The sequence below is a fragment of the Sorex araneus genome, chromosome 6 (genome assembly GCF_027595985.1).
Source record: "Sorex araneus isolate mSorAra2 chromosome 6, mSorAra2.pri, whole genome shotgun sequence".
NCBI classification, from domain to species: domain Eukaryota; kingdom Metazoa; phylum Chordata; class Mammalia; order Eulipotyphla; family Soricidae; genus Sorex; species Sorex araneus.
Window position 1 is genome coordinate 7,598,278 of NC_073307.1, and position 72,089 is coordinate 7,670,366.

A 72,089-nucleotide genomic window follows, 5' to 3' on the forward strand; every position below is an offset into this window, starting at 1 on the left:
AGTGAATGAGACCATGAATCCCATCTCCAGCTCTGCTGGTGAGCTCTCAACAACACTGTAACAACCACAACAACAAAAGGAAGGGGGAAGGCACAACACCACACACACACACACACACACACACACACACACGGCTGAAGACAGTTTAACAGAAGATTGAAAATAGCTCCTTATAATCAGGCATATTTGCTTTCCATTAACATCTATTCTGATACCTATATTCTCTATGTAGTAGTGTATCATAACAAAATTTGATACGAAAGTGCTCTTCAAATTCTCTTTTACAAAATGAGTAAGAGAGCTTGCTGTGTAGCTTCCGCACCACCAATGAACCCAGGTCTTACTGTGCGTACTAGCAGACAGCAGATCTCACAGGGTAAAAACTCAGTCCCACAAGACTGTCCCTTTGCCTCTCTGCCCTCTTCCAATATCCACGATGTGCATCCCCCCCATTCGCCATTGCAAGTCCAGCTTATAACATATTTCTGATGGTCTTGCTATAAATTAGAGGTTCCCATGACCTTCTGCCCAGATTCTTTTCATTTGCTGGAGCAGCTCAAAGGACTCAGAGAAGCATTTCCGTACTTTCCCGCATTCATTATAAAGCATATAATAAATGATCCCCACAGACAGATGAAGGAACAGGAAGAGCGCAGAGCTTCTGTGCTATATTAGGACGTGTCACTCACTGCTCTCCCTGCAGCCCCATGTGACCAGCAACCCACATGCTCTCCCAACATCTGTCCTTTTCCGTTTCTCCAGAGGCCTTATGGCATAGACATGATCCTATAACACACTGACCATTGCTGATGGGTCCCTCTCCATCCCCCTGAACATGGTGGATGGTTCTCCGAACAAACTAGCCCTGACCGGTACCCGAAGACATAACAAGACACTCACATAACAAGACACTGTGCTGTCGCTCATCCCTTGGAAAATGAGATCATCTTGAAAGTCTGAGAGTTATATGAATGGGATGCCAAATCAATAATTTTTATTACACATCACAATATCACAGGAGGTAGAAGAAAGAATCATAAATTAGATTGTTCTCTTTACTACTCACAGGAGAAAGACATACTCCTGCCCATTTAGAAACAGACACAAAGGCAGGAACACCAACAGGAGCGCCAAGACTCCAACAATCCGCACTCTGAGGAACACTGACAGGAACAGAAATGTGCTCGGCTTGCAGCGGAGGGAGGCACCAGGGCACCTGCTGCTACTCATGCCAGGCAAGGACAGAGGAGCCCACTAGACACACACACACACACACACACACACACACACACACACACCATAGCCTTTTCTCCTCACTCAGAAACGTTGCTGCCACACACTGTCTGGCTCACACACGTGTTCTACCCTGAATCTCTGTCCTACACAATCCTTCTTCATCCCTGTGTTACGTTCACAACCACTCTCTCTCACACTCACACACGCAGCTAACACACACAGCTTTCTCACTTGCTGAGGGAATGGCCCCTCTCACCCCACATAGATCTTGCCCCTGCCCCACAGCTAATGTCAGTCTCTCCCTCAGTCTCTCCAAGACCCACAGTCTACTAGTGTTGTCTCAAACTGCTTTTCTCTCTCTCTCTCTCTCTCTCTCTCTCTCTCTCTCTCACACACACACACACACATACACATACACACACACATACACATACACACACACATACACAGCACAGAATCACTCCCTACCACATTACTGCTCAATCTGACAATGGAGCATTTCGCACACAGGCTCTCCAGCGTGCTGCATGAACACACTTTCTCACTTCCTCTTGCTATACACAACCTCTAACACACAGCCTGTTAAGTAGAGCCTCCAACACAACCTGGAACACACACAGCCTCTCATACACCATATACAACCTCGCAAACAGCTCGACACATAAGCATTCCACAACCATATACAGCCTCACACACATACAGCCAGTTAATCAACACCTTGGTTTCCATCAGACACACGCACACAGCCTCTTACACAATCTCTCCCACACAGCCATGTAGCCTTTCACACACACACAATCTGTGGCAGTCTCTTTCACAGACACTCAGTATAGTCTCTCATCTTATACACAACCTTACACACACAAACACACACACAGAGCTTCTCTCCCTCCTCACCCACAACCTTGCAGTCTGTTCCTGCAGACTCTCTTTTCACACAGTCGCACACACACACAGACACACACACACACACACAAACCCTGCCTCTGATCACACAGAAGCCCTTGCAGACATGTGCAATTTCAGCCTTTCTCTCGGCCTACAATCACACACACATGTTCTGCCAATGTTCAACCTCAAGCGCGTGCGCACACACACACACACACACATATACAGGTACACACATACATGTGCGCACACACGCACGTACACATACGCACGTACACACATATGCACACACACTCACGTGCACAGACACTCACGCACGTATGCACGCACGCAGGCGGGCACGCGGACACGCACACGCGCGCGCGCTTTCGGGCTGGAAGCCTGCCCCACCCGCCCCGCCCCGCCCCGCCCCGCCCCGCTGGCCCCGCCTCGCCCCGCTGGCCCCGCCCCGCCTCACCCCGCTGGCCCCGCCCCTCCCGCCCCGCCCCTCGGCCGGGGGCGTGTCCGGCGGTGACAGGAGGGGCGGGGCCGGCGGGCGGCCGGAGTCGGGCCGCGGGCGCTGCGGCAGCGCCAGTTCCTCGGCGGGCGCGGGCGACCCGGCTGAGCCCGCGGCCGCTGCCTGGCGCTGGGCGGCGGGATGTGCTCGGCCGGGGAGCCGCGCGGCGGCGGCGGCGGCGGCGGGGGCGACGGCGGCGAGGAGCGCGACGAGGACGGCGACGCGCCGGCGGGGCGCGAGCGGGAGCCCGGGGCCGGGCGGCCGCGCCGGGGGCAGCGCGCGCCGGGGCCGCGCGAGCAGGTGAGCCGGGAGCGGCCGTTGCGGGGCGGGCGGGCGCGGGGCGTTCCCGGGCGCGGGGCGGGCGTCTCCCGCGGGGGCCCCGGGCAGGTGCCGGCCCGCCGGACTCTGGGACTCGCGGGGCCGGGCTGGGGCGCGGGCAGGGCCGGCCGGGGGCGGCGGCTGTGGCGCGCCTGAGGGGAGCGAGGACCGGGACGCCGCGGAACGCTCCGGGCGCCCGCGGGGAGGCGGCGCGTCGCGCGCGGGACAGAGGGACAGACCGGGACTCTGTGTAAGCGCGCGTGTGTGTGCGCGCGTGTGTGTGTCTGTGTGTGTGTGTGCGCGCGTGTGAGAAATTGAGAGAGATCGAGAAGAAAGAGATTGAGAGAAGAGTGGAGAGAGGAGAGAGGAGGGGGAAGAGACTGAGAGACTGAGAGAGACTGAGAGACTGAGAGAGACTGTGAGAGAGAAGGGGGGAGAGAGGGAGGGAGGGAGGGAGCGCTGAGTCGCGTGCGGGGCGAAAGCTCACCAGGGCCTTTAAGGCACCCCCCGCCCCCACCCCCCCCCCCCGGGCGTGTTGTCACATTTCACAAACGCTTTGTTCTTCACGGCGTGCCTGGACCAAGTGCAACTTCTTGCATTCCACACCGCGCGGAGACACAGGGTCTGCCGTCGGCCACCCGCGCGTGTGTCATTTTCCGTCCTCACGAGAGTTTCTGAGGTGATGGTAGCGAGGCGACCTTCCTGGTTCCCCTCCTGGCGTTTTTCCCGGCTCCGCTGCGCCCTGGCTGTAGCCGGGGGGGCCTGGTTTTCTCTTGCCATATGGCTGTTGGACTGGAGAGGTGGGGACACTGCGACGGTCGCTGCCGCTGGGCGTGGCCTGGAGGGCGGGGGTGCTGGGGGGCGCCTTTGCGGCCGAAGATCCCAAAGTAAATTTTCAATTTTTTTTTTTTCTTTTTGGGTCGGGGTTACTCCTGGCTCTGCACTCAGGAATTACTCCTGGCGGTGCTCAGGGGACCATATGGGATGCTGGGAATCGAACCCGGGTCGGCCGCGTGCAAGGCAAACGCCCTACCCATTGTGCTATCGCTCCAGCTCCAAATTTTCAAAATTTTAAGGGAGCGCATGACATTTAGACGCCTGATTTAGACGCCTGTGGCCTTGACATCATCAGTCCTGAAATTTCATGGTAGAGAGGAAAGGAGGAAATAAAGGGAAATACATATGCTAGCAAGCAGATACCACCTTAATAGCTTTTAAAAAAAAATTCTTTTCATGGAAACTCATTTTCCTACATTCCATTGAAAATGTTTCTGTCAGAGCCGGAGATAAGTACAGGGGTAGGGCGCTCACTTTGCATGCAGCTGACCCAGGTTCAGTCGCCAGCATCTGGCTTGGTTTCCTGAGTATTGCAAGGAGCGCTTCCTGAGTGCGGAGCCAGGAGTAAGCCCTAAGCGTAGCCAGGTGTGGCCCAAAACAAACAGAAAAAAATTTTATTAATCATATAAATTATTTGCATACTCTAAATCTAGATAGCACTGTCATCCCATTGTTCATCGATTTGATCGGGCACCAGTAATGTGTCCATTGTGAGACTTGTTACAGTTTTTGGCATATCAAATATGCCACGGGTAGCTTGCCAGGCTCTGCCGTGAGGACGGGATACTCTCCATAGTTTGCCAGGCTCTCCAAGAGGGATGGAGAAATTGAACCTTGGTTGGCCATGTTCAAGGCTAACGCCCTACCCGCTACACAGCGGGTGAGTCTAGATACAATCGAAAATTACACCACAGATGTTTCAGGAAGCCACTTGTTTTCTGTTGCCTGTTTGGGGTCCACACTGAGCAGTGCTCAGAGCTCACTGCTTGCTCCATGCGCAGGGTACACCCAGGTGCTGCTAATTCAGTGCTGAGGCTCAACCCCAGCTGCTTGCAAGGCAGATGCCTTACCCACTGGACTCCAGCCCAAGGAAGCCAAATCTTTTTAACTTAAAAAAGAAAAAAGGTACAACCCAACCCACTAGTTTAAGAAGCTGGCTTTGGTGACAGATTATCCCTTGTTTTTTAGCTTTTGTCTTTCAGTCCTACTCAATGAAATGTTAGCGTTTCATGCCCTGCCATGCAGTGAGCTAGAGATAATGGAAGAGATATTTGAAGGAAAGCAAATGAAATTAAGTATATGGCTTATACCAAGGAGTCATTTTGTTTTGCTTGACTTTAGGGAGACGGGCGTGTGTGTTTTGTTTTAAAAATACACTGACTCCAAATCATGAGTGGAATATTTTTCAAAACTTGGTTCATGAACCAGTTATTTGAAAGTTAAAGTGAATTCTTCCGTACAAACAATGATAAAAACAGAAACAGAACCAAAGCTAATTAGCTGGAAATGAGGCAGAGGCCATCTTCCTGCTGTCCTTTCTGCTTAGCATGATCATCCTGTGTTCCAGAGTCTCAGCAACCCTGTGGGCATTGAGAAAGAGCTGGCAGCAACAGCGGGAGACTCTGTCAGCTCTGGGTCCAGGCAGAGGGGTGCTCCTGAACTAATAGCTCCAAGGCAACTGCCTTGCATGCCTGGGACTCTTTAAATGGGCTCTATCAGCCCGTACTTTTCTGTATTAAGGTTCATTTCTATTTCCTTTCCACGGTGTTTTGCCTTTGGGATGAACCAGGCTGTTTCCTCCGGTGATTCCCCAGGTTAAGTACCCCTCACATATATCCTTTCCATTGCTGATTTTTTTTTTCTCTCTACACCTTTCTGAAAAGTTCGTGTCTGTCATGGCCTTATATTTCCCTTTGTTACACAAAACATATTTTGGTTAATTATCATGATGCCCAATCAAAGACATCAGTATTGGGGTATCTATGTCATATAGTCCTGAAGTGCTGCTGCTAATACAGGTATTAAACTAAAATAAAACATCATCTGCACCACTGATGAGTTTGTCAGCAGAGTAGACAACATCTGAGAAAATTCAGACATTTTTGTCCTTTTAGCCTGAATCTGTCCAAGAAGGATAAATGACAAAGGAGGCCTGATTAAAACCAAATATTATGGGAAAGGTGGATTTGAAGGACTGGACCAAGTCCTCTGAATGCAGGAACTATAAAGCTTGAAATGGAAATCTTGCCTCTAAGAACAATAAGCAAGGAAGAAAGGCAAAACAGAGAGGCGAGGAAAGCATCTCTCCCCTGTATGTGAAGTAACTGTGTGTGTATGTGTGTGTGTGTGTGTGAGAGAGAGAGAGAGAGAGAGAGAGAGAGAGCGACAGAGAGACAGACAGAGAAAAGAGAGAGAGCAGAGAGAGCTCGAGTGTTGGGTTCGCTCATGACTGAATGCAGGTGCTTTATGTCAGCATCGCTGCCTTACTGCTCTGCTAGATGGTTCAACATCACCAGCCCCTAACTCACAGCATGAATTTCCGAGATGCTCCTACAAACCTACAACATCTAGAGGTCCCATTAGCCTTAGATTGATTTTTAGGATCATATCTTTAGCTTAAAGGTTTTTATTATTATAAAATAATGTGTACTACAGAACATATAGAAACAGAACTAAAGAAGAAAGAGCATTTAAAATCCTTCTCCAAATAATGTTACTATAAAATAATCAAGGCTTGGTACTACTATATTAATGTACTCTATGTACTCTATACATATGTATATTCCCATAGACATAGATATAGTTTAACATGTCTTATATAATAGTTGAATTTGATGTCACTTTTCCATGTTAACAAAAGTTCTTTATAAAAATTATTCTTAGGGTTGCCTAATCATACTTTCCCTTAACACTGTTCATTTTAAGTTGCTTTAAACTTCCTTTTATAAATAATGAAAACATTTGCTTGTAAATCCTGATAGAACTATCTTGGAAAAAATTCCTAGAAGTGGAAGAACTTGTGTCAGTGAGTCAGATTCTTTAAAGCCTCTTAAAACATCCTAAAGAACCTTGTCAAGGATGGTTGCTCAAATATACCCTCTGGCATTGGAATATAGGAAAGCCAATTGGAACCCATCCATGACAGCAATGTGAAGTATAATTTAAAGATTAACCTTTGCCAGTTCAGTGGCCAAAAATCATCTTCTTGTCATAAGGTACTTCCAGAAAGTTTTATTAAACTATTAATAAAATGTGGAATCTTTAAAATCACATCGACAAGTTTTTCTTTGGGCATTATAAGATATTAATCCCTATTTTATATTAATTATATAACAGGACTGGGTAAATATAATTTTTATGCTCTCTGGCCTCCACAATTAGAAAATCACCCTAGCAGGAAAGAGGGATGGAACACTTCAGTTTTTATATGCATAAAAAGTAATTCATGTTAAATACAGACTATGATTGTTCTGAGACGAATCCAAAGCTTTTGTTCTCTAACTCCCAGATGAGTCTCATACTATGCCTATTGACCCAACTTTGAGTAGTAAAAGAAATCGAGGAAAGACAATTCATTCCAAAGTATTTCTCATACTTGTCCTTCAACATAGTAACAGTTATAAGGAAGTTACTTAATAATGTATTTCCTTCAAAGGAAAGTGCAAGAAGCCAACAGCTGTTCTTCAGGCCAAGAAATTTGCTCTGTTTCTTCAACAAACTAGTATGAAAGTAGAAGAGACTGTATTTATTTTTGGCTCTCCAAACATAAATCCAGTGTTTGTTTCCTATATACAAACAGTCCTCCTATATGATGGGAGAACAATATCTGATAAATTGGCTACCCCCTCAGAGACTGTGTAATTCAAACTAGATATTGGATAAATCAATTTCATTTCACATCTTTTAAAAACAATTTGTAGGATGAAGAGATGTACAGAAGTTAAAGGGACATACATGATAATCTGTAGTACCTGTATTGCAAATTATAAAGCTCAGAGAGAGAGAGAGAGAAAGAGAAAGAGAAGAAAAATGTCTGCTATAAAGACAAGCTGTGGCAGAGGGAGGGGAGGGTGTGAGGAAACTGGGGACACTGGTGGTGGAAAATGTACCCTGGTGAAGGGCTGGGTGCTGGAACATCATATGACTGAAACCCAACCGTGAACAGTTACTTGAAAATTTTTCTAACAGTGTATCTCACAGTGATTGAATGAAATTAAACAAATAAATAAAAATTGATTATTAAAAAATCCTTAAATGGACAAGCTAAGAAAATAAATAAATAAAAGACACTTGCCTTGCATATGACAGATCCCAGTTTGATCCCAGCATCACATTCAGTTTCCTGAGCCTTTCAGGAGTAATCCCTGACTGAGCACAGAGCCAAGAGTAAGCCCTGAGCAGCGTGTCCCCCAAACAAAAAAAAATATTTAACTGAAGTAGTTTGCAAGCTAATCTGTAACAAGAGCCATAAATTTAGATATATCCAGTCCTAAAATTAATTTCATCTGATAGTCATAGTTTGTTTATTAAAATAAATTTTCAGAAAGGAAAAAGGAACCTCTAAGTCAGTTGTTCTTAACTGGAGCTAATTTTGTTCACAAAGAACTTTTAACAATGTCTAGAGATTTTTTTTATTGCCATGACTATGGAGTTGTCATTGATATCTAGTAGGAAAGTTCCTGAAATACTTTTGAACGTCCTGTAAGGAATAGAGTTTTCCTCTATAAGAAAGGACTACCTGATCCAGAATGTCAGTACTATTGAAACTGAGAAATCCTACTCAAAATGTATCAAGATTTCAGAAGTTTGAATTGTAAAACTTACTTATTTTTCTGGAAGTCTGCTTTCCAAACAAGTAGCATCCCAACTTAGCGTTTCAATGGCTCTTCGTCATCTGTACATTTCTCTCTTTCGTTCTCTCCTGAGTCCTTCTCTGGCTCTTTCCTAAACTGACCTGGTTTCTAGCTCTCCTAATGAGTGTCTCATTCTCCCCTTCTGCTGTTCTTCCTCACACATCTCAGCCACTTCTCTTTCTCATCACACAACCCCCAACTAACTCCTCTCCTCTGTAGAAGCTGAGCATTAGGGAACAATCAAAAGTTTTGGAAAATGACAGTTCTAACTTCAAATTCTGGCTTTGCCAGCTACTTTATTAGCCTCATTATCCTAATTACTAAATCCTTCAGAGACAGTTTCCTCATTGTGATCATTATAATGTTCTTTGCTTCTTAGAAATCTTATAATGATCCACTGTCATTTTTATATACAAATAGTATGCCCTCAATGAATAGTCACCACCTATTTTCTCATCTTTTCCTCTGGTTCTCTTCTTATTCCTCTCAACCAACCACATCATAGATTAGTATTTTCAATACATGTACTTTTCAGATTTACAGACTACATATTATTTACTGATTGAATAAATATTCCTAGCCTAAAGCTCAAATAAGTGAAATGTTTCACATTTCTTTCTTAAAAATTAACCTGCCAACCTAAATTATGTTGCTTTTGTGTAGGCTTTCAGTTGATATTTTTTTGTTGAAGTAGGACACTGATCCTCGATAAGGAAAAGGAAAAGAATAACAACTCTACTCTGTATACATTATTCTCAACTCCTTATTTGAGAGAAATGTTAACACAAGGTCAAAAGATAAGACTCAAGAACAAAGACACTAGCCTTGCTCAAAGAGGCCTCAGTACAAACCCACTATCTTTATTTGCACCTTCTCTATAAGACTTTACTCCCTATCTCCGATTTCTGTTTTCTCTGAAGTTACAGTTTTATCTTACAGTAGCAGCATTCTGAAAACTCAAGCATCTACAGAACATGTTTATATTCATTATGTGCATTTTTTGTTCCCGTGTTAAGGGGGCAGTGGGGTGATTATTGATAAGAAAATAAAGAGTAGTTTTATTTGAATATAGAAACTAAATGTCTAATTAAGTTGAGTCAAACAATACTTAGCATCTTCTAATCCCCTAATCCTTTCCTTCCCCCCTCCATACATTATTTGTTTTCTATTTTATCTTTTTGGCATCTCTGTTTATCTTAGTATAGGAAAAGGAAATGACTGGATTTATTGGTGCTATTTTCTTATGGAAACAAATATAACTTGTCAAAGCTATATTAAAGCTATATTAAAGGAAAAGCATGGTGTAAGTGTTTTGAACTTTATGTAAAGGAAGGCTAAAATTAACAATGCTTAATAATTAAATTTGGTGTTAAGAAAGTTAAATTTCTAACTATGAATGAGCCACAAAGGTAGAGTACATGCTTCACATGTATTTGGACTGGGTTTTATCCCTAGTAACAAAATAATAATAATAATAATAGCACTGTAGCACTGTTGTCCTGTTGTTCATCAATTTGCTCAAGTGGGCACCAGTAATGTCTCCATTGTGAGACTTGTTACTGTTTTTGGCATATCGAATATGCCACAGTTAGCTTACCAGGCTCTGCCGTGCGGGCAGGATACTCTAGGTAGCTTGCTGGGCTCTCCGAGAGGTACGGAGGAATCAAACCCGGGTCGGTCGTGTGCAAGGCAAACACCTTACCCACTGTGCTATCGCTCCAGTCAATCTCTATATTCCCTTTAATTTTTATAACATCTGTTTGTGATCTTATTTACTCAAAATGATTTTTTACTTTCTTTTTTAAATCTTGATTGATTCTTGAATGCATAAGAACTGTCTACAGAGAAATCTAAGTCAGGTATCTAATCAATCCCATGGCAAATTTTATCAGTCTCATTGAATTCAGAATTTTCTATTCCATAATTTTCAGCACTAACAACATATGTCAATGCCATTGAAACTGTCTCTGTCTCTCTGTCTGTCTTGTCTGTCTGTCTCTCTCTCTCTCTCTCTCAGTCTTGGTCTTTCTCTCCTTTTGGGTATTATTGTTTGTAATACAGCTACTGAGAGTTTATCATGTTTGTTCCTTTACGTATTTTCAGTATGAAGTTCTTATCCAGAGTGATCATTTCCAACTCTCTTTGTCATAGTGGTCCCTTCTCTATCCCAACTGCCTTCTCCCCAACACCTGAGGCAGGCTTCCAACCATAACCAATCTTTCTGCCCCTTGTTTCTACTGTCCTTGGGTATTAATCTCATGTTTGTGTTTTTATGTCCCACAAATGAGTCTAATTATCCTATGCCTATCCCTCTTCTCTGATTCATTTCACTCAGCACTATGTCCATCCATTTATAAGCGAATTTCATAATTTCATTTATCTTAACAGCAGAGTATTTTGTTGTGTAGATGTACTATACTTTCTTTAACTAGTCATCTGTTCTTGGGCACTTGGGTTGTTTTCAGATTCTGGCTATTATGAGTAGTGCTGCAATGAACATAGAAGTGCAGATTGCACATCTGCTGTGGGCTTTCGGGCCCTCAGAATATATTTTCAGAAGTTGTATTGATGGGTCAGATGAAAGTTCAATTTCTAGTTTTTTGAGGAATGTCCATATTGTTTTCCAAAAAGGCTGAACCAATTCGAATTCCCACTAACAATGAAGAATCCCTTTCTCCCAGTATCCACGCCAGGATTGGTTGATCTTGTTCTTTTTTATGTGTGCCAGTCTCTGTAGTATGAGGTGATATCTCATTGTTGTTTTGATTTGCATCTTCCTGATGATTAGCAATGTAGAACATTTTTTTCATGTGTCTTTTGACCATTTGTATTTCTTCTTTGAGGAAGTTTCTGTTCATTTCTTCTTCCCATTTTTTGATGGAGTTGGATGTTTTTTCTTGTTCTACCAGAAGGCACTCAGTCTTATCACCAGAGACTGCATAGACGGATATATTTTAGGAAAAGTACAAAATGTAGACATTTTTAGCCTTCAGCTTTAATTAATCATATCCATTAGTACTTGTACAGCCTTTCTCTAATTTATTTAATTTTTTCATTATACAACCATGCTTTTTCTCTATAGTACAATTCTTTTAATATAGTTGATAGATATGACTAAAATTCTGTGTATCATTATTTAGTATTTGTTGATTTTATTTGTAAATGTTTGCCACTGTGATTTAAAATATTGAATCCTGCCAATTAAAATGAAAATGAACATAAATTTTAGTCCCTTTAGTTTATACTAATTTCAAACATTAATTTCAGAATTAGCAGGAGTCAAAGTGATAGTATAGCAGGTGGTATGCTTGCCTTGCATGGGGCCAACCCGAGTCAGGAGTATGCCATGAACACCACATTGTATGGCCCAAATTTTTTTTTAAAAAAATAGCCTATAAAGGCTCATTGATTTTTATCTATTTACTAAAATAGTACTTTCTCCTTTATTGATTCTTTGTAGATAAGTAGGAAATAATAGTAACTGAATGTTATAATACTGCATTTCATTATAAATAAGTTCTGAATATAACAAACATGTTACAAATTATATAATATTCAGTGTGGTTAGGTAAATTGCATAATTAGCAAAATTTTATTTTTAATATTATCTTTGTATATTTTATGGAAATGAAAACTGCAACTGTCTTATCCAAAGAGCAGGAAAACATACCCAGCCTCATTAAAAATAAAAGAAATATGAATTCAAACTATTGGGAATGGTTTTGTTTGTTCTTGGCCATACCTGATGGTGCTCAGGGCTGACTTCTGGCTCTGTGCTAAGGGATACCATATGGGGTATCTGGGATTATATGGCAGTTGGCCATGTGCAAGGCAAGAGCCTTACCCACTGTACTATCACTCTAGCCCCAGGAATGATTTTTTTCTCCAAAAAAAATTGCTGAAGAATAAAAAGATGAATGACACTAATTCAGAATAATTGAGAGGTATAACATCGATGAAGTCATTTCAGAGAGAAATCTGGTTATCAGTCAAATCTGGTTTCATGAGGAGATACCATTATTTTCTGCACTTTAGAGATATTTTTAAAACTATAGCACAGGAAGGTTATGTAACCTATTGACAGCACCACAGCTAGTTGTGGAGTTGAGCTTCTAAACCATTTTAAAGTCTTAGTTCTAAATCACCAACTACTATTGGACTATAAGAGCAATTTAGTAGATTGTGCATAGGAGGAAAAGAATAGGATAGGATAGGAATCATTCCAATGTGTTATTCACATGGTTTTGAATTTCGTTTTGTGGAAGTTTATGTAGAAAAAATTCAAAGCAGGGAAGATAAGGGTAGGTTTGCTATTTTAAATGGCCATAGAAGGGCTCCCTTAGCTGATACTTGAGCAGGCACCTAAAAGAATTACTTCCTTGGAAGTAGCTGCTGTTTTATTTTGACTCTGCAGGACAGTAGAGACAAATGTGACTCTCGGTCTTAGTTATTGTGGTAACATCTTTCTTAGCCTGTAGTCTCTCTTTTTTTCTCATCTCCCCTTCCATTTCTTTATAATGCACTTATGATCTCTCTAATTTTGACTGTAAGCAATTACTTTATGAAAAGATGATACAGTAAATTAAATCTGGACTTATTTTAGACAATTTTATCCTCTAAAATGATGAAATATCTATAAAAAGTATTATACAACCGCAGCCTATATTTAATTTATTTAAATAGTGTGCTTTCTTTTGAATACCCTGTTTAGTTGCTTGCACTAAGAAATTTAGAGCTAACAGTGCAATTTATTGGAAAGAGCTCAGAATTTATAGTTTGAAGTCTCTGGAGTTCAAATCCTGGCTAGTTGTTGAATTCTGGGGGACCTCTGGAGTCTAATAACATCCAGTTTATGACATTTTTTTATGAGGAGCAGAGGCTTGAATTTTGTATTTAATTTATTGAGCAAATAACTGATATGCAAATTTACTTGGAATAAAAGTTGATTTCAAAATAGAGGGAGTCAGTAAAATAAGAAAAAGGAATTGAATGAAGACGACAGAGTGTTTTTTCAGAAAAGATTAAAAATACTTCACTAATAATTTTATTTGGCAGGACATAATTGAAAATGTGAATTTTCAGCATACAATACATGTAAACTTAAATAAAATTACAGTACCTGGGACCTCCATCAAGTGAAAGTATAGAATAGAAGGAGAAGATGACTCCAGATAAAGACTCCGAGGAATTCTAGCAAAATCAGAGACAAGTGAGCAAGCAGAAGTATATTCAAAAGGAAAAGGAAGGTGAAGACATCTAGAATAACTAGCAGGTCTATGCTTGCACTTCTTGATAGTTCTGTACACTCAAGTGGAGGACCAGGAAGAAAAGGAATTTTAGAGTTTGATTTTACTATGAAGTGTCTAGGCAGATATATTAAGTAAACAGGTTGAGAAATCGGAAGAGTTGCTTGGATGTAAAAATCATGCACAGTGAGATAATAAAACTAAGTAAAATATTTTCATAAAAGCGTATGCCATTTGAATTAGTTCAGTAAGAGAGCTCTAGCAGTGTTTTGCTATGGTTATTTGAACATAGTTTATCATTATATATTAAAAGCTGAATGGCTTGTTTAATGTATCCCATAGCACTTAACCTTGATCATGGTAGGCATTTAATTCTTATTTATGAAATTAAGCTAAACTGACTAAAGATCTTCTTTTGCAAGTCAGATTGTTCTGTGAGTCAAGGACTGCAAGTTATTGAAGTTCAGTAGTAAAAGATTAGTGCCACTCAGGAAGGATGTGACACTCACCAAGAAGCAGAGTGTGGTTTCCTGAAAGTAAGCAGTTGTCAGTCTTAACAGATCAGTCAGGACTGTGCACGCTTGCTACAAGATTCATCATATAAAAGGATGGTGTAAAAAATTTTGAGAGGAGAGGACCATACTTAAGAGTGTAACTACTCACAGTATTACTCACTTTAATAAGCAGAAAGCTTATTGTCATTTACTTCACATTCACCTAAAACTAAAACAATAAATATACTTCATTTATGAAATGGACTGGAGCAGTAGCACAGCGGGTAGGGTGTTTGTCTTGCATGTGGCTGACCCGGGTTTGATTTCTCCGTCCCTCTTGGAGAACCCAGCAAGCTACCGAGAATATCCCGCCCGCACGGCAGAGCCTGACAAGCTACCCGTGGCATATTTGATATGCCAAAAACAGTAACAAGTCTCACAATGGAGACGTTACTGGTGCCTGCTCAAGCAAATCGATGAACAATGGGATGACAATCCTACAGTGCTACATTTATAAGATAAGATAGGCTGAAGAGATAGACAGTACAGAGGGTTAGGCACTTGCCTTCCATGCAGTAAACCGAGGTTTGGTCCCTGGTACAACATATGAGCCTCAGAGCACTGTCAGGAGTGGTCCTTGAGCGCAGAGCTGTAGTAAGCCCTGAGCACAGCTGGGTATGGCCCACAAAACAAAAAGATAAAAAAAATAAGATCATACACACAAAGAAAGTCTTTGAAAAGAAGACAGCTATTAGGGCTGGAAGATCCCCTTTTCTCAGCAGCTGAAAATACTTGACAAGCACAAGGTTCTGAGTTCAAATTACAGTGCCACCAGGTGAGCTGTGGTCATGAAGACAGTGTCTCTGCAATCCCCAGCAAGAAGGACCTGGGAGGTAGTTCAGTAGCATAGGAAATGCCAAGGGTCAGTGGCGACTGTGAGCTTATTCTCCACGGCCACAGATGTGCCAAGGATGACTGTTCCAGAGTCTGGGGGCCCAGGTGAGGCAGGAGCAAAAAGAGAAAATAATCTAAAATCTTTTAAAAATCAGTCTAAGGGCATACAGCAAATGAAGGAAATATTCTTGCAAGAACATTAGTGTACCTTGGTAAGAACCATGATTATTTTAGCATTGGTGCTCCAACCCAGTCCATCACCTGGGGATAAGAAGCAGCAACCCCAGCATCACTAACCAACAGCATGGGGTTCACTGTCTAACTCCCGATCTGGGGCAACAGGTTCACCCTTGAGGGGATGACCTCTGCTGTTTCTCACTCCTTCCCTTTGCCACGGCCCCTCCTCTTTGCTGCATGCTACAGGAAACTGTTCCAGGTTGATGGGGCGTCTCTGCCCCGACGCCAGGCACAGAAAGTTGAGAACGCCATGGCTCAGTTCCCTTGCCTCAGCTCTCCAAGGTAGAGATTCTGCACCAGGAGAGGCGGGCCAAGACCAGGAGCTGACTCCCTGTACCCAGTGCCCACCTGAGAGCAGATGCGTCTCCTGGGAAGAGGCTTCCTGCCCCCACTCCGGACACTGCTGTAGGAATTCTGCCCCGTGGGGCGGCAGGCCTTGAGGGCAAAGATTGGCTTCACAGGCCGAGATGACTACCTTTAAAATTCAATAAATATTATTAGTGTCTATTCAAGGGGGCAGAGCTATACAGCTTGCCTTGCATGTGGATGACTGTGGTTTGATCCCTGGCACCACTAGGAGTGTGATCCCTGAGCACAGAATCAGGAGTAAGACCTAAATACCCTGGGTGTGGCTCAGAATCCAAGCAAAACAAAAAGCATCTTTATTTGCTGTGATTTACAGAGCTTTTCATAACAGTTTCAGTCATTCAATGTTCTGTCTCCAAACCCACCACCAGTGTCAGTGTCCCTCTACTGATGACCCAGTTTCTCATTTTTTCCCATCCTGCCAAAGACTGAAATTTTTAAAGGAGTGGAGAGTCCCCGTGCTAAAGGTTGTTGTTACAGAGCTCGGTGAAGAGTAGCTAAGAGGCTGGTAGCTCCATAACACCGCAAAACAAGAGAAGCAGCTTTTAAAGCTCTCTGGCCTCCAGGCTAAATTCCCAGCACTCCATACGGTCCCTCAAGCACTGCTAGGAGGGAGGGAGGGAGGCAAGGACTGAGAGGGAAGGAAAGGGAGGGAGGAAGGGAGACAGTGAAGGAAAGAGGGAGGAAGGAAGGAAGGAAGGAAGGAAGGAAGGAAGGAAGGAAGGAAGGAAGGAAGGAAGGAAGGAAGGAAGGAGGGAGGGAGGGAGGGAGGGAGGGAGGGAGGGAGGGAGGGAGGGAGGGAGGGAGGGAGAAGGGGGAAGAGAGAAAGGAGAAGAAGAGAAGGAGGGCAGGAGGGAGAGAAGAATGAGGCCAAGCTGCTGAGCGTCCACTGGAATCTAGTGGACTGCAAGAGGAAGGACGTGTGCATCTGCCAGGCAGTGCCACTCAGGAGCAATTAGAGCCAGATGTGGGGCAGACATGAACCCTTTGTCCAGGCCGCACATGCACCCATGAGCACGGAGCAGGACTCTCACGGGAACCAGAGGCTTAAACAGCCAGCGCACAGACACAGAGTCAACGTAAGTGGCTCTGACCCAGTGGCAGCTCCCAGGAAGCAAGACTAAGCCAGTCATCCTGGGTGGTCCTGAACAGTGTGCATGTCCAAGACTCCACTCTCGGAGCAGTCAGAGGGGGAATCCCCAGGCTCCAGGCCTGCTGAACGTCGTCAAACAGTGAACACCCAAACCTCCGGCAGGCTACAGACACAGCACCTGGCAGAGGAAAAATCAAACTGGCTCAGGGGACAAAAGCACCTTAAGCAATAAAGAGCCAATGCTAACCCAAGGCCATCCTTAAAATTAAAGATGAAAACGAGGACAAACTCTGAGTCGAGGCATCAGTCTGTGCATTTCCAGGAAAAACACTTTGTAGTTAGTCCAGCCAAGTCACTAAAACAGAGCAAGCAAACAGCAGCAGCAGCTGCTCCCCAGGGCGACAGTGGGGATTCAGCAGCCAGTGCTGCAGATATATATAAATATAATACCTAAAGGGTCCTGTTAAGGAGAGGGAATTTTTATTTTTATTTTTGTTACCAACAAAAAATAATAGGAGACATAGGCATGGGAACATATGGCCCATGAATTCAGGTGGGGGAAGGTGTTCTTATCAGACAAATAGACATCAAGATAGCTATTATAAGTGCATTTAAAGAACTGAAGGAAGCCATGATTAAAGAATAAAGGGAATATATATCAGGGCCAGAGCTATAGTACAGTGGGCAGGGCATTTGCCTTGCATGTGGCCAACCTGGGTTCAATCCCCAGCATCCTATATGGTCTCCTGAGTGGCGCAAGGAATAATTTCTAAATACAGAGCCAGGAGTGACCCCTGAGAATCACCAGGCATGGCACCAAAGCAAAAAAATAAATAAGTAAATGAATAAAACTTCTTTTAAAAAAGGAACATATCATCAAATAGAGATAATGAGAATGCATTTAATAAGTTAAATGGAAATTCTGGGATTGAAAAACACAATAATCCAAATGAAAATTATTTGAGCTGACAGAAAACTAAAAGGTAAAAGATAGACTAATAGACAACCTACGCAATCTGTAGAAGGGTGGGGAAAGAGGAATGGAGAAAATGAAGAGAGCCCAAGAAATTGTGGGACAGTAGTAAGCACACCAGCATAATGTGAACATCAGGAGTGGAAAGAAGAATATTCTGATGGTTGAAATGTTTTCAAATATAATAAAAGGCGTTTGGAGCCGAGCATCCGAGAATTTAATGAAATCTAAGTGGGATAAATACAAAGCAATCTATACCCTGACACAGCAGTCAAAATGTTGAAATAAAACAAGAAAGAGAAAAATCTTGAAATCCGCAAGGGAAAAACAAATCCAAGGGGAACACCCATAAAGTTAATACTTAACTTCTCATCAGAAATATAGGAAGTCAGAAAAAAATGAAGCCACACAAAGAGCTAAAAAAGAAAAGCTGATAGTGATCTCATATCCATCAAAGTAGCTTTAAAATGAAGATGAGTTTTCATTTCCAGATTTTAAAAAATTGATAATTTATTGAGATCTATGAAAATAATTTATAAGGGTGAAAGTACATGATGCAAACAGCACACTGAACTCAGGCCAGAAGGGGAAAAAAGGAAAGCGGCACCAGTAAAGCAGATGACTAGACAATTACAAAAGAGAGTCTACTTTTATATATCTTCTCTTTACTGACTTAAAAATTAACTGCATGGCACTTAGCTTGAACATAAACAATGCAGTTCAGTTCCCAGCACTACGTATGATGCCCCAAGTACTATCAGGAGTGACCCCTGAGCACAGTCAGAAGTAAGCCCTAAGCACTGCTGAGTGTGGCTGGGGTAAAAACAGTAAATGCATAGAACAGTATGTATATAAATGTATTGCTGCACCTATACTTGAAATATATATTTAATAATATTGACACAAAAGATGTCATTATTGGAAATGACACAAAATAGCAACTCAAAAGTAGATCAACATGGAAAGTATCATGCTAAGTGAAATGAGTCAGAAAGAGACAGACAGACAGAAAGAGAGAGACAGACAGATTACACTCATCTGTGGAATATAAAATAACAGAATAGGAGACTAACACCCAAAAATAGTAGAAATAAGTACCAGGAGGTTTGCTCCATGGCTTGGAAGCCAGCCTCACATGCTGGGGGAAAGGCAGCTCAGATAGAGAAGGGAACACCAAGTAAAATGTGGTTGGAGGACCTGCTCAGGAAGGGAGATTTGTGCTGCCAGTAGACTATAGATTGAAGACGATGGCCCTCGATACCCTTATTGCAAACCACAACACCTAAAAGGAGAAAGAGAACAAAAGGGAATGCCCCACCACAGAGGCAGGGTGGAGTGGGGTGGGGGGATGGGATTGGGGGGTGGGGTGGATACTGGGTTCATCGGTGGTGGAGAATGGACACTGGTAATGGGATGGGTTCTCTTACATTGTATGACGGGAACACAAGCACGAAAATGTGTAAATCTGTAACTGTACCCTCATAGTGATTCACTAATAACAAAAATAATTTTTAAAAAATAGCAACTAAAAATCCATAGGAAGGGGTCAAAAGAACCAGAAAGGGAATATTTGGAAGACATTGTAAACCAAAGACAAGATAGGTCTTCTTTTGAGATACTTCCTCATAATTGCTTCTGACCAGAACTTGGTACCACTTTTCTGCACACACAAGTCTACTTAGAAAGACAAAGGGCATGATTTAGAAAGACTGTGTGTATGTGTGTGTGGGTGTTTTGGGGGGAGGAAGATACAAGCTAAAATAAACCCTTGAATAATTACAGTTCATGTTTTTATGAGGCTCTGTGGTTAATGCAATAATGAAAATATTATTTGGGGAGTTAGTATTTAAATTAATTTGTAAAGAATTCTTTGTTAGTGTTCTTCACAAATGATTTCCCTGCCATACAGTAATTTGGAACTTTACTACTTTTGGTTCAGTTACATGCTACCTTATTTCAATACAAAAGCAATCATTATCCATAGAGAGAATATTTCTCTTCCATTTAAGAGGCCCTCCTTGCCTTGGTCTCAAGTTTTCTATATTAGATAAAAAATTAAGTTTTGATCTTTTAAGCGTTCAACTCATACTTTATGACGTAGGAGATTAAAAATGGAAATTAGGATGCAGAGACAGCACAGAGATTAAGGAGCATAGCTTGCACCCAAATCAATCTCAGACACCACATGATTCCCCAAATGTTGTAGTTATGACTTCTAAAGTACCTTAAGTACTTCTGGGCACCACAGAACCCAAGTATCACCACATACTCAGGCCCTGGCATTGAATCACCAACTAAGTTGCCTAAAAATTTCCAAGAGAGTCCCCAGGCCTTCTGGGTACCAACTGGTAAACCAAAAACAACAACTGTCATCCCATTGCTCACCGATTTGCTCGAGCAGGCACCAGTAACATCTCCATTGTGAGACTTTGTTGTTACTGTTTTTGGCATATTGAATACGCCACGGGGAGCTTGCCAGGCTCTGCCATGCGGGCAAGATACTCTTGGTAGCTTGCCGGTCTCTCCAGGGGAGGCGGAGGAATCAAACCTGAATCAGCACGCCCTACCTGCTGTGCTGTCACTTCAGCCCAAAAACAACAACAAAATTTTAATAATAATGAATAAAAATTGAAATAGTATTCCCTAACTTTGTATAGTGCCACAGTTGTAAAATAAGTCTCAAGTTCAATAATTCAGAATCAAAATTCTTTCATAAACTGTCTTTCCCTCTTGGAGAGCCCGGTAAGCTACCGAGAGTATCCCGCCTGCAAGGCAGAGCCTGGCAAGCTACCCGTGATGTATTTGATATGCCAAAAACAGTAACAAGTCTCACAATGGAGATGTTACTGGTGCCCGCTCGAGGAAATCGATGAACAATGGGATGACAGTGGGACACTGACAGTACAAACTGTCTTACTCTCTGTATATCCATGTACACAAGCTATCTCAGACCCATCAAATACTTTTCTCTTAAGTGTTATTCTTATTTTTACATCAGATAATATCAGAAACAAACATACAAAGTTTAATACAGAGTTTCGTTGCCCAAAAACTTGCATGAGAATGGAGGATGCAGAAACTAGGGGATGTGACTAGAATAAAACTCATTCAGGGGCAAAGAGTAAGCTTTAATTAGTGACAAGTTTCATAGAAACTTCTAGATAGAAGTGCCTAAAATATGGCCAGCAAAGAGTATAAAAGTTAAGGGGGGAAAACAGTTCTTGGTTTTTTGCAATCTGCAGGTTAATGAGGAAGATTACAAAAGAGTTTAATTTGAATGACATGAATCAAATAATCACATAAACAAACTCCCAAATGAATCTGTGGTAAGGATTGACTATGTGGTATACTAATAGCATTTAATAAAGAGATTTTTCGGGGGAGAGAGGACAGGAGATTCTTAAGATCTGAAGAATAAGTAAGAGTTAGTAGATGAAAAAGAAGAAGGAGAGATCTCAAAGGACATGAATGGTATGTAAAAGCCCCAAGTTTAGATCCAGTTAAGAGCTGGATCCCCAACACACATAGACCTCCAAGCACTACCAAGTGTGGCTGTGGTGGCTCCTGAGTATCAAGCAGTGTGGCCCGGCCTCCAGTACCACTAGCCCAAGATTGCACTGCATCAGCCCAGCCTGGACCATCATGCCGGGACCATGAGATCAGCATGGCCAGACCAAATGTAGCTGGAAATGACCCTTGGACCCTAAACATTGCACTGGGTTAAAGAAAGCAAGTTTCAAAGAGTCAAGTTAGGATAATGAGTTTAAAATAGAGAAAGTAAAGGAGGGGGGGAAATGTGAGATGAGGATTAAATGAGGATGAGTGAGATAGAAAGGATCAGGTAAGAGATATTTGAGAGATATTTAGGATTTAGTGTTAAAAAAATCAATAGGAATTAATACAGTGTACATAGGAAATGAGGGAAAAGGTATTGCCGATTGTTCCTCAGTTTCTGACTTGTAGAAATTATGGCTGGATTTTATTACTGAGAATCTGTTTATTGAATACAGACAAGTCTTAAGCAGGAAAATCATGGTTCTTGGCTTTGCTGAATAGACTGTTGAAGTATATTCATGATATTCAAGTGGAAATGTCAAAAGAATAATGTATGGTTCTAATGCATAGAAGAAAGATCTGAGATAGGTATGGTTGTGAATAATTTATTGGTGGTAATTGAACTGTAAGATTGAGATGAACTTATTTGGGAAGAAGTATAGAGTAGAAAGAGATGAGAGTGTTGAGAAACAATAGTGAATAGCTGGGTCCAGGATGATGAGCCCACAGAGGAGACGGAGGAGGTATAGCCAAAGGGATTTAAAAACAAAAACCAGGACAAGATAATCCCATAAAACTCAAGGAAAAAAAATGGCCATTATGAAAACTGTTTAGGTGTTGAATAAAGCAAGAATTGAAAAAAATGCATATTTGATTTATTGACAAGGAAGTTCCTGACAACACTTACAAGAGCTGTTTGGTGGTGAGATTAGAACAGAAGCCAGACTGGCAATAGTTTGAGATGTGAGTGGGGGATACCTGGGAGCACTCTTTATGGGTCTCTTGCACCAAGAGCTTTTGTCCAAGACTGTTTTTGTAAGGATGTTTATTAAGTAAATAATAAACTTAGACAATGTCTTCTCTCGAGCAAAGGGCAGATTTTTTCCCCCCTGTGGAGTAGGATAAAGATAATATCTCCCTCTGTGGTAAAGGTCAGCCAGGATTACCTACCACTTATTATTAAAGATTAAAGTTTCACAAGTTCAGAGTTTCTCAGGCATGACACAGACCTACTACAAGAGACATCTGCCTGGGCACTCTGTCACCCCGTAGGGCTGTACAAAAACACAGCACCAAAAAGCCCCAAACAACACAGCACAAAACTCAGGCAACTTCTGTGGCCTAGGCTACAAAGTCCTTTGTCTCTGACCCGGGTGTCCTGTTCTCCTGCCAGCGCTAATGAAACTGTGACAGACTGATTTGTTAATCTGCAAGCAGGACAAAATGTCGGTCTGTTTACAGTTCTTGAAGAAGAAATGAAAACTAGCAGAATGATTTGTCTCAAAGAGTTGGGTTTGAAAGGAGAAAAAAAGACCAGCTTAATGGAGAGGGCGGCATGGGGTGAGGGTTCTAACAAGAGAGGTGAGGGAAGATTTAAGAAGTTTAAATATTGGTCAGAAGGAGCCATTTGAGAGGACAGATTGACTACAAGTGGGAGGAATATAAAGTGGGGGATAATAGAGGCTAGGAAAGGAGGTGGCCCCTATCATAGGTAGGAGAAACTAGACCCAGGGTTATAATGCCTTGGTTTCTTGGTTTGTAACAAACCAGGGAAGATGAACATAAACTTAGACGATCCATTTACTAGCACTGTGTTAAGGAAACTACTCCGACTGAGAAGCAAGAGTCTAGATCATCAACTGGAAGAGATGGATAAAGAAGGAGAAAGAAGCAGAAGGCAGTTCAAGTTTTAAAAAGAAGAGTTCAAAAGTAGTCTGTGTTGGAAGCAAGAAACAAGTGGAGCAGAGTGAAGTAGGAAAGGAGTGTATTTGAAGATATATTTGGAGTCATTCATGGGAATAGATGAATAAATAAGTGGAAATGAAATAATCTTGCAGCAAGAAGATTTAGGAGTTGCTAATTTATTCATTTATTCATTCATGTAATAAAGCTCAATTCACAGACCATGTGCTATCCCAAAATTATTTCCCTTGGCATATAATATAAAAAGTATGCATATTGGATATAATGCATTTACCTTCCTAGTTATGATTTCCATAAGCTTAAATTATTGGTTGTGGTTCTGCTTAATGGCAAGAGAAACCAATCAAATGTGACATAGAAAACTCAGCATCCTAACTTGCACTTTGAATATTTTGTGGTATTTGAATACTTACATTATCCATCTATCCATATATTGCATAGTTTTTAAAGCCTTTTTAAAAATTATACGCAAGAAATTAATGTGGATTATCCCATTGTTTAACAGTATTAGTATATTCTTCGCATTAATTTTTGCTAGTAACAATTAAAACAAATTAATTCAGTAATTGATGAACACTATAATTAAGAATACAGGCTTTAGAATTAACTAACAATCCTTATTCTAGTAAATAAGGAGTAAATGGCATAATGAATGTAAAGTATATATTATATTGTAATATACAATGACATAATAAGCATGTGGTCAACAGTGCTGCTAGTCAAATAGTACAACAGGTTAGAGTTCATGATTTGCATGCAGGCAGGTGTTGATTTGATCTCCGACACCACATAGTCCCCTGAGCCTCCCAGAAGTTACCCTTAAGCACTGAGCTTAGAGTAACCCCCAGCACTGCTGAATGTAGCTCCAAAACTGTATCATTGTATCACTGTCATCCCGTTGCTCATCTATTTACTCAAGCAGGCACCAGAAACGTCTCCATTGTGAGATTTGTTACTGTTTTTAGCATATCAAATACGCCACGGGTAGCTTGCCAGGCTCTGCCATGCGGACGAGATACTCTCGATAGCTTGCCGGGCTCTCTGAGCGGGGCGGAGGAATCGAACCCAGGTCCAGAACAAATGGTATTATCATTCTTTTTATCCTCTCTAGTCAGAACTCAGGTCTGTGACAAATATGAAACTCCTACTAGATTCTGAAAGATAGGCATTTATTGTCTTGTTATTAAAAAGAGAGATAAATACACTGATTTGATTCAACTTTTAGACTACAATAACAATGCCACTCCTTGACTTGGTATTGGCTTCACGCATAGCAAGCTTTCCTCCCAGGATAGTAAGTGCTCTGGATCTTGTCAGCCTGTTCATGCCCTGGGGAAGAGGAGGTGGGTGAGCTGTTTCTTTTCTTCCCCTTCAATTGTTGCATAGAGGCCAGGAAGATTCTCCAGGAGGGTGGAGGCTCCTACCCACAGATGCGTGTGCTGCCCTGAGTGGATCTTAGAAACTCATTGCCTCTCTGGCACACTGCAGCCAGCCTGCCCACCTGCACCGAGTCAAGTAGCTTCCAGACCCCACGCACCACTGGGGATCCCCCCACACTTAAAAAAAAAAAAGCGTTATAAGGTCTCTCTTCGATTACATGTTAATTTCTTGATCATCCGATGACAAGGAAGTGAAGTGAGTCCGTGTGACCAGTCCCAGAGGGGAATGAAGATATTGTCCATGGTGGGGGTAAGCAGAGGGGGGCAAAGTTAAATCAAGGTAAGACTAGCAGGAAAATGTGGAATAAATACTAGACAGACCAAACTTGCTTATTTTCAGTCCTGCATGATGTAATACCATGCAGTCATATAATATGTCATACTGCAACAAAGCAGTTCAAAGTGGATCTTCAATTCTTACCAGCTACGGGCTAGAGCGATAGCACAGCTGGTAGGGCGTTTGCCAACCCAGGTTCGATTTCCAGCATCTCATAAGGTCCTCTGAGCACTGCCAGGAGTAATTCCTGAGTGCATGAGTCAGGAGTAACCCCTGTGTATCGCTGGGTGTGACCCAAAAAGAAAACAAATTCTTACCAACTGCACTGTAGCACTGTCGTCCCGTTGTTCATCAATTTGCTCAAGCAGGCACCAGTAACATCCCCATTGTGAGATTTATTGTCACTGTTTTTGGCATATCAATACACCACTATAGCTTGCCAGCCTCTGCCATGCGGGCAGTATACTCTCAGTAGCTTGCCGGGCTCTCCAAGAGAGACAGAGGAATCGAACCTGGGTTGGCCGCATGCACGGCAAACGCCCTACCTGCTGTGCTATCGCTCCAATCCCATCATTGACAATAATGCAAATTGTGTGCCTAAGTTTTTTTAAAAGGTCTACACCCCTATGTAGACTATGACACTCACATAAATGTCAATTAACACCTCACTTTTACCTTTTAGTTTTAAATACAAAAAGAAAAAAATTGTGTAGAATGTTGTTTGCACATTTCTTAAAGTGACTAAACAGATTCTGCCATAATCGTGTGCACAGGTTGTTCCATGGGTAAAGAATGTTCCACAGAAAACATCCCACCTCCACTTATTTAATTAAAATGTCATAACACTAGAAGAAAAATATAACTGAATTTAATTAGCATGAGAAAGACAATCACTAAGGTATTAATTATCTCCAGCAGCATGTTATCATAAAGAATAGAGCAAAAATTACAAGACAAATTCTACTAAATATATAGTAATAATAAATTTCCTTATTGACTGGTTAATATGCATATTCTAAAAATTGTTTTATCTATTTTCTCATCACAACTCTATTGGGTAGGTATTATCATGCTTTTTTGTTATTTGTGTTTTTGTTTTTCAGCAACACCTGATGGTGCCCAGGGTTACTTCTGGCTCTGCACTCAGGAATCACTCCTGGCGGGCTCAGGGGATCATATGGGTTGCTGGAGATCAAACCCAGTTCAGCCGCATGCAAGGCAAATGCCCTGCCCACTGCACTATAGTTCCAACCCCATATCATGCTACTTTATACATGGGAAACAGAGAATAAGTAGTTAGGTAATTTGCCCTGTATGTATGACAGAACGGAATTTGTCTACCAATGTCTCTGGATTTTGTTAATAGGTAATGTGACTTAATTCCTTATTCTTCTTTCTGAAGTAAGAGTTTTATTTTGAAGGATCCTTCTCTTTCAAAATCCCATGATTATTTAAGAGTTTGTCTCTAATTTTTCATCATTTATTTTGTGTACCTTTTAAGATGGATTTTGTAGTGTGGGGAATCAAACCCAGAGCATCACAAATGCAAGTCAGGTACTTGACTGCAGAGCTACATCCCTGGTCTTTAAGGTGGATTTTGAATTAGTAATAACACCCCTAAATTTCTGTGTCCTTTAATCATGGAACCAAAAGATACATACCACTAGTTTAATGAGAATCATTTTCAGTGTGTTTGCCAGTTCTAGTGTATGATCATGAAAAAACTTACACATATGACAGCTTGTCATTCCACTGGACCCTTACATACCAAGAATAAAATTGGCAAGGACACAGAATTATTAAAATTAGAATCAGGGAGGGAGTACTATATGCATTTCTTCCTGGTGTACTGTTTTATGTGTGAAGTATTGTTTTTCAGTTCTTAAAGCATATCTCCCCATTCTTGCTTGGAGTCTGTTGTTTTTTTTCACACTTGAACTTGAATTCTAGTCAACTGAAAGGATTGTGATATAATAGACTGCTACAAATAGACATACTAAACTCTACAAATAGCTTATTTAAAATTTTATATAAGGTGAAAATTAAAATTTGAGCAATTTTTAAACTAACTTTCAAGTGTGCCATAAGCTGTGAGAGTAGACAAGGCATATGAGACACATAAGGCATATATATATATATATAAACACATATATATTATAGAGAGAGATGTAAGAGTAGATGTATAGTAGAGTAGATGTAAGAGTAGATGTAAGGCAAAATATATATGTGTATATATATATATATATATACATGACTGCTTCCTATACAATGTATCTATCACTGTATCACTGTCATCCTGTTGCTCATCGATTTTATCGAGCAGGCACCAGTAATGTCTTCATTGTGAGACTTGTTGTTATTGTTTTTGGCATATCGAATATGCCACAGGTAGCTTGCCAGGCTCTGCCATGCGGGTGGGATGCTCTCAGTAGCTTGCTGGGCTCTCCAAGAGGGACAGAGGAATCAAACCCAGGTGGGCTGTGTGCAAGGCAAACACTCTATCTGCTATGCTAAGATCAATATAAAATTATATATATGTATATATACTTATACACAAATATATAACATATACTGGTATTTATTTCTGTGTTCAATGTAATTCAATTCTGTGTAATAAAGAAAATGTGTTTAGCGCATATGCTGCCTGAGCCCATGTGCTGCTTGTGCCATGTGGCCGAGCACATGTGTCGCCCGCATCTCCCCCCTTGAGATGTGTACTTTCATGCTTTCGTGTCCAGTGCTAGGATGTGTGTAGAGCTCTCTCCATCTTTGGAGGAGCCCGCGTTCTCTCTTGAGCGCGTTATTCTTACTATTCTCTCTCCCACTTATCCCTTCCTCCCTCCCTCAGCAACTTCTGAATAAAATCTATTTACTTCAAAAAAAAAAAAATGTGTTTAGTTTTTCTTTCTTCAGACATTTAGAATTTATCTAAAAACAGCAATATTAGGGAAATGTTAGATATTAATAATAAAATAATAACTGGAGGGGGCTATAGCTTAGGGACTAAAGGTGTGGGCCCTGGAGTAAGAACATCTGGCTTTATATCACAACTCCTTCAGTTACTAAGCATAAATCAATGACCAGACATTTCACTTCTCTGCACTTAGTTTCCTTATCTGCAGATAGCAGTAAACAATGGTGCCTCCCTCCTAGCCTGTTGGAAAGATCAAAGAAGATACTGGCTGTAAAGCACAGTGTGAAGCACATTGTAGGCACCAAATGTTAGTTTTTTTCTACTGTTCTGTCAACTCTACTCTTGATCTGAACCCACAGATATCTGGGATAAAGTTGAAGACTCAAGAATTCCTCTGTTCATATTAGTTTCTGCTGTTAAAAGGTTATGGTTTAGACCAGAAACTACTGTTGATTACAAGGTTGTAGTAAAAAGGGTACCTCTTTCACTGTTAGTGGGACTGTCATTTGGTTCAGCCTCTATGGAAAATAATAAGACTTTGAAACAATTAAGAATAGTACTACCATATGACACAGGGATTTTCTCCTTGGCATCTACCCCAAGAATCCTAGACATTAATTCAAAGGGATAATATGCATGCCTATGTTCATTGCAGTGCTAAGTACAATAGTAAGATCTGGAAACAATCTAAATCCCCAACAACAGTGAGTGAAATTACAGTACATACACAATGGAGTACTACTCATCTCTAAGATGAAATCTTGTCTTTTGCTACAACTTGGATGGAACGATAGGGTGTTATGTTAAAAAGAAAAATAAGTTAGCTTATTATATATATAAAGAAGCAAAGCAAGTGAATGGACAGTATGCAATGAAAATAGATACTGTTCATGGACTTTGATTATGGTACTGACATTAGCAAGTGGGTGGGGAGGAAGGCAGGAAAGGTAGACTAGAAGGACATAAGGACAGTTGTGGAGGCTCTTGGGCACATTGGTGGTGGTGGTGGTGGTAGTGGAGGTGCAGTAACTTTGTGCATCAAAAGCATAAAGAGTGACACTATTATAACTAGGGTTCTTCAGCAACAATAAAACATATACAGCTCCGAGGGTGGAACTGCATGCTTTGTAAGCAGCAGCTCTGCATTAATCCCCAGGACCACACAGTTTCCATAACATCAACAGTAGTGACCCCCAAAAGTGCCCAAACAAAAACTAAGCCAACACAAAAGATAATAATACCCACAACAGAAATACAAGTCCTATTTTAAAAACCTACACATTGTTTTTGAGACTGCCCTAATAAATACTTTGAGGAAGAAAAACACGTTTTATAGTCTATTAAGATGAAGATACTGCTACAATGCTTGCTAGACTCATGATAAATTCACTTATCAACAAAAATTGGGGGGTGTGGTTTAGGGCCACATCTGGTGATGCTCAGGGCTTACTTCTGGCTCTGCACTCAGGGATCTGTCCTGGTGGGGCTCGAGGAACCATATGGGGTGCCAAGGACCAAACCCAGGTCTGCCACATGCAAGACAATCACCCTACCCATTGTTCTATCACTCCAGCCCCTGTTCAACTAATGTTTATTGTGCTTGTATGTGCTACTACTTCCTGGACATTATCCCTGCTCTGGACTATTAGTGTAGGCTATCAGAGTACACACACACACACACACACACACACACACACACACACACATTTGGTAGGCACATAAGAGCTTTTTGCAGAGCTTAAATAATAGAGAGAAATAATCACTCATCATTTTCATCATTTGCCTTGCATTGGAATACCTCGCAGGAGCGTTATGTGGTGGTTTGAGGCTTAGCTGGGTGCTGGGGCTTGAGCTGAGACCAGATGAATAGCAAGCGTGAGCTAGCAAAGGCGGGGGTTGGGAGGAAGAGTGCTAAGCAGAGAAAACAGCATGTGCTGTTCTGTGGCAGGCAAGAAAGAGTATGGCCTGCTCGTGAAAAACAGCTCATGTGGCTGAAACAAAAAAAAGGGGGGGGGAAGCTGATGACAGGATGAGGACAGAGACCCAGATAAAAGCCAGGTGAGCAGGGCCTCAGAGATCATGTTAAATATCTTTGGCCTGGATCCTAAAAGCACGGTGGGAATGGTTGGATTTGCAGTTTGAAGGGACCACTGTGGTTGCAGGGTGTAAGGCACGTAATGGAAAGCAAAAAGTGCATGCAAAAACAGTGCTAAGGAAATCCCGGAAGGGCTGGAGAGATGGCTCAGAGGGCTGGAGCACATGCTACGCTCTGCAAAATAAATACCTTTTGTTGGCCCTTAAATGTTCTACATACCAGCCCCCAAGTACAGGGAAAAGGAGACTGATGGAGCAGATATACTCTGGAGCAGAGCCAACTGCTGGCAAAGGTTTGACAGCAGCTGGGAAGGTAGATCCCTGATTTTATAAGCTGCCAATTCTGTAATATTTTCTAACTTCTGATACTATCACTGTGCAAGTACTCACTGTAGCAAATTTCAAATTACTTAAAACTATCTTGCAAGGTTCCTAGCTGTCAAAACTTTACCCCCCTCTTTTAGAACTGTGCTATTTGGAAGGATGTCGTAGATAGAGAAAATGTTGTAATGAAATTGTTTGTAATTAATTTTTATTTTGGGGGCACACATGGCAATGCTCAGGGGTTACACCTGGCTCTGTGCTTAGGAATTACCCCTGGCACTGCTGAGGGGACCATGTGGGGTGCCGGGCATACGTGGCAACTGCCCTACTTGCTGTACTGTCACTCCCACCCAGTTCCTCTTGACTTTAAGAAATAATAATCACCTTTGTATGGAAGAACAGTAAGAACTTTATTTTTCAGAGTTGAGGCTAAGGACCAGCCCAAAGAAAAGAGACCCAATACAGAATTCTGGTTACTTGCACTTGTGACTCAATAAGAGAGAATTGCACATTAGATCAACAATTTAAAAGTAACAAAGCCTGTCAAAATCTGAAAACAACCTAAATGCACAACAACAGATGAGTGGATAAGGAAATTACTGTACATACACAAGGGAATACTACTCATCTCTAAGATGAAATCTTGTCTTATGCTAAACTTGGATGGAATAATAGGGTGTTATGTTAAAAAGAAAAATAAGTTAAAGGGATAAGGATAAATGCCAGATAATCTCACGCACATGATATATAAAGAAACAAAGCAAGCGAATGGACAGTATCCAATGAAAATAGATACTGCTCATGGACTTTGATAATGGAACTGACATTAGCAAGTGGGTGGGGAGGAAGGGAGGAAAGGTAGACTAGAAGTCACATAAGGACAGTAGTGGAAGCTCTTGGGCACATGGGTGGTGGAGATGCAGTAACTTTGTGCATCAAAAGCATAAAGGTTGACACTATTATAACGAGGATTCTTCAGCAACAATAAAACATATACAGCTCAGAGGGTGGAACTGCATGCTTTGTAAGCAGCAGCTCTGCATTGATCCCCAGGACCACAGTTTCCACAACATCAACAGTAGTGAATCCCAAAGTGCTCAGGGGTTATATAGCTGTGTTCTTTGCTATGCAAATAAGCATTTGATAATTGTCAACCAGACCGAAGAACTATATATTTTTAACTCCGGAGATCACTGTTTAAGAGGCAGAAACCATTCTAGAAGTGAATGGGTACAAATTGGAAAACAGCCCTCTGTAAGGTTTTGGTTCTGGTGGGCGTGCTTTGGCTCTGCTGTGTAGCTGCCCCATCAATTATTTTATTGCTAGGGCTTCTTTACAAATTCATCTTCACTCTACACAAACTTGAAATTTTTCTTCCACGTGCCGCAAATGTAAAAAAAAAATGTTTTAACACTACTATTTTATTTGCCATATTTTAAAATTTCTTTTCTTTAGAATCATTTGAACCCCATCCAATTTATTGCTAGGAATCTTGGATGTTTCCACAGAATTTCACCTGTAAAGGAAAATATGCCACTTGTAGAAATTCTCCCATGTTTTCTCGCTTCTCTCCTTTGGATCTCCCAGATTACCGAGTACGGTGACAAGTGGCAAAATTTTAGTAATGATTGAATCTAAGTGGTAAGTAGAGAAGGGCTGCTTCACGGCCTGTTCGCTTTCCTCCTGCGTGTGCTTGAGGTGTCTCCCAGTGAGCGGCAGCCCACAGCTTGCCCAGACCAGTCCTTCCTGAGTCACCCACGTCCAGACTTGGTCCCACCTGCTGCTTCCGGGATCTGAGGGGATGTGACCTAGTGCCGCTTACTAACTAGCCTCTAGGAGTTAACGAATTCCCTGTTTTGATTTTACATATTTCAACACCTACTTCTTCCCCCCTGAAAAACCCACAAGCAGTTTGTAGAAGGATTTAAAGTAAATCTTCAGAGAGTATCGTATCAGATTAGAGCACTTTCTTTATACCAAAACCACAAAAACATCACACACGAAAGTCTTTAAAAGGTTTTGCAGCAACAGAAAACCCCAAAGTACTGTGAGTGCATAGATTAAACAAAATTGAAAAGAGTGAGAAAGGAAAAAATAAATGAAAATACTTAGGGAAAAAAAAAGCAAGAGGCCACAGAGCCCATGCTGTGAGATCCTGAGTTTGATCCCCGACACTGTGTGCCCACCCCCTTTCCCCCAGGACCACCGGCTGTAGCCCCCTGCAACAGGAAATAACTAAAAGTAAGTATAGTGTAATTTAGAGAATTAACAAAGGCATCCTATTCTTCCACTTTACCAAATACTGTTCTCTACATAAACTATCCTTGATTAGGAAAAGAACATCTTTAAAGAACTAAAAATCATTCTGATTATTGCATTTTTAAAAATTAGGTTTTTCACTTTCCCCTTAAATGAATGCTTTATACTCCATGTGTAGAATGTAAAATGAGAACATTTTTCATAAAAAAAATTATTGATGTCTGAAATTATTAAACTTTGGTTTTTATTTAAAGATATAAGTTTCATTCAGGCTTGAAGAGGCCTCAGAACTTCCTCAAATTCACGTCTTTATGGGACAGGTGATATTTTCTCCTTTCAATTTATTGTTCTTGCTTTTGTTTGGGGACCACACCCAGCAGTGCACATGGCTTGCTCCTGGCACTGTGCTCAGGAGTCACCCTTAGTGGCACTCGATAAATCTTCTGTGGGGCTGGGGACCAAACCGAACTTGGCAGAAGGGTCTTAACCTCTATACTATCTCTCTGGTCCCTTTTGTTCTTTTTTTTAAAGCTACTGGCCCAGACTGCATGCTTCGGGTTATTTAATGGTTAATAACTAAAATATATAAAGCCTTACATCGAAAGGCGTTTTTCTCTTTTACATTTGGGTGTTTCTCCATTTTGAACCTACTTTGACCAAGGCTGTGTTCAGTAAATATAATTTGCATCATGACTCTTAAAAAGATAGGTTGAATAAATAATTATGTCAAATACTTAGGTGACAAGAATTTTCTTTCTTGTTTTTGTTTTGTTCTGTTTTGTTTTGGAGCCACACCCAGTAATGCTCAGGAATCTCTCCCAGTTAGGCTCAAGATACCATCTGTGGTGCCAGGGATCAAACTGGATTGACTGCATATAAAGCAGGCACCCTAACTCTAGTCTAACCCTCTGACCACCCCCTCCCCCCCAGGCTTTTAGTTTGTATGCATTGGCCTTTTGTGAGAGCACTAATTATTTTAACAATGATTACTTATTATAATTAATTTGGTTTAACATAAATAATTGTTAAGTAGGCAACGAAGCATGGAAAAGGCAGGAGAACATGAAGACAGTGATTCCAAGTTATGGCCACCGGCAGCATAAGCATCACCTGTGGGAAAGGACATTCCCAGGCTAAGGACATTCCCAGGCTTCAAGCCCTGGCCCCAGCTCACAGAGTCGGACTCGCTGGAGGCTGTGCTAATCCTCCTGGCCAAAGTTTAAAAACCATGGCATTGAACTGTGTTTCTGTAGCACGGCTATTGCCACGACCCATTGGGACAGCAAAGAGAAGAGGTGGATTTAACTCAAGGAAGACCGGGAAAGACAATGTGTGGACCAGTCTCAGGCTCCCAAGAACTGGGCTCTGCTCACATGGTCACACTGGGATCAGAGGAGGGACCCCACCAACCTGGAAACCAGGTGTTTGGATTTGGTATCTCAGGAAGATCCCTAGAGATTGGTTCAGTAGGGGGTGGAAAATCCCAGGCTTAAATCAGCAGCTGCTATTGGACGGAACTGCCACAGGGAAGAACTATTGCTAGCCTGCAGCCAGTAGGATGAAATTAGCCACAAGAAGCAAACAAAAAGGAAAAAATGCCTTTTTCCTTCCCAAGCTGTAAGTGACTTTTTTTTTTGCAGACTCCCAGAGAGGCGGGATTGAAGCCGAGAGACAGTAGCATAATAACTGATACAGGTCTTAATTGGGGCTCACTTACAAAATTATTCCTATCTGAAAACTATTTTGTCGGATGAGATTCATTTGAGGCATTTAAGCACTTGCAGACTTTGGACAGGAAACTGCTCGGGGGCATACACTGCAGTCTCCTTGGCTGGGCTGACACTGACCCGTCTCAGTAAGAGTGGCTGAGGATCACCTGCTCAGTAGTAGCACCAAGACGTGTTCTAATCAACTAAGGCGAGGCTCTTGAAAGTGTATATGTATTGTGAGGATGTGATGAGAAAGGAACCCTCATTCACTGTGAGTGCGAATATCTGGGGGCTTATCCTCTGTGGAAAACTGTATGGACACTTCTCATGCAAAGGTAGAATTTCCATATATCCAGAGATTCTACTTCTTGGCACCCACCCCGAGAACTCAAAAACATTAACTTGAAGAAATATACACATATACACACTGATGGCCATTGCATTGCTAAGTACAACATCCAAGACCTAGAAACAACCCAAGTGTCCAATGACTATTATATACGTGTGCGTGTGTGTGTGGTATTTCTGTGTGTATACTATGCAGCTGTAAGAAAACAGGAACTCTTACCTTTTGTAACAGTGTGTGTGAAGCTAGAGAGTATCATGTTAAGCAAAACTAAGTCAGAGGAACACAGACAAATACCAGATGAACTCACTCATATGTGCTATACAGAGGGGGCAAAAAGCAGAGGAACAGACAGTATCCAATGAGCAAAAACCCTTGGACTTTTTACAGGATTGAGGTTCCCAAAATAGTGGAAGGAGGAGACTTGGTGAGGGAGGAAGAGGAAGATGAGAAGTGACACAGGCACTTTGGTGATGGGGGAGGTTCCAGTTCATTTATACACCAAAAGCATAAATGTAAACACTTGTAAGTTTTTACCTAAATGACTTAATTTTAAAAAAGCACACACCGGTGTGTGTATATAGGTGGGGGGCCATGGTTGGGATAAAGTTGCAGTGTCAAAGGATTGGACTATAAAGAAGCTTAATTAACAGGACAAAAATCTGGGCATTGCCTTAATATAGGAGGTTGGAAGCCAAAAGGCACCCTTCTAAAGACCATGCAAGCTGGTAGTGGAGAGCTTAATTATACACTATAGATGTTATCACTCATGAAGCTGTTTTTCTGAATGCCCCAAGGACATCAGAGACACCGAAGAACTAGGCAAACCTGTCCATCTGAAGATGACGTGTAGAACCTGCAGTTCTCGTTGTTCTCCAGTTTGCTAGAATTCCAATTTGCTTCTTTTTTTGACTTTCTTCCCTTTTTCAAAAATCAAAGATTGAAACACAACTCCTTACATGGCCTGATACGCCCTCAGGACTGTGAGACTGGTTCTATGAAATATATTGGCCAGAGTAACTGCAGTGTGGAACTCAAGTTTCAAAGACAGAATTGTAGAGCCCCAAACCCAAAACAGGTCTTGGGTAAAAGGTTACTCTCACAGGAGGGGCCCCGAAGGTATAGCATAGCTTACCTTTGTTAGGGATTTTCTTCTCAGGTCAGCTTGCTCTGTCCCACACAACCCCCGGCAGCTGGAGATAGCTAGATCTGAGTCCTGAGTCACCTTCCTGTTTCCCACAAGATTGTGGAAATCAGTAACTGACAGTCATAAGGATTGGAGACCCGCCCAAAGAAATTAGGAACTGCAAAGCCCTAGACAAGCACTCTTGCTCTTGCTGTCTTCACACAGGAGTCAAAAAGCAACAGTGCCTCTCGTTTTATCCTTCGTAGATAAAATCAGGTGTGCCCCAGGAGACCAGCTCATGAAGGAATTCATAATTTTTCCTAAAGCCCACAAGCCTAGTAGACCATCCTTTCTCTCCTCCCTGGTCTTTTCCTATAAAAACTCTTCTTGTGAGTCCAGACAGATGCTGCTTTGAGGACATGAGTCAGCCATCTTTCAAGTTGCCCACTTGTTGCCAATAAAACTCTTTCTTGGCCAATAAAAAAAGAAAAAGAAGGTCAGAAGGACAAAGTTATTCTGAAATCTCTATCCATCAGAGTGATGTATACCGGAGTCTTCATTGAAACTGCTGTCTTTTATGTAATTCTGGGAAAGCAGAAAATGATGGAAATGAATCGGCTCCTTCTTTCATTAGATAGAGCAGTATTTGGCGAGTGAGGATTGTTGGAGCTTGGGGGAGGTGACCCCCAAATCTTCCAAAATGATTTATTTTTAATTCGGGTTGCTTCGATTGAAGACACTTAGCCAATACATGAAGGACACCAACCCCCTCTGTTTTCCAGAAAGTGGGAAATAAATCTTCCTGAGAAGTAGACTGTCATCCCAGCACCAAGAAATGAAAAGACATTCTCCTCACCGCAGACAAGGCTTAGCTCTTCACTCCATTGGTGTGCACACCGGAAGCTCATTTGCCCTTTTAGTTCCTCTCAATGTATTGTTACTTTGAAAGGTAGAAAACCAGCTTTGGGTTATTTCAGAGATCTCATACTCATGAGCTTCTATGCATGCAAAATTAAGGGTTCTCTTTTCTCCTATTAAATCTGTCTTGTGTCCTTGTGTCCTTAATAGACCAGTCAAGCGAACCCAGAGGGATAAGGGGAAATCTTCCTCTTTCTAACAGGATCCAGGAACTGATGAGTCCCCAGAAAATGAATAGATCAGTGCTTTTCCTGTTCTTGACAAGAGGGCTCAGGCACAGTTGTTCTGTTGATGGAAAGGAACAATCCCAAGTATGCATTGTATGATTATCAGCACGTTCAGATATTTAAAATAGATATGATAGTCTTTTTGCATGGAAACATTCACCTATTTTTCATTTTATGTTTATGTTCTGCTTTGTTTTGTCCCCCTCTTTAAATTGAAGGATACTGAAGAATCACAAAACCGTCCTGGCGAGCCGATTACAGACGACTACAGAAAGATGGGAACACTCTTTGGTGAACTGAATAAAAGCCTGCTCGACATGGGCTTCACGAGGATGTATTTTGGCGAAAGAATTGTGGAACCCGTAATAATCATTTTCTTTTGGGCTATGCTGTGGTTCCTCGGCCTGCAAGCCCTTGGACTGGTGGCTGTTCTCTGCCTTGTTATTATTTATGTGCAGCAGTAAGATACGTTTGGCAGTTGGTAGCCGGCGATGTAATCAGTGAGGTTAATGTATTTCACTACAAGAAAACAGAAAAGTTTGCCTTGTTTCAAATTGTGTACTGTTTTGTAATTAAATTTTTAAGTGGATGTTTAAAATGAACTCAACTCTTGTTTATAAGAGGGTTGGAAACGACACATTTTGTAGTTTATTCAAAACTCTGGTTTTCTGGAGGTGATCTGCACCCAATTTGAAACACACCTATCCCCATAAGCTCACCAGAAAGTGAGTGAGAAAAAAAATGCAGGGTATGGAATTCAAATTGGGCAATATAGGTCTTGTAAAGAGTTCCAGTACAACATTTTAGAAGAAGAAGAATGAAACAATGAACAAAAATTGCACCAGATTTAGAGAGCCCACAATGTAATTCTGTATTATTTGGGATATATTTGTATTTCTATTGATCTTGCTTAGCTTGAACCACGGTAAATAATAAATCACTATACACCGTCTTAATATTTTGATGGAAATCAGTAAAACTAGCAAATTTTTCTAAGATTAAAAAGAATACATTTTTATTGCTGGAAAATTTCCCAATTTAAATGTAACTTTTTTATAATGTAACACTTGGACTTAGAATCACTTCAGTATATCATTTGAAGTTTTAGACAATTTTGGTGCTAATTACTTTTATGAATTTTTTAAGTCTTATAAGCCAGGCCCATAGTTGACTATACCCTATGGTAATGGTATATTTTTTCTTGTATCTAATAAGTTGCTTATTTTTTTCCAAGAAAGACATTTTAAACTTATTTCTTTTTTCAGAAATTTACATTTTGTAGTTCTTTTATAGCAATTATTCTAAGATATAAGAAAATCCATTTCTGATCTTGACAAAGATTTTTGTTTAGTTTGTTTTGGGTACCAGGGATAGACCCCAAGGCTTCATGCTTGTGAAGCTATATCCTAGGCCAATAGGAACTCTCTTCCTTAAAAAGTGATTTGTATAATGACTGAAAGACTTTACTATTCCTTATGGGGGGTTGAGGTGGGGACTGGTTTATTTTCTTTGATGTGATTTTGGAAGGTTCAGTATTACAATATAAAGCCAAATGCTTGAATTTGGATCTTATTAGTCAGTTGTAATAATATTCTTCTCAGGCAAACTCCAGGTCAATAATTGACCAAATTGTTATTAAAATGTCTTAAATTCAGCACTTTGAGGTTTTATATTGAAGAAAGCTTTTCCTTAAATATGCTTCGAAAATGGAAAAGCAGTGATTTTTTTTTTGGACCTTATTAACGAATCTAAAATCTTTACACTTTGCTCAGAGTTTCTGTATAAAATAAGAAGAGGTAGTTAAGAAAATTATCGAGAAATTCAAGTTATATAAGAGGAAAATAGGGTAATGTAATATTTTAATCTTTGGCAGGGCAGTAGCTAAAGTATGTAATGTATTTATCCCACTTTGTAAACTTTTTCCAAATTCTGTTTTAAGGTTTTTATTCTTAAATTTTATTCTCAGTGTCTTTCATTCAGAAACAGAAAATTAAGAAAAGTTGTTCAAATTAGATGTTTAAAATTAAATAATCCAAACCAAAAATACCAGAGGGTACTAAAAAGTATTGTGCATTTATATAAATACAAACTTTTAAAATTTGACTTTTTAATTGTATTGTATCGTGTTTTATTGCATTTGCATTTTTTTACAGTAACCATTCTGAGTTCAAGTTATTCAAAAAGGGGTCTTTATCTGTGCATGTAGAATTGTGAAGTTTTTATTGGATGTAATATATTTATATATGTGCATTAAATATTTTAAATGCATTATTTCCTAATGCTACAGGGAATTTTAGTTTTCCTCTAGAATTTAAAAGAAAAAAAGTGTGTACAATAATAGCTCTCACTCCACCAGTGCCTAATGTTGAAAATATTTTAAAAGTAAATTGCAATAGTAATTATTTAATATACTGTCATTATTGTGCATTTGCACACTGCTGTTAATAGGTATAAATTAAATTATATTTTAAAAATGAGATACTTTTCTTTCATTCTTTCTGAATATATTATTGGTTAGAGTAGTATACTCTGTTGGTTTTGCTTTCATAGAGAATGCTTTGCTAATTTGATGGAAACAAAATACTTCTCATGAAATATAGCAAAATGCAGATTATACAGATGCACTGAAATGAAACTGGGAATTTTATGTTTGTTTATGTTTGGCTCATGATATAATCAAGAAAATATTCTTAGTCTCTTTGGGCATAAGAGCAAGCCAATTTTAGAAACATTTCTCTGTTATAAAATTACCATGCTAGATGGTTAATCATCATCATCCTGTTGATCATCGATTTTCTCGAGCAGTCTCAGTAACGTCTCTGTTCATCCTAGCCCTGAGATTCTAGAAGCCTCTCTTTACTCATCCTTCCCAATGGTACCACATTGGAGGCTCTTTCAGGATCAGGGGAATGAGACCCATCATTGTTACTGGTTTTGGCATATGAATACGCCACGGGGAGCTTTCCAGGCTCTCCCATGCGGGCAGGAAACTCTCAGTAGCTTGCTAGGTTCTCCGAGAGGGAGAACTAGGCTATAAGATGTCACATGGCCACGTTGCAGCTGCATGCTTCCAGGAGCTTGGTTTTATAGTCTCTGGATTACACAGCACCAGGGGCAGTTTCTGGGTGTGGTTAAATATACCTTAAATGGTTAGTATATGCATCATTCACACCAGCAGCTCCTCAAATCAAAGAGAAAAGATCAAAATCTTTAAATAGACAAATAATAGATGAATCAATCAATCTTTTTTGAAAGTAAAAACTCCCGCTTAGGCAGAACTCAGTCCTCTTACAGCCTTAGCTGTCACAGCCTCTGCATATACCCGCTCCTGGCCACCCCTCAGATCACTTTCAGTGCCGGAATGTGTTAGATCCAGCAAGAAAAACCAACTGGGTACATTTTTCCCCCTAGTCAGCCTTTAGTGAATCATTTTGGTTCTTAAAATTGGCAACTGTAGAGGCTGAAGAGATAGTCAATAAGCTGGAGCATGTGTATTACATACAGGAGACCTGGACTGAGTCCCCCAAGTACCATCAGGAACAACTCCTGAGTACCAAGCTGGTAGTAGCACCTAACACCTTGGGGTATTGCCCCTTCCAAATATATATAAATTAAATATATATATATATATAAATTAAGAATTGGCAATGGTAAGTATTTACACTATAAAAATGCACACACAACAAACCAAGGCTCTTTTTTAACTGCCTAGTCAGCTCTTAAACATTTATGAGCACACCACTAACCAGTAACCCTGGAGGCACATTCCTATTTCTTCACCAGATAAAAGGAAACATTCTGAGAGAATCGCCATCAACTCTGCCAGAACCATATCGGGCTCTTTTATTTGTGGGAGTTCGAGGCTGTGGTTCTCTTCTGAGAACCAACATCTGTTTAATCACTTGTTTTGATTAAAGAACATCAATGTGCTATGTCTGAGCCACAGAGCCACTAACAGACTACACAGATGATCAGACAAGGAGAGACGGTTACAAAACTAATAGCAACTGATGGCATAAGAAAAGATTTATTAGGGCTGGAGCGATAGCACAGTGGGTAGGGCATTTGCCTTGCACGCGGCCAACCTGGGTTCGATTCCCAGCATCCCATATGGTTCCCTGAGCACCGCCAGGGATAATTCCTGAGTGCAGAGCCAGGAGTAACCCCTGTGCAGAGCCAGGTGTGACCCAAAAAGCAAAAAAAAAAAAAAAGAAAGAAAGAAAGAAAAGATTTATTGTGAAGCACATCAAAATATGCAAAGCTTATGATAGGTATTAGGCAACTTTGAACTTTGGTTTGTAGATTACACTTTAAGGACTATTTTTCAAATGTGATTTCCAGTTTTATTTTAACTGGTAATAGAGGCCAGAGAGATAATACAGCAGGTAAGGTGCTTGCCTTGCACACATCCAACCTGAGTTCAACCCATTTGGTCCCCTGAGCACTAACAGTAGCATAGCGCTTGGGCATTTACTTTTCACATGGTCGACCCGGGTTCGATTCCTCCGCCCCTCTCTCGGAGAGCCCGGCAAGCTACCGAGAGTATCAAGCCTGCGCGGCAGAGCCTGGCAAGTTACCCGTGCATATTGGATATGCCAAAAACAGTAACAATAAGTCAATGAGAAACGTTACTGGTGCCAGCTCGAACAAATCAATGAGCAACGGGATGACAGTGACAGTAACAGTGAGCACTACCAGAATGATCCCTGAGCACAAAGCCAGGCCCAAGCACCACTAGGTATGGCTCCAAAACTAAAAACTGCACCACTGTCAGGGACTGGAGTGATAGCACAGCGAGTAGGGCGTTTGCCTTGCACGCGGCCGACCCGGGTTCGATTCCCAGCATCCTGTATGGTCCCCTGAGCAGCGCCAGGGGTAATTCCTGAGTGCAGAGCCAGGAGTAACCCCTCTTCATTGCTGGGTGTGACCTAAAAAAAGGCAAAAAAAAAAAAACTATCACTGTCACTGTCATCCCGTTGTTCGTCGATTTACTCAAGCAAGCACCAGTAACATCTCTATTCATCCCAGCCCTGAGATTTTAGCAGCCTCTCCTTACTTGTCTTTCCCAACAGTTGGAGGCTCTTTCAGGGTTGGGAGAATGAGACAGGTATCTTGCCAGGTTCACCCAGAAAGAGAACTAGGCTATAAGATGCTCCGGGAGCTTGGTGTTATAGTCTCTGGATGTTGGCTTTTGGTGGGATTACACAGCACCGGGAGGCAGTCCCTGGGTGTGACCGCCTAGCTACTGGAAAATGGGGAGTTCGGGCAGAAGAGGCCCAGTCCCGATCCCAGCAGGCTTGAAGGTCTCAGCCCCGGGTCCCACACACCTGGGTTCCTCTACCGGTTCCTTCATGTGTGAGGCTTGTCCGAACGTGTGGAGAGGGCCTTGAGCATGGCTGTGGCTAGGCTCTGGAAGTCTTCGGCTGCAGGAGCTCTGCTCGGGGTGGGGAGGGAAACTGAGGCCCACCCCCTCCAAGGGGCCCCAGGGAAGACAGGCACGGGGGCAAGAGACTCTATATATAACATATACATATTACTCTATGATTTGTTGCCTACTGTCTGAACTCCATCAAATGTGGTGTGGTAATTGTGGAAAATGGGTAGGAAGTGTCTTATAATGTGGCGGAAAGCAGAGCGGCCTGGAGCGTGACAGCGGTTGGGTAGTGGAGGTCAGCTGCCGGGGCTGGGTCCCTTGTGGTGGGGAGGGTTCTCACCCACCCCACTCTGGGGCACCCCGAGTGAAGACAGCCTGGCGTGGAGTCCCAGACCGTCGTGAGACAAGTTAGTCTTACCCTACTGATGCTGTGTTGTTGCCATGGAAACCCTGCTCAGTATGAGAGGAGCCGCAGGTTTATGTGCTTGGCTGAGGAGCCAATGGGGCGAAGCTATCATCTGCAGGATTATGACTGAATGCCTCTGAGTCAGAATCCCGCCCAGGTGGAACGATTTTTTGTATATTTTTGTATCAAAACTAAAGCAATAAAAGCAAAATAGCTTCATTGCAGATGTGATGGCTTGACAAAGTAAAAGAAAGAAAAATATCTAAAAAAACAAAAACATTCCAACCTGTTAGCATATCTGCTAACTGACTTGGCTACAGTCAAAGAATGTAACTTATAAATTATGACTTCGGGATTATTGTGGACCTGGGGCATTCTGTGGCTCCTGTTTCCCTACCCAGTGCTAGTTTGTGGGGTTTGCCCGACAACATCACAGTCTGCATCTGCGGTTAAAGCCCGGTACAGGTTGTAGGATACATTTGTTCCATCACTTGCCCAAAACTTACACTCCCGATTCCTACCTCAAACTCAGTGTATCCAAAGAACTCAACTCCAGACCTTTTCTTCTTCCTGTGCTTCCCTTCTCAGCCAACAAAGCAATCTTACACACTGCTCCATGGAATCAAGTATCTTCTCCATTTCCTAAACATTACTTTAGTCTTTCCTTTCCCTCAGTTCCCCCACCACTGACTCAGCTCACACAGCCATGACACCTAGACTGTTATTTCAGGATGCTATTTGGTCTTCCCAACAGTTTGGTCTTCCTGTTTTCATTTCCCACTTTATAGTCAAAATCTTAAAATGTGATTCTGGGGCTGGAACAAGAGTACAGCAGGTAAGGCACTTACCTTGCACACGACTGTCCCCGCTTCAATCCCCAGCACCCTATATGGCTCCCCTGAGCCTGCCAGAAAAGATCCCTGAGTGGGAGCCAGGAGTGAACCCTGAGCACCAATGGCCCCAAAACAAAGAAACAAAAAGGGAAACCATGATTCTGATCTCCTTGACCTAAAGCTCTCAGTGACTTCTTGTTGCCATTAAGACAAATCCCTTCTGTTTAAAAAGCCCTTTATAGCATGTGTCCTTGCATTCCTCATCTCCCCGCAACTCCACCCCTCTCCCTTTCCTTGATTCAGACTTTATGAATTTCCCCGCATTCCTGAAGAGACATGCTGCCTCAAGTTCAGAATTCAGCATTGCTGCCGCTGGCTGGCTCTGGGGGGGGGGGGGGTGTTGGTGTCAGGTTCCGTGCCCCGGACCTGCTCCTGCCACCAGGATTGCCCATGGCATCGCTCAGCGGTGGTGCTGGAGACGGAACCCAGCCCTCGACAGGCCATGGCACACATCCTAGCTAGACATCCAGCCCTTCACCTTCGTTAGCCCCTCCCATCAGACTGACCAAACTGACCAAACTTGTACAGCTTAAAACCTCAACTTACACATCATGGCCCTTTGGGGAAATTCTTTAAAACCAGCTTTGGTTCCTCTTGTGCTGTAGGAGAATTTAGTTCTTCCCTGGTCAGCCTCTTTTACACTGCAAAAGCTAATTTGTCCATTTTTTCCTGTATACAATATGCCCCACAAGAGCTGAGATCACATCTGCCTGCCACAGTGCCTGAAATATACAGAGTGCTCCAGATACTTATTAGGTGAATAAATCATCCTCATTACTCCTGCCCTGCCTCTACTGCATTAATAAACAATGGGTTCTCCTTTATACTTTTTTGATCCCAAACTTATTGTGCATGAAAAAAGTGAATTGAGATATATATATATGCTACCATCAATAAAGTATATCCATTTTTAAATAGGATTATTACTATCTTTGCATATGGTACAGGTATTGCTACTATGCACTTACATTTTTTTTTGGCTTTTTGGGTCACACCCGGCGATGCACAGGGGTTACTCCTGGCTCTGAACTCAGTAATTGCTCCTGGTGGTGCTCAGGGGACCATATGGGATGCTGGAAATCGAACCCGGGTCAGCCTCGTGCAAAGCAAACGCCCTACCCACTGTGCTATCACTCTAGCCCCTGCACTTGCGTTTTTAAGGGGGAAAGTCTATTTCCAGTGCTTTGCTTGGCTGAATTACTAATTCTAAAGAAGAATATTTTAAAATATTTTGGTCACTGATGCTACCCCAGTATCATATTTTGAAGTACTGTTCAGTAATCCTTTAACTAGACGATGGAACTTTTTTATAAACCAAACGGTGAGCAAGATTGACTAAATGTTTAAGCTTGGCATTTTAGGCTTCAGAAATCCTAGTGGCTTTCTGAATCCTAAGCAGAATATGCTAGTGGCTTCCTAGGTCCTCTGTGTTACCTAACAGGTATGAAGTACTTTGTCCGTCTTTCTAATAAACAATGCTCTTTTACAATCCCCTATTCTGAGTCTCTTCTCACCCACGATGTCATGTTCTGCGTATCCACTCATTCCTGCCACATGAAGTTTGGGACCTGCCAAGTCAACAACACACTTGAGAGGGAATACAGGTGTGAGGAACACGAGGGTTAGGAATACCATCAGAAATTAGAGTATGCTTCAGCCAGTCCTCACAGCTTCTGGTTCCTCAGTCACAGACCTGACCAGTCTGCATTCGAGATTGATTAAATCCGTGGAACCCACAGATAGGAAAAAATATCCACATATAAGGGGATCTACACAGTTTAAACCTGTGTGTGCAGGAGAGATAGTATAGTCGGTAAGGCACTGGCCTTGCTTGCGACTGACCCAGGCTCAATCCACACACCCCAGATGGCCCGCCCAGCACACGAGGAGTGATCTTTGAATACAGGGCCAGGAGTAAGCCCTGAACTCTGTTGGGTGTGGCCCCCACCCAAAACAAGTTTGTGTTGTTCAAGTAACAGAGCACATCTGTTTTCCTCATCTCTCTTGCTGGAGGAGGAAAGTGATGCCTAATTATATACGTTTTCCCAAGGCAATAAGGTAGTAAGAACATGCACATTAAGATCAGTCAGGGCGGCTCAGGCAGTAGGACAGCTATAGGGGGTAGGTGACCCAGGTTCAGTTCCCAGCACATATTCTACTGAGCATCCTGATGCAGCCCTAGAGGTGCCCAAGCATTGTTTACCACAGCCCTGGAGCTGCCTGTGACCCCAACATTCAGCCCTGGAGCCGCCTGTGACCCCAACACCCCAGGGATCACAGATAGAGCGCTGCTTGAGCCCTTAGTCCTTGTCATTGAACCACCTGCCCCTGGGTGGTCCCGCACCACATACACAAGGAAGACCAACCTGGGTAAGTCAAGTCAAGATGTTGGGTCCCTTCGGACCCAACTTTGGGCTTTAATCGTTTGTGCAAAGTGATTTTAATTCTTAAACTTTTGGCGATGTTTGCGAACAAATTTTCTCCCTTGGGGGCAGAGGGGGAGGTGGTTAGGGGTCCCTGAGTGCCTACCAGGCCACCCCAGCAGTGCTCAGGGGGAACCGTACGGTGCTGGTAACCTAGTTGGGGCCCTCTGCATGCCAGCCTCACACTGAGTCCTTTGAACTATTTCCCAGCCCTAAAATCCAACTGCGGGTGGCAGAGCAGAGCTTGTGCAGGAGATCCCAGCCGCCCCTCCCCCTACTGCTTCTGATTTATGACTTCACGAGATTTGGCCCTAATCATGACTTTCCCATTTATTTTTAGAACAAAGGATGTCAGCAGCCAGACTGGGTAATTCAGTGGGCACTTGAAAAGAGCTTTCTTTAGTCTCGACCCAAAATATTCAGGGATTTGGAGGGTGGCATGGGAGCCTCGGAGTAATTTCAGTTACTATTTTTTAATCACTGAAAACCTTAGAAGTGAGCAAGAATGAACAAGATGATGGCCCCAAGCTAATTATATGTTAAAATTAAAGCAATTTGAGACACAATTTCCCTTTTTAGTTATAGAAAAATATTAGAACGTACAAACTTTCCAATTAAAAGAACTCTTTAGATCAGTCCTGGAATTTAATGTTGGTTCTACCATTTGCTAACTGTACAATCGTGCAAGACACATCCACATAAGTCTCTTTATACCCACAAGATCCTCATAACTGAATATTAATTTTGTCTTATCTTAATGCTCGATGATGAAGTATGTGTCTCAAACATTTGAGCACATGGTTTACATGTTCAAAGTCCTGGATTCTACCCCTGTACTGAATTATCCCCACCCCTAGCCACCAAATACCTAGCCTCAAGTGTCCCTACAATAAAAAAACAGGTTCAATAAATGTCTATCATTATTATAAACTGACATATCCGAGAAAAACTCACTAGCCATGGAAAGCTCATATGCTGAGAACTATAAGATGTCTGATTTTTCATATTGGCCACAGGAGCAGCTAATACAAGGGGTTACAAAAATGCAAGGGATCGCTATTATCGTGCTGTGGTCCTCCATTGTTCATGATTGAAATCTTCGTGAATTAATCTCACTAATGTCAACTATCAGCGCCTCATGAATCAAAATGATTATAAGAATAAGAAATGAAGAACATAAAGAATTGATGAACAGAAATGAAACGCTCTTGGCAAGCACATCACCTTTCACAAGATGCCACATGGAATATTGTGCTTTATAATAAATATGTATATTTTGCCTTCATCTCTCTTCCCACAGATAGCTCCTAAAATCCTAGGAATGGCCTAAATGAAAGGGGCTATCAAAGTGCTCTTTTCTCATGTTAATGAGGGGACTCTTGATCCTCCTGAGAATGGGGGCTAGTTGTTAGGAAAGCCAACCAATGCTGAGGGGGGTGGAACTTGGGGGCTGGGGATATTCTAGCCTCTTCCCTGAGTGAAAAATGCCTAGAGGGTTGGAACTTTTCACCTCAACCCCTGACCTCAGGAGTTCGAAGAGGGACTGGAGGTCGAATCAATTGCCAACACCCTGAGTTCAATAATCATCTCTCTGAAATAAAGCCTGCATTAAAGAGAAGAAGAAGTACTGAAAAAGGTTTAGAGCTTCCTGGCTTGTGAAATCCTGAAGGGGCGGGGGGAAAGTGACGCCTGCAGAGGACATAAGCGCCCACACCCTTCCCCTCTTCCTTACCCTGTGACCTGCGTCCGCCGCTTCCTAAGCCATATCCTTTATAATAAATCAGTGACCTAATAAGTAAAGTGTTTCTCTGAGTTGCTCTGACACATTAACTGAACCTGAAGAAGAGGTCATGGGAAGCTCTGAGAGAGAGTGCGAGTGGGTCCTGTATCCATGGAATCTGATGGTAATCTCACAGAAGACGGTGTCATTGAGATCAATTTTTAAATACCCAGCAGGTACTTGAAAGTTCCCTGGGAGTGGTGTGGAAAAACACCCAGAGACATTAGAACTGGGTCCAGGAACTCTAAAGGTGTTGTTCTACTTTGTTCGGGCCAGACCCAGCAATGCTCGGCTGTTCCTAGCTCTGTGCTTAGGCGTGACCCCAGGCAGTGCTCAGGAACTGGGGTGCTGGGAAGGGTTTGGGGGACTAGGATCAGCAGCATGCAGGCAACTGCCTTTAATACCTGGACGCTCACTCCATGATGTTTTCTTTAACACCTCCTTACCACAACACCCTACGATGCTCTGTTGCTTCTTCACTCTAGCAAATTCAGGTGCAGGACCACATTTACTGGTGTGGATACTATTTGCATTGATGTGAATGTTTACATATTGAAACCAATTCCAAAAATACTTTTGGTGGAATTGAAAACAGTATCTTGCTTTATTTTCTAAGTGAAATTTTATGCTCTTATTGGTCTATGCTTCTGTATTTTAATGCTAAATATCTATTAGAGTTGTACACTAGTACTTTCACATAAAAAAAAAAAACACACGTGTGGGAGCCAGAGTGACAGTATTGCAGGTAGGACTCTTGCCTTGCATGCAGCCAACCTAGGTTCAATCCCTGGCATCCCATATGCTCCCAAGGCCACCAGGAGTAATCTCTGGGTACAGAGCCAGTGGTAACCCCTGACCACTGCTAGGTGTGGGCAAAAAAAAAAAAAAACAAATACAAAAAATATATGCATGTGCATCTATGGGGATACATTCTGTATACAAGTAGATGGCATAGGCCAGGCCAGGAAGGGCTAGGAACTGAAGGTAGTGTGTAAGAGAGTATTAATCTGCTCACAAATCTTATCATTATGGATTCTATGAAAACATGCAAAAAAAAAACAGCATGAGCTTTCTCTTTTGTCAACAAGTCTTCAGTTGATCATCCTGCTGTGTTCCTCTTTCACACTTCCTTTTCTTTCAAGCAATTCTTCCTTGATGGAAAGTGGAAGTTTCTCAAGTCAGATGTTTGTGGATATGAATAATTTGTAATCTGCTGTGGTATATCTTTAGTGCCACCTCCTCATGCATTTCAAAACTGGTTCTCCCACATTTTCCTTAACTCTCCGTTTATACTTTCAGATATCGTTACCAGATACTCAGGCGGAACTGATGTTGGCCAAACACAACTCTCCTTGGGCATGTCTCGTTTTCCCAAGTAGTAAGAATAAGAAATACTTCTTGAGAGTCGAAGCACAATCATCACAATCGCCTTCCTCTGTCTGGAAACATATTGAGCTTTTCCTTCCCTTCCCAAATCACTGACACTAGATTGAAGAGACAGACTTGTATTCCACTAATCTAGCTCACAAAACCCCTAGGTTAACCAGGAAGACATTGCTTTTGCAATACTGAAAATTTTAGAAACAAAAAGACCTGCACTGCATTGCCTAGTTCAGGAAATCGTGCAGGCGCTTAAGTGATCCAGTTGACTGGTACTGGCGCAGCTGCCTCATCTCTGCCGAGGCAAATAAGGGAAACTGCTACCAAACATTTACCAGGTGAGTCACTTCTCTTCATTTTTTGTCAAAAATTTTTGTCCCTCAAAACTTTTCCTATCAGACACGAAGAATCAGCCCAATGGGCTGGAGGGTATGCTTTGCTTTGCAAGTAGAAGCCCCAGTTTTAACCCATAGCACTGTGTGGGTCCCCCGTGCACCCCCGGGAATGACCCCTGAGCACTGAGCCAGGAGGGGCTCATTGTGTGTGGCCAATGCAAACAAACAAAAAATTCTATGTTCCTATAGAAAAAAAATTTTACAAATGAATTCTCAAAATAAGTGCAGGCATCACATTGCACATTTTTATTGCTCTCCAGAGAGTGAGATCACAACACCACCACCTGAACTCTGTTCCCCTCTCTCTCTCTCTCCCTCTCCCTCCCTCTCTTCTCTTCTTCCCTCCCTCCATCCCCCTCTCCTTCTCTTCTTCCTTCCCTCCCTCCCTCTCTCTTTCTCTCCCTTCCTCTCTTTCTCTCCCTCTCTCCCTCTCTCCTTCTCTCTCCCACCCTCAGTATGAGTGTGTGTGCAAACACATGTGCATGCAGAAAGCTTTGTTGTAGAAGAGCTGTGTGTTTCAATAGCATCTAGTCTTCAGAAGATGCCTAGGAAACAGACAGCGATTTTTTTGTTAGTAGATTTGGCACATGTTATCACAGCAAGTCTGAAATGAAACTTGCTGATTCACCATCTGCTGCCAACTTTTTCTTTAAATCAGAGCAAGGATCATCAATATGAACTAATGTTTGGCTTAATGTATGCTGAAAAATAAATATACTATAAGGAAAATAAGGATAGAAATAAGTATAAATATGTGTCTATACAGAGGTTAAGTACTGAGGAAGGTTTTGACATACGACTCCAAAATCAGCAGGTTGATACACTAATGGCTATTTTGAACAGAAGGCACTTAAAAACAGCAAATGCTATGGCTTTTACAGAATCCCCCTCGCTATCTAAAGACAGATCCTCCCGGGCCTGGATCTGAGCGATAGTGCAGTGGGCAGGGCACTTGCCTTGCACAGGAACAACCTGGGTTCAATCTCCAGCACCACATAAGGTTCCCTGAGCCTGCCAGGACTTATCCCTAACTGCAGGGACTGGAGTAAGCCCTGAGCACTGCCAGGTGGGGTTCCCGCCCCACACAAACATAATAGATAAAGATCCCCCAAAGGAAACCCATTTGTCATAAGTCCTCTCCTTGGTAGTGTCATCAGCCGGAGAACATTGACACTTGTCCCAGGAGGTGAAATTAAGGTTGACATCACAGTCAAACCAGCTTTTTCATGCACGGTCATAGCTCGCCCAGCTCTTCTAAGGGCCCATTCGTCTTTCTAAAAAACACGTACCCTTCCCTAACTGCCTACATCCCCCTCTGCTATACCTATGAAGACAGTATTTCAGTTCTCAGTTCTCACTGCTTTGTGGACAGAATCCCTTCCCCCCCCTTAGATCCTTCCATCAGTAGTAGCACTGTCCTCCCATTGTTCATCGATTTGCTCGAGCGGGCACCAGTAATGCCCCCATTGTGAGACTTGTCGTTACTGTTTTGGTCATATCGAATACGCCACGGGGAGCTTGCCAGGCTCTGCCATGCGGGCGAGATACTCTCAGTAGCTTGCCGAGCTCTCCGAGAGGGGCAGAGGAATCGAACCCAGGTCGGCCGCATGCGAGGCAAACGCCCTACCCGCTGTGCTCTTGCTCCAGCGAGATCCTTCCATAGATGTAATAATAAAAACTAATGAATCTTTAAGAGTCTTTCCAGGAGCCAGAGCAATGATACAGTGGGTAGGTCCTGAACTGCCTTACACATAGCTGACCAAGTTCTGCCCTCAGCACCACGTATGGACGCCCAAGCCCAGCCAGGAGGAATCCCTGAGTGCAGAGCCAGGAGTAAGCCCTGAGCACAGCTGGGTGTGGCCCTCCCACCAAAAACAAACAAACAAACAAACATCAGTCTGTCCGGGGCTGCATCACAGACGGACATCAGCGTGGGCCCGGTGACCCCAGAGGTCAACAGAGAGGAAGCTCAGCCTGGCAACCTCCACTTGCATTCCTGCCTCGGCAGGGGACACCCCAGGACTTCTGCATGTCACTAAGGGGCTCCCGGGGGACATGACCAGGTGGTGGGTTGTCTCTGGGGTGAAAAGTTTTGTTGGGCTGGATAACGACTTCTCAGGGCAACACCTGTTCTCTTCTCATTAGGACGCCTCCTGGTTTGTGATCATTAGGAAAGATTCCGAGTGTCTCCAGTCCAGGATCTGCTGCTTGGTTCTGAGACTGTGCACACCAGACAGGTGCCCACAGAGGAGGGGGTTGTACTTGCAATGTGCTCTCAGATCCTGCCTTTCTAGCAATCGGCTGCGCTTTGGGTTCTCCTGTTGGTAAAGGACTATTTAACTCTCAAAAAGGTGAAACATCAGACAGAGTGTTTTCACATTTTTTGGAGCTGGGCAGAGAGACAGTACAGTAGGTAAGGCGTCTGTCTGCCTTACGGGTGGCTGCAGCCCCACAGGGAATGATCCCTGAGTACAGAGGCAGGAATAAGCCCAGGGATGGCCCCCAAACCAGGGGTGGAGAATCAGCTTTGATTAAATATAACATATTAATTAATGTGGTTATAATTATATATTATAATTATATGTGTTTATTTGTATTAATATTATTTTATATACATTTTCCAGGAGATCATAATATGGTAATAGTGGTAACCTCTAGATGATTGGCGTGTCTTTATTTAATCTTTGTTGCTCACTTATTTTCTATGGCCGCAGTGCATGTTCACTGTCATGGTAAAAGACTATTGTTTTCATCTTTGCTACTTTATATGTTGAGTGCGTTAAATTTCTCTATCTCCTACCTGTTTTCTGTCTGACAGAAAAGTGTTGTTTCTCTTTTTTAAAGGATAATCTATTTAAGGAAGTAGAAAAGAACCACAAAAATATGTGCTAAAGTGTTAATAAACTGAGTCTCTATTCATAACATAAAATATTCTCCAAGTTTTCCATGAGGTGTTGGCCTTCCTGATGGAAATTCCCGAACTCTTTTCCGTGCGACTGTACAACTTGCCTGAGTGGTCAGGTGTGAGCACTGATGGATGACACAGAGGACACAGTAAGAACCAGCTGCTGAGCTGTTTGTTTTCTTCATACCACACCTGGTCTAGCAGGCAAAGTCTTAATCTGTTGTGGGGAAAATGAGCTTAAATGTCATAAAAGGTCACTCACAGCACTGAAAAGCGTTTCCACTGAGAACTTCTCAATGCTGATGATTTTGAAACTCTGTGTGTGTGCGTGTATGTGTGTGTGCGCAAGTGTGTGTGCGCGCGCAAGTGTGTGTGCACGTGTGTGTGCGTGTGTGTGTGCGCGAAAGTGTGTGTGTGTGCGTGTGTGCGCGAAAGTGTGTGTGTGTGTGCGCGAAAGTGTGTGTGTGTGCGCGCGAAAGTGTGTGTGTGTGTGTGTGTGTGTGTGTGTGTTAGGGTATAGGGGGGCGGGGATCCTAGGCAGTGCTCAAAAGACCCAAGGCCACTTCTTGGCAAAACAGGCCAGCGGCTAGTGCTAGGGTGCACGGAAGCGACACAGCCGGGTCACGATGTGCCAGGGGCCTCCAGGGACACGCCCAGACATGCTCCAGGGAACCTGTGATACTGGGGATGAATTCCAGTTAGGGCAGTCATGCGTGTCCCCTAACGCTTGCGCCATCTCTCTGGCTCCTGAAACTAATTTTTGCACGGTTCTTTGTTCAACCATTTGCATGGCAAGGATCTGTGGTGGAAGTTTACATTAGGGAATCACTGAGGACATTTTCAGAAAGAGGCCCAGCGTTCTTCCACACCAGGAAAAGGAAGAATGTTACATGGCAAGACCAAGAGAATTTCCTTTTTTTTTTTTTTCAGTTGGGTGGGTTTTTTTGTTTGTTTGTTTGTTTTTGCTCTTTGGGTCACACCCAGCGATGCACAGGGGTCACTCCTGGCTCTGCACTCTGGAATTAACCCTGGCGGTGCTCAGGGGACCATATGGGATGCTGGGAATCGAACCCGGGTTGGCCACATGCAAGGCAAATGCCCTACCCTCTGTGCTATCGCTCTAGCCCCAAGAGAAGTTCTTTGGAAGCACTGTGGGTCATCTGCTGGAGCAGTCCTACTCGGCCCTTGAGTTGGGCAGCTGCCTCTTTTAATGTAATCGTAGCACTGTAGCACTGTTGTCCCGTTGTTCATTGATTTGCTTGAGCGGGCACCAGTAACGTCTCCATTGGAAGACTTGTTGTTACTGTTTTTGGCATATCGAATACGCCACAGGTAGCTTGCCAGCTGTGCTGTGCGGGCAGGACACTCTCCGGGCTTGCCGGGCTCTCCGAGAAGGATGAAGCCAACTCTGGTCGGCTGCGTGCAAGACAAATGCCCTACCCACTGTGCTATCACTCCAGCCCCTTTAATGTAATTAATGAAATCAATAGCAGGTCAACCCCTTTTGTGGCCTTAGCTGCATGCAAGGCAAGTGCCTTCCCTCCTATACCGTCTCTCAAGCCTGGGTCAAGATCATTATTTCTTAAATCTTACAATTTTCCTCCACTTGTGTCCCTTGCAGCTCTGCCCAGTGAGAATTTGCCAAATTTCACAGCCTCGCAGCTGAAGCTCAGTAAGCTGACCCAGCTCTCAAGTGATTCGCTCAAGTCTAAGGACTAAGTTTACCCAGCGAGCCCTAAATCTTCTCTTCCTCTAATAGGTTGTATAGGACTGACTTACATGCTGCAAAAATAATAGTTTTATAAACTCATTACTCTTTTTACTATTTTTAAATGCAATAATGCAATAGTCTAAGTAAAAAAATCTCTCCCGTGGGAAACAGTTTGTTCACTTGTATTTGCTTTCTGTTCTGTTTTTTGGTTTTAATGAGGCTGGGTTTGTCTTTTTCTTTTTTTTTTTTGGTGTGTGTGGGGGGTTGCAATGGGGTAGTAGGCACAACTAGCGGTGCTCAGAGCTTATTCCTGGCTCTGTGTTCAAGAATCACTTGTGGAAAGGCTCAGGGGACCACATGGGATGCCAAGGATCAAACCCTGGCTGACCACGTGCAAGTAAGCACTCTACCCCCGTACTGTCTTTCCAGTCCCAACTTTGGTTTCTTTGGCAGATTTTAGAGTTGTTCCTCTTTTTATGTTGGTACCACTTATAAAAAAAAAAAGACTTATTAAACACCTACTTACTATTCACATGCTCTAAGGAATACAAATTATAAGGCCTGGTTCTTCTTATTACAGAGTTTATTATCTAGCTGAAGAAATCAGAAGTAAACATGAAAAAAAATAATAGCATAGCCAGCTGTTAGAAAAAAGGAGGTCATGAAATTTGCATATAAGTGGATCGGCATGGAAAGTATCATGCTAAGTGAAATGAGTCAGAAAGAGAGAGACAGACATAGAAAGATTGCACTCATCTGTGGAATATAGAATAACAGAGCAGGAGACTAACACCCAAGAATAGTAGAAATAAGTAGCAGGAGGTTGACTCCATGGCTTGGAGGCTGGCCTCACATTCTGGAGAGAGGGCAACGCAGAGAAGGGATCACCAAGTATAATGTGGTCGGAGGCCATGCGGAGGAAGGGTGATGTGGGCTGAATGCAGACTAGAGACTGAACACAGTGGCCGCTCAACACCTTTATTGCAAACCACAACACCTAATTAGAGAGAGAGAACAAAAGGGAATGCCCTGCCACAGTGGCAGGGTGGGGCGAGGGGGGGGGTGGAGATGGAATTAGGGAGGGTAGGAGGGATGCTGGGTTTACTGGTGGTGGAGAATGGGCACTGGTGAAGGGATGGGTTCTCAAACTTTGTATGAGGGAAACATGAGCACAAAATTATATAAATCTGTAACTGTACCCTCACGGTGATTCACTAATTAAAAATAAATAAATTAAAAAAAAATAAAGATATTGTTAAGGAATGATATACCCAAATACCCAAACCAGAGTCAACAACACTGAAATCAAGAGATCCAAACATTAAGAAGCAAACTTAGAAAGATATCTGTCGAGTGGGCAGACCTGGGTTGAGGGGATGGGGAATATGGGAGGGAACCTGGGAACATTGGTGTAGGGATTGGTGCTGCAATATTGTATGTATAAAACTCAACTATGAATAACTCTGTAAATCATGGTGCATTAATAAAATTTTACAGATGCAAAAAAATAATAGCATAGCAAGAGATTAAAAAATAAGCTGTAAATACAATTCTGGGTCATATTTTATCATATTAGAGTCTCATCAGGAAAAAAAATAGCCCAGGGATTCCAAGCGTTGATGGCTGGCCCCGTTACCCCACAGCAATCCAAAGAACTCGACATGAACAGAAATATTCTCACCAGAGCTTGGGGGCCAGGTGAGGGCATTTGGTATATCTATGAAGCCCAGAAAGTGAGAACTGCAGGAAAGACAGCTTCAAGGGATGGGGTCACTCTCCTATAGGTGGGAACCCCAGCGTGGAGAGATACGCCTTTCCCCAGGTGACAAAGAGAGTGACATGAGCCCACAGCCAACCTGCCCAGTACCGGGCAGGCTTCCCAATTCCCAAAAGGTTCCGGGGGTGGTGGGGGGGGGGGCTCTCCTGTGAACTCTGACCCCAGCACCCACCAGTCCCAAGAGACCCGGTGACACCAAGCCCCCTGCCTGCTCCTGCGAATTCAGACTCCTGATCAGCCCAATGACAACTAGATTTCAAATTTCAAATGCACATGACATATAGTGGATTCATAAAAATGTTACTAGTGGCTATTCTGAGAAATGAGAAATTGCTGTTTCTCTTTTTGTGTGTTTCGATTTCTCAGGGTTTCTGCAGTAAATACATATTGGTATTATAATCACAAAAATACACGTTTCAAAGTTTCTCTGAAAACAAGAGAAATCAATGAATCAAAATAAATATAATTACTAATATCAAAATTTCCACTGAATTGCTTTAATAGCTGTGTATAATTTCACTTAAGTCAACATACAGAAAATGAAATATAGTTCTCATTTAAAAGTAATCATTTTAAATGACCTCTTTTGCTTTCTTCATAATGATACTTGAACCAAATGGCCCCTAGTCTGCATATTTACATATTTAGGCAGTTCTAAAACCGGGAAAGCAGCACTTCTAATGCTTTTAATAATGATCATTTCTACATAATATTTACCAGCACCGATTCTAGTGATGCTAAAGGAACTATCAAAAAAATGTACAATCTATAATTTCAGATACAATATGTCTTTAAAACTTCTATACCTGCTAATGTTTTGGCTAAATAGGCAATGTTTGGTTGCCTATTGTCTATTTAGTTGCCTATTTAGCTGCCAAAGGCTTGATTAGTGTGGTGTGTGTGTGTGTGTGTGTGTGTGTGTGTGTGTGTGTGTGTGTGTGTGTGTGTGGTGCCAGGGATTAAACACAGATCATCACACAGGCAAGACATAAACTCTAGTACTGAAGGAGGCCCCAGTCTAAATTTTTTTGCAGTCATTTTTTTAATATTAAAACATTAGCACTTGTAACCACAGTATTTAAAATAAAATTTAAAAAAATTTCCGTTGTCATAAGATTTTTTATAATAACTAAAGCTGTGATATTGATATAAGAATATCACTTGTATCACTTGTCATCTCGTTGATCTTCGATTTGCTCGAGCAGGCGCCAGTAACGTCTCCATTCATCCCTGTCGCATGCTAGTGCAGCCCAATAGTATCTGCTCGTCCCAGGATCACGAAGAGCCTCAAGCTGTTCGTTCAGGGTTTTGACGAAGAAGTCTGACCATCTCATAGGTGGGTGGCCACTCGATCTTTTGACATCCCGTGGAATCCAGTCGGTAACAGCTCTAGTCCAGCGGTCGTCTCTAAATCACATTACATGTCCAGCCCATCTGATCTTTGATGGCTTGGCAAACAAGACAGCGTCACTGATTCTTGATTGTCGACGGAGGTCAGAACTCCAGATTCCTTCTCTCACTTGAGTGAAACGTGATACTCCAAGCATAGCTCAATATAAGAATATATGAACAATAAAGGTTAGGGAAAAACTTGACTTATAGAACACATTCTCGATACACATTACTGCCACACAGGGGAGAGCCTGGCAAGCTCCCTATGGCGTATTCATATGCCAAATACAGTAACAAAGATGGGTCTCATTCCCCTGACCCTGGAGAGCCTCTAATGCAGCACCATTGGGAAGGACGAGTAAAGAGAGGCTGCTAAAATCTAGGACGAATGGAGACGTTACTGGGCCCACTTGAGCAAATCGATGATCAGCGGGATGGCAGTGATACAGTGATAGAACACATTAATAACAACATGAAGATGAATAACAAAGGAAAGTAAGTGATTATTCTGTATAGACACAAATTGGAAACAAAAATATCATGAAATTAAAAATTAGCATGGAAAAAATAGAAAATGAATAAAAAGTTAATTCAAGAAATGGCAAAAAAGCTTAACATTTGAAAGTTTAGCCTCTTTGGTATATAAAGAAAAACAATTAAGTTGTCCTGTTAAACACCAGATTAAATTAGCAAGATGACAAAAAAATGTAAAGGCTAGTTTCATTCCAAGGCTGGTATTGTTATCAGGGAAGAGGTTAAGGGGGCTCTTGTACCAAGTAAATGAGTGTGTGTGTGTGTGTGTGTGTGTGTGTGTGTGTAGGAGACTGTCTAGAAAGCATTTTGAATGTAGACTGATATCAAAGTTTAAAATATTCAAATGTTCTTACCCAGTAATTCTGATTCCAACAATTCATTCTAAAGAAATCATCAGAACCATCTGGACAAGTGGCTGCCTTCCTTTGGCCTAAACATAGCTCCAATATTCCTAGGTTTCAACTCTATGCTCTGACAAGAGAAAGGCCGTGTTTGCTAAGTTACCTGTTTTTGTAGAGAAAGAGCCAGTAGGTTCTTAATTTATCAAAATTAAGCCAATTACCTGATTGTTATTCTGTTATACATTAAAATAGAGCCTCGCTTCTACCAGGATCCCTCGTATTAGATCCTTACTCCTACAAGAGCCACTGGTCTCTAGTGGCAGTTCTGCTAATGAGGATGATACAAAGGGGGTCTGTTTAATTACAAATTCTCTGTAGTTCTGAACTTTACTGACCCAGGGAAATGCCCACAACGTAATGTCAAATGAGAAGCGGGACAGAAAACATAATCTCAACTTTGTTTAAAAAACGCATAAATTTACTTACACAATTATACCAGGCACTATCAAAATACCAATGTTCGGGCTAGAGCTATGGTACAGGTAGGGAGCTTGCCCTGGCACCACACATGGTCCCCCGGGTCCTGTCAGAGGGGACCCCTGAGTGCAGAGCCAGAGCACCCTGCATGTGGCCTCACCCAGAAAAAAAAATCAATACTTAACATCAATACTTGTTATTGATCAGTTTGGGTGGGAGGTATTATAGATAACTTTTTACTAATTTTTCCTCTATTTTCTAAATTTTCTATAATGTCTTTTATTTATAATAGGAAGAAATGTTTGTTTTTTTCTTTTTGGGTCACACCTGGTGATGCACAGGGGTGACTTCTGGCTTCGCACTCAGGAATTACCCCTGGCCATGCTCAGGGGACCATATGGGATGCTGGGAATTGAACCTGTGTCGGCCTCGTGCAAGGCAAACGCCCTACTTGCTGTGCTATCACTCCAGCCCCAGAAATGTTATTTTAAAAAAATTCCTCCCATATTCTAAAGAGGATTTAAGTCCCAAACACTTAAAATTATTCATTTTCATCTTCATTGCCAAAAGAAAGGAGCCTACTGTTTTTGACTAGTTTTTGTGAGTTCTTTTTCACAGAGTCCTGCTTATTGACTTCATCTTCATTAGTTTTCTTCTCTATTGAGCTTGCTGTTAGACCGCACTTCTTCCCATCTGAGGAACACTTGTCTGGCTTTCGGTACATGACTCTCCCACCAGTTGAAGCTGGTTCTTCATCTGCATTGGCAGCCTTTATTTCTGCTTTAATTTTCATGACTTCTCCAGCTGACAAGTCTCCCTTTTTAAAAACCACCACCTGGGGTTGTTCATCTTCTTTGTCACTTTGGTCACCATCTTCACCTGGGAACTGAGGCTGGATTCTCTCGGTTTCTATGGTGGGTCCTTCCCGGTAGCCAACCCGCTCTTTGAAGTGGGCCAGGAAAGTCGGCTGGGCTGGCCGCACGAACGACGCTTGTTCATGGCCGCTGTGGGAATCCAGAGGCTCGGGGGAGTCGCCTGAAGATCCCCAGTCTAAATTTTTTACTGTGACATTTCTCCAGATAAAAAGTACTAGTGTCCAGCTAAGTGCCTGAATGATATTTAGCATCTTTGGTCATTAGGAAGATAAAATGCGAATGTTGGGATACCAGCTCAGTCAACAAGAATGGATGTCATCTGTAACATACTTATCACATGTCCTACATGTGGATCAGTTGACACCCTCACACTTTGCTAGCAGGAATGCAAAATCATGCAGCTGCTTCGGGAGCAGGCCCGCCAGCTCCTCAAAAGTGACACATCAAGTGTGTGTAAGTGGGCCTGCTAGTTCACTTACACACATTTTCAACAGAAATAAAAACAGGTAGCCACCCAAAAATTACACTAAACATTCTTCACAGCATTACTTATAAGAATCAGACAGTAGAAATACCCAATGTCCATCAACTGATGAACAGCAAGACAAAACATTTTAATCCAAATCATCTATTTTTTATCCAGGAAAAAAACGTGAATTTCAAACAAAGCACACGTACAAGCTACAGCATGGATAAGCCTTGAAATCATTATGCTAAGTGATAAAAGCCAAAACCAATAAACCACTTATTGTGTAAAGCTGATCTGAAATGTTGAGAGATTAAAAGCAGATTAGTGGATGCCAGGAGTTAAGGAGAGGGGAGAGTGATGCGAGAGTGCTAATGCATACACGAGTTTCTTTTAGAGGAAATAAGAATGCGAAGGGATTACAAATTTGTTATTTGCAGTGCAATCTTACGAAGATGCTAAAAACTCCTGACGAAGATGCTAAAAACTCCTGACGTGCACCATAAAGGAATGAGCTTTATATTACGTAAATTATATCTCAATGAGTTTTCAAAATTTTGCATGAGCTGCATGTCCCAAGTCAGGTACTTACGTTCTCAAGTTTATTGGCCTGTGGACATAAGGATCACGTGGGCGACCATAGTGTTTCAGTACTTATTAAAGAGTAATGTTTTCCTTTTCTGTTTTGTTTATTTTTGGACCATACCCAGCAGTGCTCAGTGATTAGTCCTGGCAGGTTTGAGGGACCATATGTGTACCAGGGATCAAGCTGCATGCAAGGCAAGTGCCTTACCCACTATCCTATCTCTCTGGCCCATAAATAGCATTTTAAAACCAGGAGATAGTTCAAAAAGCTGGAATGCATGTCCAGTCTGCACATGGCCCTGGGTTTAAGCCTAGGCACCACATGGTCTCCTGAGCACCACCGGATATAGCTTTGGTGACCCCAAGCTTTACTGGGGAGACACCCATCGGTCCCCTAAAAATGACTTTATTTTTAAACTGATATAATGCTGGCAGGGATATGACTCAATGCAAAGTACCTGCCTTGCCTACCTATCCTAGGTCCAATCCCTGGTACTGGCAAAACCAAAATTTAAAAAATAAAACTGATACAATTCTTACCACATTTAAAATGTATAATCAAGGATATGCTCTGTGTGTGTGTGTGCGCATGCGCACGCACACACACCTCACATATGAAAGGCAAGTGCATTATTGCTGCATAACATTCCCAGCCTCTGAGATATCCTACTTCTTAAATTCTGTCTGGTCAATCAGCAAGAGAAAGGTAATATAACATACAAATAAAAGTAAATTGTGATTTTCTTTTTGCGAACTTTCTTTATGAAGCACAGTGGTTCTGGTTATTTTTAGAATTTTTACACCACTCTTGAGCAGCCTCCCAGTGAGCACAGTCCCAAATAGCAAATCAGACTCAACACTGCAAGTGCCGGGTGGCCTGCATGAATATGAAAACGTTGTGACTTCTAATATCTATCTGCACACCTAATTCTCAATTTTACACTCATTATGATATCTATTTTAGTACTAATTCTCAATTTTACACTCATCACGATATCTGTTTTAGTACTAAACATCATGAAGTCTCATTTCAAAAGGAATCAGTTTTCAATGTGGAAGCCACCGCAGCTATTCCTCTTTAGTGTATCATGACGTATTTCTTTTTTTTTTTAATTCTTTTATTGATTCACCATGTGGAAAGTTACAAAGCTTTCAGGTTTAAGTCTCAGTTATACAATGCTCAAACACCCATCCTTTCACCAGTGCACATATTCCACCACCAAGAATCACGATATACCTCCCCCCTTCCACCCTTCCCCCCACCTCCCCAGCCTCCCACCCCACATGTGTAACTGGTAAATTTCACTTTACTTTCACTTTACTTTGATTACATTCAATATTTCAACAAAAAAAAATCACTATTATTGATTTGGAGTTTCTCCCCCCTAAAGTCGATCTGCTGAAAAGAAAGCATTTGGTAATTTGTTTTCCATTGCTGAGAATGAAGAGATATGAGGTCAGGAGGCCGCACTAGCAGCAGCATAGTTTTGGATTTCTGAATTTTAGTATTTTAGTAACTAAGATCATGACGTATTTCAATGAAAGTATCTAAATGCTCTTTTTTTTCTTCTGATTTGGTTATCTGTTAAAATAATATTGTAAAAAAGACAATGAAATGTTTTGGATAACATCCCTACCCCCTTATTTCCCTCTTCTTAATACTGTATATTTATAGAGCATTCACAGTATGAGTTGAGAGTGTCGGGGCTGGAGAGATTGTGCCTTGCACGTTCCCCAGTGGTGCATACGGCCCCAAGCACTAGAAGTGATTCCTGAGCACACCGCCAGGAGGAAGACCTGAGCACTGCTGGGTGTGGCCCAAGAGCAACAACAACAGCAGCAATGACAACAAAATTGTTACCATGTTCAATGAAATGTCTGTTTATCATTTCGCTAGGAAATTGTATGCCAATAAAGTAGACCTTATGTTACGGAATTAGATCTATTGATTCCTGGATAACAAATTACTGCAAATCATAGGCTCGATGAAAGCGCCCCCATCATTCAGCTTGGGTGGTCAGCCGGAGCTGCACGCGTCAAAAAGCTTGCCCAGGACGAGGGCCCCTTGTACCCCAGCTCACCCACTCGGCTGCTGGCAGGAGCTTGTGCCCACAAAGTGTTTGGTGTGCCTCAAAACCAGTCACCTGCCTGCCTCCACAGGGCACAACGAGGACCCCACGGTGCCTTCTCTGATCTGGTTTTCAGCGTCACAAATCATTTCCATCGTATTCCAGTTAGCAGGGAGTCTCTGAACCTGGTCTCGCCTCAGAGAAAGAGAAATTAGCCTCCACTTTTAGGAAAGGCAAGGCAAAGGACTTGTGAATGGATGTGCTTTTAAATTTCCACAACTCCCTTGGAATCATCCAACAGCATGAGTAGAAATAATACTTTTTTTTTTTTGCCATCTGAAGTGGCTGTGGGGATAGCCTGGTATCTGAGTGCCTGTGTGAGAACAGGAGTCTGATCCTCTGCAGGGATCTTTGGTACCAAAGAAGGGAGGGAGGGAGGGAGGGAGATAGGGAGGGAGATAGGGAGGGAGATAGGGAGGGAGATAGGGAGGGAGATAGGGAGGGAGAGAGAAAGGAAAGGAAATAGGGAGGAAAGGAAGGAGAAAGGGAGGGAGGGAGGGAGGAAGGGAGGGAGGGAGGAAGGAAGGAAGGAAGGAAGGAAGGAAGGAAGGAAGGAAGGAAGGAAGGAAGGAAGGAAGGAAGGAAGGAAGGAAGGAAGGAAGGAAGGAAGGAAGGAAGGAAATTTGTCATTCATTCACATCAACGATGCATATAGTGCTATGTTTTTCAGTCTTCCCTATGTTAGGCTGCTGCCATATAAGTCTGAACAAGAAAGCATGAGAGGAGTAATGACTGACGCAGCTGAAACAGACTTGGTTGCCTTTTTTCCCCAGGAAGAGGGGGACACACCCAGCAACACCTACTCCTGGCTCTGAGCCCAGGGATCACTCCTGGTGGGGCTGGGGATCGAGCCATGGTCAGTTGCATGTAAAGCAAGAGCCTTACCTAACCACTGTATTATCTCTTCAGCCAACAGCGACCTTTTGCTATTCCTCACTTTTTTTCCCTCCCACAGCATTTTTGCCCCACCAGTGGGGCAATTTGTCTGAAAAAAATGATGTCCCGTTCCTGGACCACATTATGGGGAAAGTAGGCGTTTATTGGGTTAAGCTATGGATAGGTTTTTTGTCTAGCAAACTTTAACAGTGACTGATTCATACCACCACCTCTTTAAATATTTAAAGGGCAATTATCTTATGTCCTAAATAAATGTTTCAACACTTATTTGAAGCTGAAATATTCCCTTTCAAGAATAAATAAAAGCAACTGACGCTAGAATGTTTAAATCCAGTTGATGAAGCCTCATACTGCATCCTCGTTAACTATGCTATGATCTAACTATAGCCCAGAAGAACAGAGCCTCCAGGAGAAGGAAGCTTTGAGGAATAATTAATGTTAGCAATTGAATCCTAGAAAAACTGAGAGTTCACTGAGAAATGGTAAAACTGACCTGTCAAATTTACTCTACACAGATACCTCTTAAAGCATAATCTAAGACTTTACAAATAGTTCGTGCGCCAGAGACCCCACTCAAAGAGCACATGCTTTGCACGTGGGAGCCACAGCCTCAATCCCCAGCACCACGTGACTCCCCCCACTCCCGCCCCACGCACTGTGGAGAGCAGCCTCCGAACACTGCTGGGAGAAGCCCTGCAGCAATGCCCCCCTGGAAAAACAGTGCTTCATGGAAGAAAAAAAATAAAATGAGATAGTAGTAGTTCTCATTTAATTTCTAAAACATAAGGTTATAATAAGGTGTTCTGCATCAGGAAATACACAGGGCTATTTACATACTAAACAATGCAAAGTTAAATGAAAAGGGAGAGAAGAAAAGTGTCTGCCATAGAGGCAGGTCAGGGGACTCGGGAAACCGGACACTGGTGGCAGGTCTGAACACTGCTGAGGAAGGGTGTTGGAATGTTATAGGACTGAAAGTCGATCATGAACAACTTTTTGTAACTGTGTATCTCACGGCTCTTCAGTGAATGAACAATAATGCATATTAATTTTCTAAGTCAGTTATCAATCAAAATCTTGTCACATAAGTCTCTGGTAGAATACACGATAGGTTAAATAGGGAAATGAAGCTGATGGAGCTGTGCAAAAGAGCAAGGGGAACACTTGGGAAATAAGAAAACTGACCCAAAATAAAACAGGGCTAGTGGGCAGGGGTGATGGCCCAAGGGGCTAGCAGGTGGGTCTTGCATGTGGGAGCCCCGGGTTCAATCCCCAGGATCCATAATGCCCAGCACGTGTAGAACACCCTTGGTCAGGCAAAACCCAAAAATGAAACAATTGAAAAGCAGAAAAGACTCAAGACCAGTGGAAGATAGAGGGAACCAGGTTTTTTAATGAAAAGTGAGTGAAGGCTGGAGTAGTGGCACAGTAGGGAGGGCACTTGCCATGCATGGAGTCCTACCCAGGGTCTATCTTGGCATCCCATACGGTCTCCTGAGCCCGTCAAGAGTAATGCTGAGCGCAGAGCCAGGAGAAAGCCCTGGGCATCACTGGGTGTGGCCCCAAAACAAAGCAAAAAATAAAGACAATTTTAAAAATAAAGAAAAGGAAAATGAATTCTTTTCTAAGCCCACGGAGTTTATTTTATTTTTTGCCAGCAGATGGCAGTTGTGTCTTCTGTTGTTTTCTGTAAGTTTTGAATTGTCAGATGGTCTGCTGCGTGTTCTTGGGCAGGTCAAGAATGGGAGGACAGCGGGGAGGGCGTTTGCCTTTCATGCGGTTGACCCAAGTTCAATCCCCGGCATCCCATATGGTTCCCTGAGTACCACCAGAATTAATTCTTGAGTGCAGAGTCAGGGGTAACCCCTGAGCATCACCGGGTGTGACCCACAAAGCAAAAAAAGGGGAAAAAAAAAGAATTGTGGACGGGACATAGCTCTATATTAACTATACAAGAAACATTAAGTAACATATACCAAAAGGCCATGATGTAATTTTGAAGGATACCTATGTATCTAAGTATTAAGAAGTTGCATTGGAAGAGCATATATATATATATATATGTATATATATATAAATTCTAGTGTCTAAGGAGGAGAGGGAATGGATTAGAAAAATTAAGAAAAAATTAAGCATATTTAGATTTATCTGTAAGTATTTTGCTTTTACTCTGGTAAGAAACATTTTTAATTTCAATTTTCAAATGCTTGCTATATATAAATTTGTGATGTTTTTATATAATAACCTTCTTTTCTGAAATTTTACTGAATTTACTTTGGGAGCTTAGTATTCTTTTCAGATTCATGGGATATCTCTAAATAAAAGCAAGAAGCATTTATTTCAATATGCATACCTAAGATTTACTTTTTTTTTTATTTTACCACCTAGAACACTCAGTTTAATGTAAACAGTGAGAGCATCCTTGATCTTAGAAAATATTCATTCTTTCAGCATTAGGGATGATCTTAGCCTCAGGTATTCCATAGATTTCACTTATAGGTTAAGAAAATTCCCTTCTACTTTCAGTTTGTTGAATATTAGTGTCATGCATGGATGTTAAATTCTGGCAAATGCTTTTCCTGCACCTATTTTTTTTTCCTTTTTTTTTTTTCTCCTGCACCTATTGAAGAATCCTGGTTTTCCTTTTTAATCTATTAATAATGTGCATCACACTGATTAATTACTGAACATAAACAAAGCTTATATTCCAGGGGTAATCCAATTTAGCTATGATGTGTTATCTTCTTTATTACTAAATTTGATTGATGTTTTGCCAAAAGTATATGTATCTTTGGTTTTGTGACAGACTGATCTTAAATTATCTTCTCAAAATGATCTCTAAGATCTCCTAAAGATCAAAATGGTTCTATGATCTTTTAATGTAATGCTGGTCTCATGAAATGAATTGGGAAGTTTTTCTATTTCCCACAAAAAAAATTTTTAGTAGTTTGGTGTGTTTCTTTTCCTTTCTGTTTTTAGAAACCTATCAGGGCCTCAAAGTCACCTCACATCAGACCTGGAACTCAAAACTCGCACATGTTCTGCTTACACCTGAGCCCTGTTGTTAGACCCAGAATCTGTCTAGTTCCTAAGTTTTAGTAGAATTTAATGACAAAGCCATTTGAGCCTGTAGTTATTTTAGTGGGAAAGTTTCCAACTACAAATTACGTTCCTTTCCTGAAGACTAGACAATGTAGGTCATCTTCCTCTTCTTGAGTAAATCTTGGTAGTTTGGGTGTTTCAGGGAATTTCTCCATATTATTCAAGCTATCAAGTTTTCGGCATAAACTTCCCAACCTTCACACAGCTTCCTTTTAACATTTCTGAGATCACCCTATCAATGTCATCCCGTTGCTCATCAATTTGCTCGAGCGGGCACCAGTAACGTCTCCATGGTGAGACTTCTTGTTATTGTTTTTGGCATATCGAATACGCCACAGATAGCTTGCCAGGCTCTGACATGCATGCTTGTGAGATACTCTCGGTAGTTTGCTGGGCTCTCCAAGAGGGGCGGAGGAATCGAACCCGGGTCGGCTACATGCAAAGCAAATGCCCTACCTGTTATGCTATCGCTCCAGCCCAACATTTCTGAGATACGCAGTGATATCCTTTATTTTACTTTATTGATTTGAAACTTGTATTTCCTCTATTTATATTCCTTGAACCATTTAGCTAGTTTTACTCATACATGCAGGAATACTAGGCTCCATCCCTGGTATGACTTCATGGTCCCTGAAGTCCCTATACAGGGGGGAGCCATTGTATAGAGACTCCCCAGCCCTGTGCTGGGAACAATCCCAAGAACTCCTGGGTATGGTTAAAAACAAAAACAAAAACAAAACTGAGATTGACATGAAAATTTTCTCTTTCTTAATTTATAAATAACTGGTGTATAGCATTATATTCTCTGCTTTATGGACCACACGCGGCAGTACTCAGGAGATACTCAGGAGTACTCAGGAGTACTCAGGAGATACTCCCAAACTTGGTGCTCAGGAGTTGGTTCCCGTGGGGCTGGAGGAACCACGTATGCTGGGATCAAACCTGGGGCTCCTGCATGCAAATTCTCTGACCCTGAGACTTCCCTCTTTTGGATTAGAATAATCATATTAGTGCTTATACATTTCTAATAGCTACTTTAAATGACCCACAATACTTTTTTCCCCATTGTTTTCACTCAAAATATTCTCTAATTTTCCCTGTGATTACCCCTGGAACTAATATTTAGAATTATTTTACCTCATTTCCAAGTATTCCTAGATAAATTTCTGCTACTTGATTTTAGTTTAATTCTTTGGGGGAGGTGGGTAAAAGATTGCATATGATTGCAAACCTTTCTTGTTTGTTTTTGAGCCATACCCAGCTGTACTTGAGGGATACTCCCAACTCAGTGATCAGGGGTGCTTGAATTTAGTCCTGGTAGTGCTCAGGGGACCATGCAGAGCCTGGGATCTAGCCCAGGACTTTACATGGCAAGGCAAATGCCCTCAGCTGAGCCACAGCCCTGTTCCAATTGCAATCATTTTTATGTATAGAACTCTCTACAAGTAGAGTCTATTGTACTTAGTCTAATGACTATTCCATCTGAATTTAAAAACTATTATTGAAGCGAGAACTCTATAAATATTAATTAGATCGAGTTGATTGTTCAGGTTCTGTAGGTCCTTGGTGATTTTATTTTATCGGCTTTTTTCATCAATTCGAGATCAGAATGTTGAAATTCCAGTCATAGTTTTAGATCTGCCTACTTGCAGTTCTATCAACATGCATTTCAGTACTTTCATATTCTGTATCTAATGTGTATACAGTTAGGATTATTGGTCTGACATAGACAACTCACTATCACGACTTAATGTTTATTTTCCTCTCTAGTAAAAAATTTTGATCTAATGTTGACTTTTTCTGTCATGACTATAGCCATTAAAACTTCATTCTAATTAGCATATTTTATTTTTGTGTGACCTTTTTTCTTTTTTAGCTTGTTGAAGACTTCACAATCAAAGTGGACTACTTTTAAGGCAAAATACAGCGGGATTGCATTTCATATTGAACCTAAATATGTCTGCCCGCTAATGGGGGATATCAAAAGCACTGAGATTCAGTGTAACTGTGGGACTGAATCTGAATCTACCACCTCGCTCTGTATTTCCTTTTCCCAGCACTGGGTCTGGTGAGTAGGTGCCAGTGGGAATAATAAGCCCAGTCTTGTGCCCAGGTCTTAAGGATTTTCCAGTGTTTCAGACCTGTCCCTCTAGGAATCAAACTCTTAGGAGTCTGGGGCTAAGTGTCCTGCACCTCTTCCTGCAGCGCTGGGGTAGAGGGTGGTCCTGGCCTACCTGTGGCATAGGGCCTGGCTCCCCACTTCCTCAGGAGCACTGGCCCTTAAGGAGCCTGGAAATGGAACGATTTCCTGACCGTCCCCAAGGTGTGTATGTACCATTTTTGTTTTCCATGTGAGAAAACTGTGGGAAGTGGACAGATTTTTATGACTGTGTCACCAAAGCCAGGTCCCAGATCTCCCAGCCTGCATATAATCTTTCTTGTGAGCACCAAGAAAAGACCAAAGGGGAAAACATACAAATGGATGAGAATTCCAGAACAATCCTTACGTGCCTCGAAGTCCACCATCAATCTTAAGGGACTTGCTACACTGCTGGTTAGTTGTTAGTCGTTTTCTTCTTCCTTTCAGCTTTTATAGTAGCAACTTCCTCCTCTGCTCTGACAATGATAAAGCAGAATGCACTGCCATTTCTCCTTGGAGATTACTTGCCACCCTTTAGAATTTACCTATTTACCTTGAAACCTCAGTTCTCTGACAGGGTAAGTCATGATGGTGTACACTTCCAGACTTTCCTCGCTGTTAGAGAAAAAGCAACAGTGTGTGAGTGAGTGTGAGTGTGTGTGTGTGTGTGTGTGTGTGTGTGTGTTGTGTGTGTGTGCTGGGATAGGGAGTATATGCAGAAAGATGATGAAACAGATGGGTCAGAAGTTGATAATTTTCAAATCTGAGTGGTGGCTGATAGAGTTTGTACTTATTATCACACTCCTGTATATGCCTGAATGTTTCCATAATAAAACATTTTCAACAGCCTTAAGTTTGGAACACTAAAGAAATTAGACTTTGTGTTATAGAAGTTGCCTTGCAATTATTATTTTTTCTAAACTGCAATGATCTTTGATCAGATATTTATAAGGTAAAGAATTTCACCTTTAAAAGCAGAACTATATTAGAAACAGTAGTAAGAAACTTGTCTTAAAAATTACCTCACAAGCTGTGATTACGATACTTCTGTCCCATGACATCTGCATTTAGCAATTTTATTATTTGCAAATATTAACTTAACTCAATATATAAAAGTTAATTTTCTTGTCAAATGAACTTTGAATCTTTTTATTGCTTGTGGCTGTAGACACTGGTAAAGCTTTCAATCCTGGGAAAAGGATTCCAGTGATGAAGAAATTTTACAACCGAAGATAAGCCAAAGAAACTTTTTAAAAAATCTTACCCAAGAGGGATAAAAGAGATTTCATTAAATAGCTCCAGCCCTTGATTTAAAAAAAGGAAACTATGCAGAGATATAAATGAAATAAAATTGCAAAAATTCTGGTAATTTGTAAAAAGATTCTTTTATTTCTGTTTTTAAAAAATAGCCATACCAAGGGGCTGGAACAGCAGTACAGCGGGGAGGGTGTTTGCCTTGCATGTGGCTGACCCAGGTTCGATTCCCAGCATCCCATATGGTCCCCCAAGCACTGCCAGGAGTAATTCCTGAGTGCAGAGCCAGCAGTAACCCCTGTGCATTGCCGGGTGTGACCCAAAAAGAAAACAAAAATAGCCATACCGAGCGGAACTTGGCCCGTTGTGGGCCTGATAATCCGGCCAGTGAGGCTTAGGGCCACCAGAGCCACACACAGTCACGCGGTGGGTGGGCAGAGAGGCAATGTGGTGCTGGGGATGAAACTCAGGGCCTACCGCGAGCCAGGCTGTCCTCTCTCATATGAGTCAGCTCCTGGCCCGCTTGTACTGTTGGAGCCACTCATGAGCTCTCTTCCTTAGGTAACCTCAGCGTTCCTCAACTTTATCAACCGTGTGTTATTGGGAGCATCATGGGTACTTCTACCACACAGCCTCGCTTATGCTTCCACGTGCTCTCTCTTTGGATCCACTTTCTGCCCTCCCTAACTCTCAATCTTAGGGTCTCTAAAACCACATTTCCAAAAAATTTCTGGACTTTATTTTTAATGTTGCTCACACTTATTCCTTGAGCTCAATATATCTGATACAGAAAATATACTATTTATGCCATTTCATTCCTTTCAACATAACACTAGAGAAATTGCTAGGGAAAAAAATCATCAAAAGTACTATAGCATACTCTTTACTAAATATTGGAAATTTCTATAAATTTCAAAACCCATACAGTTGTATATGTCGGAACATTCTTTAACTATGTCATTAACCATATATTAAACAGGAAAAAAAAGCAACAACCACTAGCAAAACAGATGAGGAATCACCATAAAAAATGACATACATCCACTAAGTTGAACATTTTGCAAATGTAATTCCCAAAAAGAGTGAACTCCCCAGAATTGGAGAGAAAGGAGAATAATGTAAAAATAATTAACTTTTATGTTAACTTTTATGTTTGTCTTTCTTCTAAACCCCATCAGAAAGGTTTTAACAGTTAATATTATCAAAAGAAATGGAGATAACTTTTGGTATTTTTAAATGCTGTCTATAACAATGTAATACCATGGAACTATAGAATAACTATCATTATACAGTGTAATAGAGTGAAATATCAATGATTTTTTAGTATTTATTGACAGCAGATATTATTTATCCACATGGACCCTTTCGAGTCCATTTTGGTCAGATATACCATGCGTATATATGCATATATATGTATGTATATGTGTATATATATATATTTTGAAAAGCTACTTTAGTGTGATGACAGCTTTCCACAAGCTTATAGCCACTTTTGCTTCTTGGTATACCATATGGACTTTTATACTGGAAAGAAAAGAACTAAAACCAACCCCCAGATTACTGATATACTGAGTGTCTGTGCCTGGAAGCTAAGATCTAGGCCTTTAACAAGGAGTAACAGACTCCCATAAGATATCCCATTCTCTTATAAGCAAATTTCATGACTTCATCTTTCTTAACAGCTGCATAGTATTCCATTGTGTAAATGTACCATAGTTTCTTTAACCAATAATCTGTTCTCAGACACTCAGGTTTGTGAGAGGGATACTGGGGTCTTGGTGGTGGAAAATGTAGACTGGTGGAGGGATGGG

General features: G+C 41.9%; 2 protein-coding genes across 2 annotated transcripts; one reads left to right on the forward strand and one right to left on the reverse strand.

Moving 5' to 3' along the window:
- Positions 1-2,684: 2,684 nt before the first annotated feature.
- On the forward strand, positions 2,685-39,519 carry FAM241A (family with sequence similarity 241 member A). The gene is made up of 2 exons (XM_055142118.1): positions 2,685-2,920; positions 37,261-39,519. The coding sequence occupies exons 1-2, from the start codon at positions 2,762-2,764 to the stop codon at positions 37,504-37,506; spliced, it is 405 nt and encodes a 134-aa protein (XP_054998093.1). The 5' UTR covers positions 2,685-2,761; the 3' UTR covers positions 37,507-39,519.
- Positions 39,520-59,371: 19,852 nt separating this feature from the next.
- On the reverse strand, positions 59,372-59,956 carry LOC101542597 (uncharacterized protein KIAA1143 homolog). The gene has a single exon (XM_055141916.1). The coding sequence runs from the start codon at positions 59,954-59,956 to the stop codon at positions 59,372-59,374; it is 585 nt and encodes a 194-aa protein (XP_054997891.1).
- Between the last annotated feature and the right edge of the window lie 12,133 nt (positions 59,957-72,089).

Excerpts from the sequence above, each read along its gene's own strand:
- LOC101542597 (XM_055141916.1), bottom strand. The coding sequence starts at position 59,956 with ATGCTAAATATCATTCAGGCACTTAGCTGGACACTAGTACTTTTTATC.
- FAM241A (XM_055142118.1), top strand. The coding sequence starts at position 2,762 with ATGTGCTCGGCCGGGGAGCCGCGCGGCGGCGGCGGCGGCGGCGGGGGC. Across the intron at positions 2,921-37,260 it reads CGCCGGGGCCGCGCGAGCAG|GATACTGAAGAATCACAAAA; the intron begins GTGAGCCGGGAG and ends TTTAAATTGAAG.